The following is a 51106-nucleotide window of genomic DNA, read 5'->3' on the forward strand; positions in this document are numbered from 1 at the left end:
GCCAGCAAAGGGGGACGACACCGAAGATAAGAATTGCAGAGATAAAAATATTAAGGTTGATGTGCGAATATATAAGAATGGAAAAGATAAGAAATGAAATATTAGAAAGAAAGTTAGGGTTGTATCTATTGAAGAAAAATTTTAGAAGACACGTTTAAGATAGTATAAATATATACTTAGATAATTAATAAATATTCCCATTAGATGATGTAAAACTATGGTATATGATGAGTAAGAGGAAAATAAAAAAACTTTATTAATAAAAATAAAATTTATTTAAATATAAATAATTATATGATAAATGATAGAATATAACTAGAAGAATTCATATAAAGCAAGTGAAATAAGTTCGGTTGTTGTATTATTTATTATAATGACATCTCATTAAATTAAAATAGTATCTCATTCTATTTTTTATTTAAAACTAATATAATATAGAATAAAATTACTTCAATTTAATCAACATTATTATTTTAAAATATTTTTAAAATTTTCTAGCTTATTCAAAGTCACTGACTATAACTTTTATCAAATTATTTTATATTATAATAATTTTAATCAAAATTGGTATAATAAAATTGAAATAAAAGTTTGTGATGAAAATGGCATAGAGTATTCCTTTTACAATTATAAAAAGAATGAACCCTGTAACTTTCTTTACCGATCCTTATTTATCTCGCTTTAATATCTTCAACAGTTCATCCGTCATCAAAATAAATCATAAAATACTCATAATAATCTATCTAAATAGTTCACTTTCTCAAATCCTATCCAAATTCTGTCCATTGGAGGAGTCCCTTGTAATTCATCAGCTAAGTCTCAATAATGAAATTGTTAAGATCTGCACTTAGATCTAACGACTGTACAGCAACCTTGATAGTTGTTAGACCTCTCTAAACTTTAATTAATTAACTTTAATTTTTTACTTTATTTTTTATTAGGCTTGTCATATTCATCCCATGAACTTTAATTAATTAAATCCACCTTAAATAAAAAACACATGCCGACCCATTGATGTGATGCACCAAAACTAAGAACAACAAGTAATGTACCTCTTTTTATGTGCACATTAATCTATAAAACATATCTAATATTAAATCCTTGATTTGATGAATTAGTTATGCAGTAGCTGTCAATTAGGTGGTTTCTTGGTCTATTTAAGTAGACTTTCGTTTGAATTTATATAACAATATTATTTAGGGAAGATTAATTTAATTTTTTTTAAAAAAATCTAAATTATACCTTTCTATTTTGTTTTTTATAGTCAATCCTGTAGCCCATACATATGATATTAAATAATGATAAATCAACAAAGTTGATTTAAAAACAAATTATCGAGTATTTTATATACCATTTTAAAGCAAAATTTAGTTTATAAATTGATCTAAAAATAAAAAATAACTCTTTAATTATTCTATGGTTCTTGTTACACCTAATAAGTTTTTTTTTTCAATTTAACTTGTTTGATAATTTATTTGGTAGAATATCAAAAGAGCATATTGTCAATATTATTTAAATGAGATTCCATATAAAAAAATATTAAAATATTATTTTATTTATAATTTAATTTATAAATATTCTTTTATACTCCATCTTAAAATGATTTTAACTAAAATTGCTTATGTCTCTTAGAACATTATTTATCTAAAGTAGAATAATTTAGACCAAAATTACTCTAAACTAATACAGTTTGAATTATTTAAAATAGAATACAGATAATTATTTCAAGAATAAAAATTAATATTTTAATAATTATAAAAGTTATTTTGGTGATATAAATAATTAAAAGTGCCCTTTTAATTTTCTCATCATTTATTTTGAATGATTTAGACTATTAAACAAACACAACCACATATATAAATTTTTTTAGTTAAAATAATTGTCAACACGTAATTCATTTAGAAACCTATTTGTTGAGCGTGTTGTCGCATCAACTAAGTTTATTCTTAATTTGTATTAGATATTGTTTTATCAAATAATTTAAATAGATTAAATTTAAATTTAATTTATCAATTCATTTAAAAACGGATCTAAATGACTCAGTCAATGTAAGTTTTGGATCCATGTAGGTCAGTCTATTACGAGTTTAGGTTGGGCCACGGGTAAATCAAAATGGAAAATTTAATGGACACGTATGCTTGTCCGTCTGATTCACAATTTAAACTTAAAAATTTTAATATTTTCAATATTTTTTATTTATTTGATAGGATCGTAATCCGATCTCTCTGTTGAATAAGTGAATGGAGAAGAAATGAAATAAGAAAGAGGTTCCATTATGAATGAGACTTTAGTCTCACATTGTAAGTTTCAAGGCACTTTTGTTGGTTTATATTAATTCACATACTTTGAAATTATGAACAAATGCATGGAGAGAGACTCTTTCTCACACGTGGGTATGCAAGGAGGGTGCAAATCCAGGGCCCGGATTTGTACTGAACAAGTTGGCTCGAGCACGACTTGCGCACACGAATGTCGGACCGGTCAGGACAAAATTCGTCCAAATGGAATAACCAACATTTTATCACGTAAACTTTTTTACTACTTGTGTAGCGGATATATTAAAGGAAAATTAATACAGGACGTTTCGTAATTTGGATGTATTAAAGGAAAATTAATGCGGGATGTTCCGTAACTTAGTTAGATCCCTTTTTTTGATTAATTTTCAATAAGTAATGATTTTTTTCTCCCATTCATCTTTTTGTCTCACATATATTATTTATATTATTATGCGGGAAGTGAAATGGAAAAGGTTATTTTAAATAAAATAAAATATCACTTAACAAGGAATAAGTTGGGTAAGTTGTAAGAGTCATTAAAGCCACGTACGCATTAATGAGGAAGTAGATGTGCCAACAAAACCTTTTTTTTTAAAACAATTTTTTTTTATCTAATTCTCTTTTTAATTTCCTTCAAATGTCAATATCAAATCATTTAATCTCATAAAAATTCAATTAGTTATACTATTCAGGAAAACTTCACAACATGGAATCCAACTCAATTTTTCCAAATTTAGTGCTGAATTATATATTATCTTTTAAGAAGAATAGAAGAATGAAATGATTTCAGTGTGTGTTTTTTTGCTTGGAATTCCATGCATCAAATGATTTGGACTCTTTTCTAACATAATTTACACGTATTGGAAAGTTGGTGAGACGTTGATTTCAACAAGGATATTTTAGTTGATAAAGGAGAAAAAAAAGGGGATAAATTATTGAATTCAAGTGTTTGTCCAACACTCTAATCAACCACTTCCTTTTATATGATTGAATTGCAAACGAATGCCTTTCCAACCCAAAATATACATGCTTTATTGAAGTTCATTTTTTTTAAAAAAAATATATATTGTTCAACTATTTTTAAAACTTACAGTGATAATTTATCAAAGATCTCACACCTTAATTTACTCAATATTAATCCAAATAGACTTGAACTCGCACAACATAATTATTTTGGTCTTCCAAAATCAACCTCAAAATAGCAGCATTGCACCATGTTCAATTCCTTAATGAGCAATAGTAATTTCCCAAATTTGTTCTCATAAAGAAAAAGGAATAGAATCAAGATTTTGAATTTATCCCTTCAAAAATTTGGTGAACCAAATGGCAGATTTCTTTGGGTACCTCTTCAATCCATTTTTGTAGTCCACAAAGTTTATGCCAAACCTGAGTGTATACCCTGACCTCCATTCGAAGTTATCCAAAAGAGACCATGCAAAGTATCCTCTCACATCCACACCCTCCCTGTAGTTGTGCAAAATATCATAATATATGAATTGCTCATGAAATTTTATACAAATTTTTCAGAGGGGAAAAAAAATGAAAAACCTGATTGCTTGATTAAGATAAAAGAGATGTTGTTCAAAGTAGCTTGTTCTTGTATCATCCTTCAATGCGTCTTCCAATGATAGGGTTTCATTGTTAAATTCATCAACTCCTGATCAATTTACTAACAATCAATAAAAGAAGTATTTAAAACAGAGGTACTATCAGGTTCTACTTGGGAAATCTGCACTCTCACAGTTTTATGATCTGCGAAGTACCTCTAATTCAAACTCATTCATTTCGCCTCTTAATTTGTCTTAAGAAAACAATATCCATATATGTGCCACATCCTTTTTTTGTTGATAGTGTTAATGATCAAGAAGTGAAACAAGAGTTTGAAAATCCTGAAGGTTAGTTTCATGATTGTAGAACTCCAAAGGCATTTTGAAAAAGGAGGATAAACTCCGGTTTAAACAAATCCCTGATTTACCTGAAGTATTATTGTTTTTTTTTTCTAGAATAATAATGCACTAAGGTTGAGGAAATCAACTCACCATTCTCAGTAATATACACCACTGGATTGTTGTATTTGGTCTTTACATGGAGTAAGAGCTGTTTCAATCCTGGTGGATAGATGAACAACCAATCTGAAGCAGCCTAAAAATGAAAAAAAAAAACAGTTCAATTAAATGAAGAAAAAACCCTGTTGAGCTGGTCAAGAATTCCTATTGAGCCAGTTGAAAATCTGATTCAACCTAGTGCTCTCCCTTATTGAGCCAGACAGGCTTAAATCACCGATTCTTGGCTGAATATGTTTGACTACCGGTCCAGATTTAGAAGGACAAAAGAAAAGGAAACTCCACATTGTTTAAAATAAAAATGTTCTCACCTTCGGTCCAATGAGAACTCCAGCTCTTTTCCCTGTTTCAAAACTTTACCAGGTAAAAAAACAAAAACAAAAAAAAATCACTCAAATTATCAAAATGTACATTCTTATATGCGAAAATCATGTTGCTCCCCAATTTTTTTTTTTTTTTAAGTATCAGCCTCGAGTTTTAAAATCAACAAGATTCGATGCTCCCCAGAGTTTAAAAAATCTTGTCCTTTAGCCACCAACCGCCAACATTGTGAGCGAAATGACAACATGCATCTCCTTTCATTGGAAATAGAAAATTAAGTCTATCATCGCTCCATTATCTCGGGGGATCATTTCAACAATTTTAAAAATATGGGGAGGGCATTTCAAAAGCAAGTAAATCATAGGGGATAAATGAATATTTCCCTAATTATATATACCTGTTTGAATAGCATGTTGATCACTGTAAAAATTAGGGTTCGCATCAGTGGAAGGGTGATTGCTGTAGGCATAGAGGCTGGTGTAGTAGTTGATTCCAACAAAATCGAATGATCCTTTAAGCATCTGGGACTCTCTCTCAGTGAACTTTGGCAACCTGTCTTTTACATTAGTCCTCATGCTTGCAGGGTAATCCCCTTGAGTTAAGGGATCCAAAAGCCTGTATATATAAAGATAGACAAACCATAGGCAGAGTAATGGCTAATTAATTATGGATTTAATTTGATTTTCTTTTCCTTTTGCTTGATAGTCATCAGCTTTATATATGATGGTGTCGATGTCGTGCCTACCATCCAAGCATGAAGTCAAGAGACTTGGAAGCAGCTTCATGGTCAGATTCTGTTCCATTGTAGGGTAGAAACCAGTGGGAGTTTATGGCTATCCCTATCTCGCCTTTCTGCATAGCCTGAACTAAAGATATTTGAAAAGTTAGGTTAACTAACAAATAAGACTTTGAGAAAAGGAAGCTGACGCAAGTTATAATCATACATATGGAGCCCGTTAGGATAGTGCTATTGTTCAGATCCTAAATGTTAGCTAGGGATGTGAAACTTGTATATCACTTTTTGTTTGAATAATGCCTACTATATGGGAGTGAATCCCTAGAGTTGCTTGCATATCACTTTTTGTTAGGATTACAAATGAAATCCTAATCCGACCAGAATCACAAAAAAACCCAAGTAGGCACAATGGGAGCAGCACCTGGAATTTTTCTCTGAATAAAGCCACGGCAGCTGTATGAGCCAGAAGCTGATAATGAGCAATTGTGTAGGGATCCCTACCCAAATCTGCAACATGGCACTCCCCTGATGCCCAAGGAAAACACTGGCCTAATTTGTCTCCATCAGGGTACACCATCAAAGCGAAAGTCCATGGCTCGTTGAAGGTCATCCAGTACTTCACCCTGTCCCCGAACTCCCTAAAGCAAACCTCCGCAAAATCCCTGAAGTCCTCACTGAAACATTAGGTAAAATGGAAATAGAAAAACAAGTTAATTTTTCATGTTCGGATTCTTGAAACTTCAAGTGCAGAAACTATGTACTCACACAATTAATTGGCTTAAGAAACCCCCATATTTGTCTTCCAATGCTTGAGGAGAGTCCCAATGGAAGAGTGTCACAAATGGCTGCAAACCTGCAAATATTAGGATTTGTTTTTTTTTTTAATTGAGAAAACAAAAGACGGGAAAAATAGATCATGGAAAGATGGAATTTTATCCGACCATTGGCTATTAGCTCATTGATGAGGTTATTGTAATAATCCACTCCTTCCCTGTTTATTCCTCCACTTAAGCTTCCAGCTGAAGTGAACTTACAAAGCATTACTCGTATATATATATATATATATAGATATATGAGAAAATTTAAAAAATAATAATAATAAGTTTGTTTAATAATTACTTGGTAAAATCCTGGACCAAGAGATGGAAAATCTGTATGCATCCATGCCCATTCTCTTAATGATGTTAACATCTTCCTGTGATTTGATCTAATTATTAATCAGAAATTTGAATAAAAAAATTTGGGGCAAATCTTTTTTTTAGATGGAAAGAACTAATCTACCTTGTAGAGATGGTAAGAGTCAACTGCTACATCCCCATTGCTTCCATCAGCTATTAACTCTGCGTAAGAACAAAGTTTCTTCATGTCAATTTAAAAGATAAAATGTAAAGAAAATGGGCACACAGACACAAGTAAAATAAACTAAAAGAAGAAAAAAACAAACCTGGGTGCCTATGACTGAGGGTATCCCAAATGCTTGGCCCTCTGCCACCTTCAGTTGCTGCACCTTCATACTGTTATCATTAAATCAACCAAGACAAACATTGGCAGTAAGAATTTTACAAACAACTTTCTTATTGACTTATTTAAGAGAAGCTCGAGATATGCTGGAAAAGATGCCTGATATGCTGAACTAGCAGTCCCGAATATGAAACCTTTAGGAAAGGAATTCCGATCTAGCTGCAAAGCACTTGATTTCTCATCATTTTGGGGGGACGGCGGTGATGTCATTGATTCCATGATGAAGAGATGAGGAAGAAGAAATCCACCAAGAGAAATGAGGAGAAAAAGAGGAAGAAGAAGCCTTGTTGCAACCCCATGAGCCATTGTGGTTGCAAAAGGGGGTTGTCCTTGCATGTTCAATGCTCCAGTATTGACTGAGAAGGAATTAGTAGGAGAGGAAGTGGCATTCATGTTGTTTGGTTGCTTAATTATGGCAACGTGTGTTTGAAAAAAAAAAATAATACAAGTATTGACTTCAGCGAAGGATCTGAATGGAGAGTTATAGGAATCTTTTTCAAAGGAGATTTGGATTTATTTAGTGGAGGCTTCACGTTTTATCTGCTGGTCACTGATTACAATTAATGCCCACCAGAGCAATCTATTAAGACTGAACTAAAGGCCAACCAAAGCAAAGAAAATCTTTTGAAATGCTACAAAATAGAATAAAATAAATTGCATTCCTGCCCGTATTTTTGGCATATATGTATATATAATTATTAATTATTATATATATATATATATATATGAGAAGGTGTAGCTCCATTTTATGATTTGTTTTTTTTATCATCTATTCTGTCCAAAGAGATTTAATCCTTTCATATGTTTTTTTATTTATAATTGCAAATTACAACAACATAATAGATGGATGGGTAATTCAACATTTTGAGAAAATGAGGAGAGAGACTCTCAATCATATAAAAAATCAAAAGGAAAAAAAACAAATGTGATGCTCTAACATCTAAACAATGAAGCAAAAAGGTGATTTCGCTCACCCCAGTCCCCAAGCGTCCCTTATTGTCGGCCCCATAGCGAGATGAAGGTAAATTAGCAGCCTCCTAGGTGGGAGGACATTTCATCCTCATAGGAATGAACCCTGCAGAATTGATCCTTGCTCAATGAAGCAACTCTGCCACCCGACCTGAGTACCAATTCAACTACGCTCACATATCACATAAGAGAATAGATACGGAAATCAAAGAAACCACCAGATTTCATCTATTGGCTAATCTCAGCTAGCTATTTATTTCAAGTTTATACTAACCATATTCAAATTTAATACAAATTTGAAGTATACATATTTTATTAAATATTATCTAACAAGCTATACATCCATGGAGTGAAATGTCGTTCCATGTCGGTGTCGCCGAACACCCTTGCGATCCCCCACAGCGATTCGCGACGATGTTTTTAACACAGATTTAATTAATCTATACAATTTTAGTGTGATATTTCAAACATGCTTTTATAAATCCTAATTAAATTATTCCAATCAAATATATAAAAAATATATATTTACATTTTTAAAAATTAATTTTATTAATTAATATTCTGAAAATTTATTTTTAAATGTTTTAAATTTCATTTAAAAATACTATAAAATTATAATAATTCAGATTTATATTCTAATATTTTTTTATTATTTTAAATTTCTTTTAAAAATTTTTAAAAATTCTAATTTTTTTAATAAATTAGATTTATATTATGATAATTTTTTTATTATTTTTTATTTTTTTACTATTTTACTGTTTAATTAATATTTTTTTATTGTTTAATATATATTATTTAAATTAATAATTAATTAAATGACTAAATAATTATTTTTCAATAAAAAACTATATAAAATTATTTTTTTCTAACCTTAGTATCTTGTCCAATAATTGAGAATTTATATAAAATTAATATACAATTTATTTTTAAATTATACACAATAAACATATTTATCTAATAATTACTATATATAAATAAAAAAATACCGAAACCGTATCGGCATGGTACGATACTGAAACCGTATCGTTCCTGGACCGAAACTTCGGCATGGATCGAGATTTTAAACCATGTATACATCTAAATAAAAAGAATATTAATATACAAAACTCCTAACTATAATGTATAACATAATGTATTTACATATATATGCATATTTTTATTTTCATATTATTTCTATATTATCTAGATTTTAGATATATAGTCCTTATATATATAGTATTAATATAAGACAAAATTGATACAAAAAAATAAAATTTCACTTATTTCATTTAATTAATTATAATATAATGAATATCAATTTAATCAAATTGTACATAGTAGCAAAGAAATGGAACTATTTCTGAAAACTAAAAATTTTAAAACAGTTCTATAATATTATATAAATTTAATGATCATTAAATGGTAACTTATAATTTAAATATTCAGTCACAATGTCCTCTGTTTAAAGTAGCAATACAAAAATTTAAGGATAAAAAATAATAAAGAGTTTTAGATACTAGGCAAATTTTGACAATCTTAAAATTCTATAGGGTCGCTCAAAAAGGTTAAACCTGGGAAAGTATAATGAAATTTCCCCTAATAAATATTCATAAAGTAGAGATTTACAAGAATCCTTGTGTCAATCCATAGGCATAAGATTCTGAAACATTGTATAATATAATTAAAAAGTCAAATTTCAATTTATATAAAAAAAATCACTCACACTGAATAGAATAATATAAAATTGTCAGCATTATAATAATTATTAAAACCTTGTTTTTTTTTTTTTGAAAATATTCAAAACAAAAGCATATTGCAAATACCTCCAAGTCATATTTCTCTCTTTCTATAAATTTTCCATCTTCAGTCATCCCAACCCCCTATTGCTGTAATCAGACTCTTCTTCCTCTACCATCCTGAAACTGAAACAGGATTTTTTTTTTAAAAAAAAGATGAGCAATTTCAAACCTGGGAATAAATTTAAAGAGTTTTGGTCTGAATGATGTAAGATTTGCAAAACCGGAATGAAAGAATCTCAAACTGCTTGATTTTAGAATGATATAATAATCAATCGTATAAAAAACTAGTCAAATGCTTCTCTCACCTTGGCTGTTTGTAACAATGAAACATGCAAGTTTATTCAATTGATAAGACACCACTTCTAGGAAACTAATCATAGTAAACACAATATTCATTTAAATCGTAGGAAACTGCTAAGAGAAACAATCAAAGCACCAGAGCAAGATATGTGCAGAAATACGAGATTGAACACCATCCAGTTCTTTCCCTTCAAGACTAGGACGATAGTGGAATTATGATTGGTTGTCCCACACCAAATCTGATTACTCATATGCAAGTTAAAACTTAATAATCAACTACGAACTCTGATATAGATTATCTATATGATGAGATCAAAACACTAATGTTCTCTGAAGCACATACCATATGAAGGGAGCATGAAACAAATTGTTAAAGAATTGAAAATTAGATGAATGATATATAGATGTGTGGTTAGGAAATAGCTTCACATCAAATAGTTTGTTTGAGCCCCAAGCACAGAGAATTAAACACCGCCATAAGAAGACCAAATCCTTTAGTAGAGTGTTGTGCACACTGATTGTTAAGTTGTCATGGTACCAAAATGAGAACACAAGACTCAAACACAAAAACTTAATTACTCTATGATGAAAATTCAGCAAAGAAATACTATAATACAATGTAATTTCCACCGCTAATAAAATGAATAGTGCATTATACCAAAGTATTTGGATCTATTATTCATCAAGATAAAAGGAACAATGAAGAAATTGTTGATAGCATAAAGTTGGATTAAGAGTTTTTGGTAGTTAAAAAAACTTATACAAAAATGTAGTGTAAGAGGAATGAGAATGTTGAGAAGAGTAATAGACGTAGCATGCCCAATCAATTAGGAGAAGCTGCAGCTACGATTAAGATATGGCCATACCAAAAGTTGGTCCTTAGATTTCATAGTTGGATAAATGTACTATGTTATAAGGAGGTGTACAACAATTAAAGACAAATTCACCTAGTACAATGAGAAAAGATCTATATGTTCTTGGTATCACTGAAGAAATGACCTTACACAAGACCGATGATATGAAATAGATATAAGGTGGGATGAGACCAATCAATTGAGATTCAACAGTGCTTCTTGTCCGGAAGTCTTACTGTTTAAGGGTTGAGATTCAACACTGCTTCTTGTCTTAAAGTTTAACTGTTAAAGGGTTGAGAAACAACAAATTTACAGCCAAGACTAAAAAACACTACCTTTCAATCTAGCATGATTGTGGATGTTTTGAAACTCACCTAGAATACCTTGTTCCAATCCTCCTGATAATGTCAATACACCTCATGATTAGTGTGGCCCTCAGTTGTACCTGTATGTTTGCTTTGCAAGAATAGCATATGTTTTGATAGAATAACTATTCTTATATTTAAGTTTAAATAATAGACCTGGAATCCAAATTCATAGATTAATTATTTCTTCTTAATTCACCTTAGTTTGTCTGACTTACAATTTTGGTAAACCAAACATAGGAATGAAACTGAATCATCCATTCCATGCTTTGAACAAAGTATGAAGATATATTTCTGTTCCATTTCTTTTTGAACAAATTATGAACATATGTTTCTGTTTCTTTTTTACTTTACTCTATTATCCAAGAGCACCCAATCCATTATTAGTCAATTTCATTTTGCGAATCAAACCTAATGTCACCCATTGAGGTGTTTTATCACGAATAGGATCTCAGGGTATTCCGCTCGCTTTTCTCTAATGGTCACGGTTCATTACAGTTTAGTAATTTGGGAAATGGGCACATTCAATAAAACCAGGTACTGTTAGGTAATTTTGGAAATACGTACATTCTCTAGGGATGTTTAGTTTCTATTAGGATCATAATAAAGAATTAGCATAAAATCAATAAAGTTGTGTAGAGATAAAAAAAATATATAATTTTTCTTGAATCTGGAATTACAATAAACCATAAGTTCAAAATTTAGTCATGGTTAGGAAGCAAAAATAATCACACATTGAAATATTATGGCATAACAAGTATCTCATTTTCCAGATTAACGAGAAACAATAGAAAGAAAAAACTAGTAGCAACAATGCTAATAAAAAAAATGTTCACTGCAAAAAAATTGATAAAGGAGCCTATCAGAGACATAGCAAAAGCCATTTTATCCTAGGCAATTGCTCCACCACACCACTTCCTTTTTTTGTTTGGAGTTATAGGTAGTGTTTTTGAGACCAGAAATTCATAATCAATCCGGTCTAATTTGATTTATAAATAAATCAATTGGTATAAAAACAGTGAAAATGAAAATTGTTAATATAAAAGTCTTAATATAGTAATCTAGCGGCCAAGTATTTCAATTTTTATATGGCATTTTATTGTTTGCATTACATAGCCTAACATGGCATAAGCGCATGGGCCAAAAAAATAATTTTAAACAATAACACAATTTAAAATAATAGAAATAGAAGAAAAAAAAAGAAAATCTAAAAAAAATAAAAACAGAAAAATATTCAAAAATTCAGGAAATAGAAACATTATAATAATAGGGAAAAACAGAGAAAGGAAGAAAAAAAATCTTAATTTAAAATTTCGTATTAATAGAAAATTCATTAGGAAATTTTTGAAATTTGTTTGGATCAACTTGGTAATTTTAGACAATTTAATCAAAATATCCTAAAACTATCTGTCTTTTAAAATCAAGGGTACTTGGGCCACTTCATACACCTTCAATATTGAACCATATTGCAAGTCATGTCTGGCCTAAACCATTGTCGCCCAACCCAAACCAATTCCCAAGTTAGGTCCACATAACACAACCCGAACTATACCAAACCAAAATATATACAGACAGACACATTTGTCGCCTCTATATATATAGTACATAAGCTTTGGTAATATATAAGTATAGTTTGTGTGCTATAAAATGTTTACGTTGAATTTATATGCATTTTACTATATATTAGCTGATATAAGCTAGAATAGGTTTTAATTATATACAAGTTTTGTATGTCTCAAGTTATTTAAAATTAATTTTTTAATAAACTTATTATATTTATATAAAGTGTTTTGATATACAAAATATAATTTATATTTATGGATTTATTCTATGAGTTGATTATTTGATTGATCAAAATATTATTTTTAATATGACTATTAACTCATATACTATATTTGTCACGTATAAAAATATAAATAATTATTTAGAACTATTTTTTTTGGGTTAGACCATCAACCCAGTAGCTTTACAAGTTCGATTTCCGGCTCAATTTTCAGAACATTAATTAAGCTATGGGTTCAAATATATAGGGAGTTCTTTCACAACAAGAAACAAAAATAAAATAGAAAAACTAATTAATTACTTTCCTAATAAGTCAAGCTGGCATAATTAAACATTTGCGTATATCAAACTTATTCAAAATTTCAAATTTTAATTCAACTTTCAAATTGTTTCTAGCTTAGATTATAATAACTATTGATCACTTGCACAAATTTTTAAGAAACATTCATGTCAAACTTATAGATGGATAACTACTTCCAATACCATATCTAAGTACACATTAGTACGATAAAGCATTTGGAAAGGTCCATGAGAGAAACAAAAAGGCATCTTATATTCCTAATACATTTATGTTCAAGCATCATCCAAATGACTTTACTATCAAGCATCATCCAAATGACTTTACTATCACCATATATTAGTAGATATGGACTAAATTTTATAGAGTTTGACATATATATCTAGTTTACGCTTTGAACACAACTAGGTATTTCATACAAAAAAGACACTTATGAATCTGAAGTGTCAACAAGGGTAGTTGTGTTAACAATAGTAGATAAAGTATAACTAACAGATATTTGGGTAACCAAATTAGTACACTTCTTATCATCATACTTCTTATCATCATAACTCACTGAATTTAGACAGCTAAGTCATGCTTTCTAAAATAGTTCATGTGTTCCAATTTTTCTCTTAATTCTAACTTTAATAACAAACATCAGCTTACTAATGATTAATGTCAAAGCAACTATAGAATGAATGCTTTAATTCTAGCCATGTGGCTAAAAATATTAGAGAAGCATATTGCTTAAAATTGTAAATTAGCTAATAAAAACTATACCTATTGGTTGGGTTTGGACCAAATTAATATACATAAGAATGGATTACATGAAAAAGAATTAGAGTATACATGAAAGCGAACAATTTCGTTTGTGTTAAACTGAATAAATCCCAAAATCAACAAATAAAAACTTATGTAGTATATTTCTAGTCAATTGATAACGCCACGGAAAAGGTTTTTAAGCTAAAATAATTCTAGACAATTATTTAAATGAATTAATATATATAGAGAGAGAGAGAGAGAGCGCAATGTTACGCCGCACACCTGAGAGCACCTAATGTAATTTTTTTGTTTGAAAATTTACTATAAACCCTAAAGCCAAAACTCTAAATGGCTAAACCCTAAGCTTAAAAAAACAAAATGTTACCCACTGCAAGGTGAGCAGCATTTGTGTGTGTGTGTGAATATTATCATCAAAAATCATGTCTTTTCTCAACTATCTGGGGTAGTTTGTGTGTGTGTATGTGTGTGTGTGTGTGTGAATATTATCATCAAAAATCATATTTTTTCTCAACTATCTGGGGTCAACTACATGAATCTTATCCTCAATTAAGCTCTATACAAGCATATACTAGTAATATTCAAATCAATTAACTTGTCTTTTAACAAATATTTTATTTGGTCTCCAACTACAACTTATACTGTCCACTCTAATAAATTCCATTATTCTAAATTATAGAATATATAAAAATCACCTCTAAAGATATCCATACTATCTCAATCTATTTTCTCTCGTTTTACCATCTAAACATATAATAGTTCCATACTTTCATCTTAACAATTTCACCTCTATTATATTGACATTCTATACGTGTTGCTACCAAACAATCCAAAACACTTCAATAAATATTGATTGTATTGTGGTCTTATGAAATTTTCCAATTAACCTGACATTCAACAACACCACAATCCCTATTTTATGTTAACGGAATGCATTGACCCACTACATGCCACAAACAAATGTTTTTTCAAAAGTTTGCAAAGCAAATTATGAAATTCATAAGTACTTGGGAGTACAAAAATCATCATGGGAAATAAAGCCAATCACAATTATTTAACAAAAGTACTAATAATAACAACAAAGAAAAACACAATTGAAAATAAATATTTTCTATAATACATTAAAGAAAATCACATACAAAACCTATTTTTTATAATTCTTTTAGCCTTTTACCTCTTTTATCCTCTTTTACCTCTTTTATCCCATCCAGTTTTTCAATATTTATACACCATCAAAAGAAAGATGTAATGTTAACAAAATTGAAAATTTATAAAACTGTTTTGATCACTTAGTCTTCGGTAATTCTCTCACGTAAAGGAAATGTTATTTCCAAAGAAATATTTGGAACCTTTTCTAATACTCAATTGAATAATGGTTTCACTTGCATAGTTTTCCCGTTACTTTGTGATGTATGTCAAGGAGTAAATACGGTAGGAAACCGTCCAAGCTCTTGAATACTTGCAACATATACACAACAAATGCACTCCATATTTATCAATTTGAATTTTTCATGAGAAAAAGTCAAATTGTAAAAGTTTAAATACCATAAATAGAATGGAAGGGAGTTCCTCGATAAGAACAAAACCCAAAGAGCTCGCAAATAGCATAGAAACACGTTGCAAAACATATATTGCCCTCCTTTTTTAATTCAGTAACAGTCGACGCTACTTTGTTTCCTTCTATTTTTGTCCACTATACCAGCTTGAAAAGAAAGCTATTCATTGAATTAATTTCCATTAATCCTTAATAGTTTCCTTAATTCATTATCGCCTTATCACTCTTTCCTCTGAGAAAGAGGGTCCAAATGACTTATAAACCCCAAAAGTATTGCCTAGAGGTCCTCAAAGTCCAACTACCTTTCTCAATCACCGGTGACTCATTCCGCTATCTACACCAGGAGCCACATTCAGTTCTGCAATAGAGAGTAAGATGGCAACCATCAGAAACTTCTACTCCAGTTCTGGCGAAAATGTTACTCAACTTCCCATGGAGAACCAACGATTAACTATTCCCATGGATACGGTAAGCCAATATTCCAAAAACTTTGTTAATCCACAAACAAAGCTAGTTGGATCTTTTATGTTCTCTTCCACTTCAAACATACCTGCTAAAGTTCATACTAGTTCTGCATCTGAATTGGTAGTTCCCAAGCATTCATCTAGTGTGGAATTTCCTCTTTGCCCATTTCCGAGTCTTTCCCACAATGCCTCTCTCGGGAAACAATGTTTAGGAGAGGTTTTGCCAAACTTTAGCATCCAAAACTCAACTTTGATGACCCAAGGATGTAACATCAACAACTATCCCCAGAATACTCGCCTTGATTCAAATATAGGTTATGTAAGTCATGGTAATAATTTAAGTAATCCCAATTGCAGCAAGTCAATACTCAAAACGCCAAATCCATTGAGGTCAAAATATCATTATAGATGTGAACTTTGTAGTCTGCAATTCCAAAATCCACAAGCCTTTGGGGGGCATATGAGCCACCATAGTAAGGTAAGCAAAGCAAAAGATAGGGAGGAGAGACTTAAACGGTTAGGACAAACAAACTCCAAGAAGCCCCTAATGGTGTTGCAGAGTGGTTCATCAGAAAGAGGGCTTTATCTTAAGACGGATGCTCCAGCGGAATTGAAAACTATTACTGTGGCCAAGGAAAAAACTGAATTTGAGGTACGTAAGAAGTACAAAATCAAGAAAGAAGATATTCAGAAAGAGCAAGCCTATGGATGTTTTGAAGATCCCTTGATGAAGAAGGATTCAACCGAAGCTACTGCAGTTCTGACGCTTCCAGATGAACAAACCAAGACTCTTCGTCATGTGATCTTGCATCCTTCTCCAATATTTCAATGAAATAGAGGTCGTCATAAAATTTCAATAAATTTGGAGTCCCAATCTTTGTTGTTTATCGATTGTTCCAGTTCTTCATTGAGTGTACTTGTGTGAGCTATTAGCTAAATTTAGTACTGCATTCATAAATGGTCCAGTAAGTCTAAAGTCAGGAAAAATGTTACAAGGTATGTGTTGGCTTGTATGTTTTAGGTCTTTGTGCGGTGTAAGATAAAATATAGTATTGACAAGTCTTACTATAAATAAAAACTGTGTTCAGTTTATCTACTAGTTCTCATAGATTCATCATCTCTCATATATTAATCCTCCTTATAAAAAAAAATAGGAAAACATAATTTGAAAATCAATGTTAGAAGTTAGAAGCTATATGGAGTTATCTTCATGATTCTTCTATAAAAATCTTGTTAGCATGAGGTTGGCATAGTGAATGAGATTCCCTCCAAAACATGTGGTATGATTTATAGAATGTCAGAAAATAACCAACAATCCAACTTGTTTTCATATATAAGAAAATAATAAGTTAACTACAGATCATAACAGTTTATATCTTTAGATTTTTCAAAAAAGAAAAAAAGGCAAAAGAATAACAAAGATACTGGCAAACCATCAATTATGGTTCTTCCTTTTTTTGATGATAGAACAAAGAACTGAAAATAAAATTTTCCTGTTCTATTTCAGATTTGAGTCCTACCATATTTGTTACCATATAAGTTAGTAACAACCCATGCATAGCAAGACTACCATGCCAACACACAGGCCCTCTTCTTTCAGGAACTATTTCTGGAAATAAAATATGTAATTGTTTTCTTCTGAAATTAAATAAGGAATTTTTTATTGATGGATCATTCAATAGATACTTTAAAAAAGATCTTAGAAGTGTTAAACATGTTGGAAAGAAAAAAGTGAGTAATAAGACAAGGTACGTGAAGATTATTGTTGACAATATTATGGTAACCAGCTTGAAGAAGTATTTTCAGCATTTCCAACATGAACGAGAGTGAAAGATAAGAAATCAGAAGTTGATATCTACAGGAAAGGCAAATTTTTTGGTTATTACTTTCTCAAGTAAACTATTGTTCAGAATTATTTCTCTACGATTGTAAAACTACTAGTACAACTTACAAATTCCTAATTATGCATGGAACAATTATAATTAGTGAATTAACCATAACAAATCCAATAAGCATGTGAAAGACAAACCTCAGCTCTATCAAAGAGAGCCCTAGAACTCTAGAAGTTTGAAATTGCCATTTTCTTAAATTTCAGTCTTGTAAACTGCTTCAGTGTGTTCAATGTCAACTATGAACATCTAGATTAGAAACTCAAGGTGGTATGGTAAAAAACGGAACATACCAGATACTACCTCAAGTCTATAATAAATAAGGAAGAGAGAGAATAGAAAAATTTCTCAAAGGGTGCACCTGAATTTTTGTTTTTTTTAAAAAAAATACCCTCCTACTTTGTTGTCTCAGACGCTGCACCTCCTCCCTTAATCTTTTTGTCTTTGTAGAATTAAGTCACTTTATATATATATATATATATATATATACAGGAAGTAGAACTTAATCATTTTGGACAAATAAAAAGTGAGAAAGAGATTTAGAAAATAAAATTATTTCAGTGCTAAAACAGATTTAAATGGATCGTTAAGGTCATTTTCCAAAACAATTTAATGGACATTTTTTTCACTCTTATGATTTTTTTTAGCCCGAATGTTGTGTTGGGTCATCAGGGTATCTTTGCAAAAAATACCTTCAAGAGTATGCGCTTATCAAAATCATGAAATATGATGATACTCCTACTCCTTGGACTCTCAGCTGTCATTTGGTAGAAGATGGATTGACAAGTGCAAAGTCATCAAGGTGCTTCTGCAAAAATATCTTGATGACCCTAAACTAATCGTATGATAGAAATGAAAGTTGCTAATTAACATAAATATAGTCTTATGTTTAAAATTTTTAAGAACATCGAAGTATTTTTGCCAAAAGTAACTACCTTCACGATTCCACACTGCTCATATGACAAAACTGAAAACAGATATAATAAAGTGGAAGAGTTACAGGAGCAACGATGTGTCTCTCTTCTTGCTACAAATTTAGAGCCATCAAGATAATTCTTCCAGGGATATTTTAGGTTTGGAAAAAGAGAAGATCGAAATGATTTGATCTTCGGTGCACCATTTTGCAATTTCACAAACGTAAACAAATACACGAAAATATCGCAACTTCCTGATGCGCTAACCATAAAATTAGAAAAGAAAAAAACATTCACCTAATTCTTGGTCACGATATCCTTTGATCCTTGATCGTTATATGGAAGAGTACGATGAACAAAGACTGGCTCGATCGATCGACGATCATTCCTGCTCTGGAGCCTCATCGACCGGCTACCGCCTCCCTCCGATCCCACCGCCCTAGCAGCGGTTTTGGATGCCTGGCATGGAACGGAGGATTCGAAGAATGGGAGCGAAAAAATGGACAATTTTGACAAAACTCCAAAATTTATTCAAATACTATCCAAGCTCACTCCTAAATAAAATATAGTAGTAAAAAATTTAAATAAATGCCCCTAAAAAATTTAAAATAAATACTCCTTTTTAAAAAACTTACTTAAATTTAAGTTTTTTTTTTTACAGAAGCTTCCAATATGCCCATCCAAATGATCAGGTCCGCTTGTCATAGACTCGAACCTTAAATGCTCAATTATCGGTCTAACCATTACCCCGGGTAAAATTCCTCAAGATTTTCCCTCAATAAACCTTTTGATCAGAGCTATTTTGATTATTTTTAAAAGAGGAATATATCTTTTTTTAATCCAATATCTCGAGCTTGGGTCCAATTAATCGCGGAGATGATCAATCCGACCCTATAGATCAGTTAGTAGCATGACATTTAGTGTTATTAGTGGTTCGAACTTTCGTGGGTGTTCGAAAATACTCAGTGTGATATTTGAATAATTATTTTATGAAAATTATCCTTATCGTTTACCATCCTACTATACCACGAGGGGCTAAAAGATGAATAATTTTTTTTTAATTGGCACTAGGTATCTAGCTAATTAATACCGGTGGTGATCGACCGACTCGATAAAAGTTTCTCACCACTATAAGATAAATTGTAAAGTATTTAGAGCAGACGACCCATCAATCCATTAATTTATTAAAGTTAAGAATCGAGCTTTAAATATCTGGAAAAGAATGCGTCATATCACTGCATCATTGCCCCATAGTTTAAAAGAGGAATAATGTTATTATTATTATTATTATTATTGATGAGTTGGTATTACGTATCCAGCTTATGCTAATTCTAGGTATGATTAGTTCAGTTTCACAGAAATTATCTATCGATTATTAGTGTAAATCGGGAAGCACTCGCAGTGAATATGAATCCAATGTTTTAAAATTAATTATCTATTAAAAAAAATAATTTAAAAGAGAAATAATCTTTTGGAACATAAGGTATTATCACTCACTTTAAACAATCGAATATTGCTAGTTCTATAATAAGATCTAAGTAGGTAAATTATGAAAAATATTTTATCTAAGTACAATGGCCTTTTGTAAGAAAAGATCATGTACCTAATAAGAGATTTTATAACAGCTAAAAATTAACTTTAAAACTTAGTGGAGTAAACATCTACGTAACTACGCCAATGACGCCAGGACAAAAAGCAGGAATAATCTTTCAACAATATAGATGATAAGGATGTCCTTTAAATTTTCTATGAGCGATATAACATAACTAACCAATTCTACGTATTTAATTCGATTCAACTTTACCTGAACATAACTTGATTCAATCAATTTAACCATATACCCAGACCAACCTACTCTAATGAACCACCCGACTTAACTACATTAACGAATTTATTCAACCCATTTAAACAAACCTATCTGAACCGATCAACCCTGTTATACCATTTTGTCCATCTAACCTAATAAATTAAAAACACTGATTCATAAATTAAAATATATATTAATTTTATAACTAAATAATTATGTTCTTTATTCTTATTGACTCTAAAAGTAAATATAAAAGTTTACTTAATATATTTTTATATTCTTTTTAATTAATCTTTTTTTTTTTCACATACCAAGTGTTAAATAATTTCTTTACCAATGACCGGTATATATAAAAAGCCATCATTGTTTTTCATGTTTTTTTTTTCATTGTTATGGAAGTTAAATGGGTCTATTTGTTTTTTGAGATTCGAATTTTGGTAAAGTCGAGGTAAATGTCTTCCTTATGTGCTAGTCACTATTCCAAAGACTAGTAGTCGTCCTCCTCTGTATTGGTCTTGGGACGGATTGACAGGACCGCTGAGGACAAACGTATTTACCTTTTGCCACTATGATACACCCACAAGAATAAAGAGATGAAATCAAAATGAGTAGACTAATCTAACACATTAGCATCAGGGATCTTTATCAATGTCTACTCCGGTCGTCTTCTTACTCCAAGCAAAGTATCAAATACTAATAACTAAGCGTATTGACACGCTATTTCAAAGGCATGGCTAAAGACCTAGAGAATTGATGTAATTGAATGTGCCAGCATTCTGCATAGACGGGCTCCTCAGGTCACCTGATGATTCACTCAAGGCATCCCTTGAAGGCAGGTTGCTGGGGCTGGCTATGGCACTTGAGACAAGGTTTAGGCCGGGAACAACCTTGGTAGCATTATTAGCTTGTTTTTATTCATCTGTCTCAATAGGTATGAATCTCCCCACAACTACCTGCATAAAAGAGTTGAGCCAGTGATGACCATAACTTTCATTGGAAACGTTTCTTATAAAAGATGAACTGTATTTGTTTGTTTCTTATACTTGCACATTAGTATGAACTGAGTGTTGAAAGTTTAATAACCAAGAAATTGATATGATAAATTGGTTTACAATGCTTTAACAGACCTGAACTCGTGATGCTGCTAGTAAATGCCCCGCTAATCCACCACCAAAAACACGCCCATTTTTATCAGCCAATGAGATCGTCAATCCATTCACTTGTCTCTGCTGCTCAGTGTTATCCGGGAGAGGAAGCTGAAATGTGCCTGACAGTGACAAGATCTCGAACAGATTCTGAACACACAAACACACAAGAACATGTAAGCAACAAAGATGACATTTTTCTTGTTATATATTTGTTATTGGCATAAGACTCAGATACCATTTAGAAGGATTAATGATTGGTGCAGGCAATTCAATAAGATTAATCAATAGAGAAAATGATGAAACCACTTAAAACAAAATTCTCAACAGTTTGTCCGTAAACCTTGTAAGCTACAATACCACCACCAGTTGTCGAAGGTTGGAAAAGCTTCACTTCAGATACAAGACCACTTGCTGAAAGAATACAGAGTGAGTGTGATCCTTGCTGAAAAAATGACACGATTTCTGAAACTACATCCTGCAACCAGATATTTAGTTATTGATAGCAGATAAATGCATTGTTTGTGAAACTTAAATCAAAGAGCTGCTTACAAATCATCTTCTTAGTTTTAGCATTAATTGCTACAACAATTATAACTGAGCTTCCTCAGTATAGAAAATGACCTCAATATGAAAAGAACAAAATGTGGTTACTTACCTTTCCCGCTGGTACTATAATAAAATGAGCATGAAGTTTCATTCTTGATGATTCTGTCAATCGTAGGTCAAATTTCAGAAAGGTGAGGAGACAAAAGAAAAGCACTCTCAACAATATTCTTTTCCTATAAAAAGATCAAATTACTGAAATATACAGCAAGAGAGTATTTACAGCATATGCAATAATCCCGAATATGAAGAGAAAACTACAGATTAGAATACAGTTTATTTCCAGACATTAAAACTAATACAAAATTCTAGCACAAACATTCTCTCAGAAAAACATATGGTATGCCAAAGGTGTCTTAGTAAAACCAGAAAGCATGTTTATATCCCTCAGAAGAACTAAACTAGAACTACAAACGTTCCTAACTTTTTAAATTGACACTCATGGCTTGATTTTTTTTTCCCTGTCGTTAATAGAGTAAACTTCCCCTATAGAGTAAACATCAAGCATCCAAGTCAAGCAAGAAAAGAGCAAATGCAACCAACAAAACTTCCCCTATAGAGTAAACATCAAGCATCCAAGTCAAGCAAGAAAAGAGCAAATGCAACCAACAAAACTTCCCCTACAAAATTAACAACTGTGCTTCAAGAAAAGAGCAAAAAGAAATCAACACGATTAACAAGAGCTTAACTCCACCAAAGCATACATGTGGATCCACTGCCTCATGAAAACTGCTAATAACTGACGAAAACAAAAGATCTACCTTGAGCATTCGTTTGCTGCTTCTTGCCAGAGCCAAGTGGACGGGCCCGTTTCTTTGGAGCATCGGCTGAGCCAGAAGGTGCTGCATTGCTAACTCCAGAAAAAGACATTGAAGAAGTTGGTTGTGAAAGGGACAAGAGATTGCCATCGGGTCCATTCTTCTTGGGTCGGCCTCGCTTTCGCTTACTTGGTTCTCCCGGGATAATGTTCTGGCTGTTGGATGCTTGAGCTGTGAAGCCACCATCAAGTACCCCGGGGAGTCTTCCACCACCATCTCCTTGATGATAAGGCGATGGCTGAGGATGAGCAGCAGATGAACCGGCGAACGTCGTAGAGACTGGTTGGCCATCGTCTGTGTGGGCTGCTAATGGCATGCTATGCATCGCTGGGTGCCCTAACATCGGATCCCTCTCCATTGAGTTCAAAACACATTAGCTAACAAAATAAGAACTCTTCTGCTATAATCGCAACGTTCGATGATTCAAGTAGCGTTTGACTGAGGATGAAGATCGAACTGGAGAGCCTCTTCTGAATCAAAACAGGGGAAATTTTGATAATATAACCTCCAAGAACTGCAGCAGAGAAACGTTTCTCGATCTGAGGATGTATGTTTCACTGTGAAAGCCCTCCTCCACCAAGAACTCAAAAACGGCAGCAGAGCAAAGAATCAAACTGTATAAAATAAAATAAAATAAAATTCTACCAAACTGCAACAATGAATACCACGATAATGGGAAAAATAGACACACATATATATATTTTTTTTTAAAAAAAACCTAATGCAAATTCCACATCGAAAGGGGAAAGAAAAAGTAAAAGAGAAGGAATCGAGACAGGTACGAGAACCAGAGAGATTTCTGCGCTCCAATTGCCAGATCAACATGAAGAAGCCCCTTTTCCATCACAAATATTGCTGGAAATCATCATTTTTACCGATGATTTCGGTATGAACGACGAAAAGCCAGAGAGACTTTCACGGGGGATATGCGGAGGATTAGATCGCGCGGAGCTAAAGCCCTGTTCGAATGGTTTCCGTCTAATAATAATAATAATAATAATAATAATAATGCGACGAAATTAAGCACATTAATTTATCAATTAAACCTAATTGTGATCCATTTTAGGATTATTTGATTAAAATATAAAAAGTTGTTATATTTTTTATTTTTCAAATATTAATTAAAGTTATATCTTACTTCTAGTTAAAATATGTGAGTTTAGTCATTTACTTGGTCCAATAGTCCTGTCCACGAAATTCTCATCAATGTGAAATTTGTGGAAAAGATTAAATCATAATGGATCTATTATGGCATTATGTAATCTTAATTACCTTGTATGGTAAAAGATTATTTTGGACGCTTTTGGTACGGTGCAATAGTAAGGCAATTGGTGAGAATAACACAATTTGAAACTCAGTTGGAACAAGAGCAAGTTTTTATAGTGTATTTTTTTACTGTGGAGATTAGTTGTTCGGGCATATCAAAGTCTGGATACTTGCTTTAATAAAAATAATAATAAGAGGCTATTTTCATAAGGCAACAATTTTATTATTGCGTCGAAATTCTCCTTCTAATAGGTCCTTTATTAAGTGGTATTTTTTTAATTTTAATGAGATTATTGGTATTCTTAACATGGATTTTAACGTGAGATTATTTGAACGGTGTCAAAATGATAATAAAAGATAAAATTTATCATCCCAACTTTCTCACAAATTGACCCTATAACTATATATATATATATAAGAAGATATATTGAAAAATTATAATTATGATTTTTTTTTTTTTTTTTTGACATTGTCAAAATTCGAATCATTACTTCTTGATAACAACCCTGCCACGTATTAACCAACTCATATCCCAGGGCAAAGTGTCAAAATAAGTTGATTGGACAAGGCACAATCAGAGCTCAGGCAACTCATTCATCAGGGATTTTTAGAAAATGAAATATAAATAAAACACAAAGACATAAAAAAATATATACTTTATATATTTTTTACAAAAACTATTTTTATTAATTTTATATTTTCTAATCTGATTTGACACCTATATTTAATCTGATTTACTAGCTCTAAACGTAGCGACAGCGCATGTAACCGACAGAACGAATGAGATTCAGTTCTTGCATTCATCTATAAAAAAGAAATTCTACTTCAGATTCACATTTATAAAAAACTTGCGAATATGATCAACAACTTTGATCTCAATAGGCTAAAATCACAACGTTAAAATTGTTTCTTAGGTTTACAAGAGGATATATAGAAAAACAAAAGAAAAGGGATTGATAACTTATTGGAAAGCAGAACACGCACACTAACAAATGACATCTTAGAGGGATTGCTTTGGCTCTTGAATATCAAAAGGAACGAAAAACAAAAAAAAATCACTGGTCCAAGCCAAAGCCATGGCGAAACTACAAATTTAATTTGGCTAGAATGGTTTCCTTTTCATTATCAGCGACAAAAAAATTTGGTTCGCTGGGGTAAACAAAGATTGTTGTTGCTGTAACCGATGGGTTCAATGCAGCTGAGTACCTCAGGGAAGTGATTGTTGCCTGTGGCAGCTGCTGTGAGCCTGAACACAAGGGCACAAGTTTATAACTCATCACATACTCCATTTTCGGGAGGATGAAGCCAGCATTATCATGAGGCCCACAGAATACAAAACTTTGAGTATCGCCCAGGGAATATTTGATCTCCTGGAGTAGGTTAGTCTGGTTGCTCACCTTTATGTAGAATAAGAATGGAATTCCTAGGATGGCATGAGGAGGGAACTCTAGACTTACTACCAGTGGCGATTGTTCGACAATAACGGCGGGTAACTTCTGCTCTGTCATTACACCAGAATCTTCAGAATCACTAAGTGTCAAGTCTCTATTCCAGTTCAGGCAAACTGAACCGAGCTCAAGGTTTGGAGAGTCGATCTTTGGTCTGACAGAAAAAACTCCTTTGAATTCTCCGCCAGGAACAAGAAGGGAGTCATCAGCAGAAACTCCACCAACATGCTGAATGGAGTAGGGGGTTTCATTCTTGTTGCTGTTGGACTGAATCATCATGGATTTTACACGTAAGGGAACCTCGCTGGAGTTTCGAGCAGTCACTATGAGGATGCTTGTCTCATTGAGTGGAAGATAGACATTTTGATCGGCACCAGGCAATGATTTGACTTTAGAGAGCAAAAGCGGTTCTCGGCGAAATGGCATCATGAAAGTGTGAGTTATGCTGATCGGGATCTTCCCTTCAATCTGTAGGCTTCGATGGACATTAACTCTCGCAGCTTCTGCAGAGTTTGGAGAGTAACCAAGTGAAGCATAAAGCATCACTGACTTGGGTTTGTGCCATTTGATTTCTAGCTTACAGGACCATTTGTCTCCTACTCTTAAATCTGGTACAGACACCACTCCAAAAGATTGCTGAATTTTCTTAATTTTATCAGAATGGATTCGAGATTCATCATCACCACCCATCCTTGAGATGCTGATAAGTTCCACGTGATGATTACCAGATGAAAATGGATCTGTCTCTCTTGGACTCATCAAAAGCCCACCTCCTCTTGCATCCACAAGGTTGATCTTCAGCTCACCAGAATAGACTTCATGTCCCCTGGGTATAACCGTGAGAGGAACCACGAAACTTTCTCCAACTAAAGCAGGACTAGAGGCATTTAAAATAAGATCCACTTCAGGATCTGGCTCCTCCACCTGGATAACCTTTTGACCAGAAAAGGAAAGTACAGGATCTTTTGTCGGGAAAGTCTGAACCATGCCCTCAAACTTCCAGAAGGGCAAATCTTCCATTGATGCAGGGCTTTCAGCCTGGCAGCAAATCTTGAATGATTTACCTATTCTAGCTGTGACCGACAAGCACTCGAGCTTACCACTCTGATCTGCATTCACAGGTGAAAGTCAAGGGAAAAATAATAAGCTGTCACTCAGAGGAACATATGTACAAGTGATAGGTGCAGTAAGGTGGTTGTTAATGGATGGGACAATCAAACTAGATCTTGAAAATAATAAAGGTACAATAAGTAATAGCTGGAACTTGTTGACAGGATACAAACTTACATGCCTACCTGATTTTACGTCATATGTCAACCGCAGCCACTTGTTGGTGGGCAATACAATTGATGGAGCAGTTTCTATTCGAACATCTTGGTTGTCACCATTTGATCTTGCTGCAGAAATCTCTTCAACGGCATTGATGATTATGAAGTTGCATTTTGGTTGGTTGAACTCAATTTCCAACTCATCAACTTCAATGGAACAAGGAAGTTGTGATACAAGTGACAAAGTGATCATTACAGGTGAACCTGGCTTAACAGATTGATCATGGAAAGCAACAGACACAAGCAATACCATTCTCAAAGGACTTATGATATCAACATCAATACGGACAGGCTGCTCTTTTGTAACAGCAATACTGCAGCCTCTATCTGTTCGTGACACTATCTCTTCCCCCCTCACCAAGCTGAGAACTTCACTTTGCAATGCTTCTCTTCTTGATTGGCTAGGTAGACCTGCAGGGCCATACTCCCTTTTGCTATCAGGGATTTCCTGATCACCATTAGCAAATATTGGCAAAGAAGCCATTTCTAGAGAATATTCAATGAAATCTTTTGCTGAATCTAGTCTGATAGAGCATTCTTGCAAATATCCCAAGCTTTCCCAAAGCAGAGTAACCCAACCCTCTTGACGATAAAGGCTAGAAACAGTGTCAAAAAGCTTTTTTGCATCAGTGAAGTCCTCGGTAAAAAAATATTCTTTAGCCATTCTATTACTGCATAGAGAAGCTAATCTTGGAGCTTTTAAGTTGGTGAATGATTCACAAGCTTTTCTGAACAGGGCAATGATCTCATATGAATCTTGAAATCTTTGAGCCTCTGATAGGGCATATTGTACATATTCAGCATCTGAAAGACTGCACACAGTTATAGCCACAGACAGTCAGTACCATTAGAAACTAGTATTGACTTTAGAGCAGCACAATGTACTTACGGAAGAACTTCAATCATATCTCCTTGCTCAACTAAACGGGCAGATTGACCTATAAATACTGAAGGCATTACAGATTCTGGCACCTTTCCAGAAGTACGGGAAAATTCAGAGTCCCCTGTGGACAACAAGTTATCTAGACAATATCTTTTCTCCCTCAGATAATTTGCTGCCAACTTGTGGATTGAAGTAATAATATTAGACAAAATAAATAAGCAATTATTGCAAGGCATTTTATTCAAAAAGGTATAAGTACCTGATAGTAATAAGCTGGCTGAATTTCCCATTCAGTCAAAGAACTTTCTGGTGTGCCGAAGTGAGAAGAGAGGGTATTTGGTATAGCAGCAGAGCTTGTCTCCAACAACTCAGCAAATACAAGGAACTGCCGGCTCAACCAATCCCAATGGAGAAAAGAGACTTCGTCTAAACCCACAAGATGTTTATAACTGTTGAAATGTCTATTGAACCAAGCAATTGCTTCTTCAACTTTTCCACCATGAAGTAACAAAGTTGATATCTTGAAAAACAATTGTTCAGCCACAGCTCTTATCTCAACCAGGCGTTGTACTGGTGGCAACCTGGTAGAGGTTGCAATCATCTGAATATTCGAGAGTGAAAAATAAACAATAAGACCAACAAAAGGGGACACCTTTTCTTAGACATGTTAGTACTCACATTAGTTCACAGTTATTTCATTTCTACCATAAAACACAAGTATGGATAAACATTATCCAAACTGCTGGTCAACAAGTTAACTACATTTGATGCTTTATGGTAGAAGGTATATTTGAATTAGACAATTTTGAGAAGAAAACATATAGAATAAATGCTTAATGATTAAAAAACAATATACAATATTTCTTTGTTGCCTATATGACAACTGTGTTGCTTCTCATAAATGTTATCTAAAACAGCATAGTGACATGTTATAGAGATGCAATAATTTGCATCATGCATAATTGTATAACACACTTTACTACTAAGCCAAAGTGTAGGAGATGAGGCACGGACATCGCAATCTTGTTCAGAGATTGGAACTTTTAATATGGTACATTCCTATGTTACCTGGCGAAAATCAGACTATCATTATTGAAACATTACCAGACCTTTGTTCACAACTGTTTCCTAGGAATGGCAATAAGTTTTTTGAAGTTAATGTCTACCATCAACACAACACCATGAATTATACATAAAGAGAAATTACCTCTCGTAATGCACGGTAGGCTTCTTCATAAAACCTTAGTGCTTCTGCCCAATCTCTTCTGAACTCAGCAAAAACTGCAACCTAATCTTGACAAAAAAAAACTTGTATTAGTTCATTTTCCTCTAACGTCTCAATTAGCTATGAGCTTGAAACAAATATTGGTATATCAATAAACACAAGTGACATGATTGTTTTTATAAGAAGCCAGTTCTTCTTTGTACTTCGCTAGCTAGTCCTGTATCTGTCTATAATTTCCAAAAGCAAAACTAGACAAATCATTGCCTTCATAAGATCTTTCATTATGCTAATGATCTCACTATTTGGTGCCAGAGTAAAGCGAGTATTTGTATCATTGTATGTAAAATCATCAGCACAATAATTGAAGTTCCATAAATATTGATTAAATGATGTCGATGGATCTTTCAGTTGTAAAGCCTCGTTGTTGGATGAGAATTAAGTGCTTCTGGGTTATCATTGTTTTTTATTTTTCTGAATTTTCACATTTGACAAACAGCAGTACTAAATACTATTTATTTGTCAAAGATAATCAGAAGATTTAATCATCCACATGACCAAACATAGAAAGTTAAGCCCTTGCCTTAAAGCAGTAGCGGATATTCAATTCAACAGAGCTAAAGGACCTTTTCTCTATGCGTATTCTTATCTTCCGTCCTTCCTCTCGATAATATGTATTACATAGCTCAGCCAAGGTACTTGAAAGTCTGCATAGAATTGATAGAAAATTATCATCAAGGAGCTAATTTCACCACATCATAACCACAAGACAGATAATACTACACAATAAGAAAGTGAGGTTTTTAGATCAAGCATAAACAATGAAACAAAATTGAAGAAAGCTGGCAAATGTGTCAATTTCATGTCCCACCTGGTAAGTGACTGCTTTAATTCTGGTGTGTCATCTTGTACAAGCATCATCAAGTATTTTGCATCAATTTCTGCACGCTTTCTTAAAGTAATTTTAAGGTCTTCGTTCACATCTTCTGCATTAAATATGTTTACACAATGAACTGATTTCTCATATAAACTACCATGAATTTTAGTCAATAATAGATTGGTTGCAATTTGATGTGGGAATAAATAACATTTTAAAGCAATTTGCAATGCTTATCAATCAAGACAGAATATTGAGATTATATATCTTGTCACCTCAAGAAAGTTTCTCCTAGTCTCTTGGAATGATTCACATATAAATCAAAATCGCACATACCATTTGCATATGTCTGCACAAGAATAACAATCAATTTGATGCCTCTTCCATGAAGCACAGCTCTGCAAATCATCAGAAAATATGGGCAATACATTATTTAATGAGTTACTTAAAGCAAATCTTAAAGGTAATACAATATTTAGCTTTTTTCTAAAAACTAATAGCAGATTCATATGGAAAAGAACATTTTGTTAGAAGGGAAACATTTGAAGACCTCGCTTGAGTGCCCAACCCCGCACCCATCTAGTTTGCTACTAACATAATGTTCATCACGCAAACACACCCATTAGTAGGGACATGACAATAAATGACAAGTAGGGTTAACTCATTTTGGAGAGCAACAACATGCTTTCCCAGCGATCGGATGATGGCTACAGGATATAAAGCTAGTGCACCACCTTATCTGAAAGTCACTTTGCATAAATGCCACATTTGCACATGTTACATTTGAACGCTTATTGAGTGCTACAAGGCTACTGGCTCTCTACACACCTGCATCAGTATCAACTCACCACATGTGAGCAAATAAGAATCAGAAAATCGTAAGATTGACCTGGATCCTTAGGACTGATCCACCTTAACGCTAAATTCTAGCCAAGAATACCTCAAAAAAAGCGAGAAAAGCAGAATTGACACGTGGCCACAAGCACTATGACAAAATCTACTTTTTCGCATATGAGCTACAATACCATTCAGAATAAAGAAAAGAAAAAGTAGATGGAGGCCTCAGCCCCCTGATGAAATCTACTTTTCCAGCAATAGGATGATGATTACAGGATATAAAGCTAGTGCACTACCTTATCTGAAAACCACTATGCATAAATTTCACATTTGCACATCATACATTTGAATGCTTATTGCAGCTAAGGATTTGTACGGTGCTACAAGGCTCTCTATGCACCTGCATCAGTATCAACTCACTATGTGTGAGCAAATAAAGGATCAGAAAATCATAAGATTGACCTGGCTCCCTATGGCCATTCCACCTTAATGATAATTTCTAGCCAAGAATACCTCATTTAAAGCATGGAGAAGAACAGAACATGGCCCCAAGCACTATAACAAAATCTACTTCTTCCTCACATGTGAACTACAGTACAGTTGATAAACCTTAAGAAATCCAAGGTTCCTTAATGCTAGATTCAAACAATAATAAATTAAAAATAAATAAAAGAAAAAGAAAAAGTAGATGGAGGAATCAAGCCACTGAAATCTACTCTATTGCACGCCAACTCAAGTTAAATGAAAAACTTTAGGAAGTCTGACTTGGCTTTTCCACGGCCCCACAAATATGCCATATCACATATGAATGGTCAGCATGACTCTAAGTGATCCCCCGACTTTGTTCTTCCCCCACGGTCATCTTGATTAACAAAGAAGCTCTGAAAAGTAATACCTTGTCCATGGGGAGAGAAAAAAGGTTTTAACTTAGCGACTAGCGAGCTTATGAACTATGGCCAAGGCCATAACTTGATAGTCTCATGTTCCCATTTATGCTTTTGGTGATTGGTGAATATGACTAAAGTATTCAAACGTAAGAAATATTGATTGGAAAGAAAGTTGGTTAAATGGGTGATAACTTAAAGCGTGCAAACTTAAAGTTGGTTAGTTGTTGATGATATAGAGCTTGAAAATCCATGAAATCCTAAAATTGGTACAACTTAAAGCTTAATATTAATAGATATACTTTAACCCATAACATTTATACTGCAGATTTATGCATTGAGTGGCAATTTAGCACTGCCTCGCAAATGATTTCCTGACCTACGTGGCCAGAAAGTTTTCAGGTAAACTCGGTCAACCAGACAAACCTGGCAAGGCAATAGCACATCGCCACTGGTAGAACAAGGGAGAAATATAAAAACACCAAATGCCGATAGAAAAAAGAAAGAGGGTGCAGAAGTTAAAGTAGTTGGTTGCTTAAAACACAAAGATAATGGCAATGCTTCTAGTTAAAGCGAAAAAGGAAATTCAAACAAAATCAAAGAGGAAGGAATTCGTACTTTAGGTTCTCAAGATCGGTGCAGACCTGCAGCCATTGAGCAGGATCTCCAGTAACGCAATCAACACGAAATAAGGCGGCAACGGCGGCGGGTACCCTGGTCCGGTGCTTCGACAGCCAATCACGTTTGAGGATCCCCGCCGCCGAGTGGGACGACGAGAGAGGATCCTTCTGCTTCCTCGAGAGCACTGAGATTTTGGAGAAGTCCGGCAGCGCGAGAGTGTTGATAGGAGGCTGCTCGGCGTGGAGGAAGGAGGAGATCGTCTGGTGTAGTTCCGGGCATCCGACCACAGAGACGACGGAGATCGGGGGAGTTCGAAGCTCCTCCGGGTAGTCTTCCATGCTGCAGCAAAGGTCGATCGCCCGCCGGAGCGACGGATTCTAATTAGGGTTTCGATATTACGATCGAGATCGAGATCGAGATCGACTCTCGAGAGTCAAGAGAGAGAGAGAGAGCGCTATTCCATGACCCATTAGAATTCTCATTGCGTCAGTTGAATTAACATCGGACCGTTCAATTTTGATCGAAGGGACCACCACTTTATTAAGTTGACAAATAAATTTTAAATCATTTTTTTTAAAACAAAGAAGATTATATATATATATATATATATGCTATATTATGTTTTAATAGTAATTTCTTTTATATATATATATATATATATATATATATATATATATATATATATATATATATATATATATATATATATGCTATATTATGTTCTAATAGTAATTTTTTGCTTATTATAAATGAATAGTCTGAATGCTTCTATATAGTAAATAACTGTTAATATTTTAAAATCTAGTGAAGTTAAATGTCCTTTTTCTTGAAATTTTCCAGAGGCATACCTGCATAAAGTTTCTGTAGTTTTTGGGTCATATTTGGAGGTTTTTCTAAATAAAATGTCTCTCCATCCTGTTTCACATACATATATTTCAATAACTAAATAGTCAAAATCAAGTGGGAGTGTTAACATAGGAATTATTTTTACTAACCGTTTAATTTGTTGTACTAGTGTGATGTCTTGTTGATTGAAATGTTTTTGTCTGGTTAAAGAGGTTTTATCGTATAAGGGGCCGCTAATTTTTTCTATATCTTTTTGTTGGTTGCTACTCGGAAAACCTATAGGTTCCACTGTACAAAAATTTTGTACAAAGGTCTGAACCTTTTCCTAGCTACCATGTGTTCTTTTAAATTAAATTTTGGATCGCCTGCGGAACTTAACACGTTTGATCCAAAACTTAATCTATTTGTTCTTTTAGGTTTTGACTTGGATCTCCTGCGGAACTTAACACGTTCGACCCAAGTCTCCTTAAGTTATTAATTCCATTAAATATTAATTTCCATAATTGGTTCCCAGTACTGACGTGGCGAGGCACATGGCCTTCTTGGATATGGGAGCAACCACCACCGACTAGACAAAATCTTTTATAGAAAGATAATATTTAATTTCCTAAAATAACTTTAGGTTAACCAAAGAGAGCAATCAAATCACAAGGAAAAGAAAAAAACAAAAGAACACAACTTCGAAAAACATATTCGAAATTCTAGAACGTAAGCCTCTTGTATTTGGTATTATTTCCATAAATAACTAGTATGATGCGGAAAGGAAAAATTACTAGTTATACCTTGTAGAAAAACCTCTTGATCTTCTACCGTATTCCTCTTCTAACCTCGGACGTTGTGTGAGCAACGATCTACCGAGATGAGAAACCACCAACCACCTTCTTCTCCTCCAAGCAAGGTTCGGCCACAAAGGAAAACTTCACCAAGGAGAAAAACCAAAATACTAACCAAGCTCCAAGAGATGCTAGCTTTCTCTCCTTCTTCTTCTTCTTCTCCGAGTAGTATCCGGCCACCACAAGAGCTCCAAGGGAGAGGGAGAGGTTCGGCCACCACAAGAGGAAGAGAAGGAGATGATGGCCGGCCACACCAAGGAACAAAAGAGGGAGAGAAATAATAAAGGTTGTTTTTCCTTGAAGGCACCCTCACCCCTTCTTTTATATTCCTTGGCCTAGGCAAATTAGGAAATTTAATTATAATAAAATTTCCTCAATTTCCTTGACATGATTTAATTGAGAAAAATAAAATAAAATTTCCCCAATTACAATCTCATAGCCGGCCACATCATAGGAGAACAAATTGGACAAGTTTTAATCAACAATTAAAACTTCCTAATTTGTTTCCGGAAATTTTAAAAAATAAAATTTCTCTTTAAAATCTCTTCATGGTTGATAAAAGGAAATTTCTATAATTTTAATTTTATCAATATGTGAATAATTTTTAAAGAGAAAATAAAACTTCTCTCCAATCTACAAATAAGGAAAGAGATCTAATCTCTTTCTTTAATCTTTTGTAGATCTTTTACAAGAGAAATATTTTAATTTTAATTCTCTTTAAATTATATCTTCCACATAATAATAAAAATTAAAATTAAATTTCTTTTTTAATTTAATTTGGCCGGCCCCCACTAGCTTGGGTTCAAGCTAGGGCCGGCCACCCAATTGCCGGCCCTAGCTTGGTTCCCAAGCTAGCTTGGCCGGCCCCCTATTGGTGGGTATAGAAGGTGGGTATAGTACTCTATAAATAAGAGGCTACGATAGGGACCGAGAGGAGGAATTGGTTTTGGTCTCCCGATAAAATTAAGCATCCCGTGCCCCAACACACAACTTAATTTTATCAATGATAATTCATTCCACTAGAGAACTATCATTGAACTACCGCACCAATCCCAAATTACATTTTTGGGCTCCTTCTTATTATGAGCATGTTAGTCTCCCTGTGTTTAAGATATCGAATGTCCACTAATTAAGTGAGTTACTGACAACTCATTTAATTAATATCTAGGTCCAAGAGTAGTACCACTCAACCTTATCGTCATGTCGGACTAAGTCCACCTGCAGGGTTTAACATGACAATCCTTATAAGCTCCTCTTGGGGACATTATCAACCTAGTATCTCTAGGACACAGTTTCCTTCTATAATCAACAACACACACTATAAGTGATACAATTTCCCAACTTATCGGGTTTATTGATTCATCGAACTAAATCTCACCCATTGATAAATTAAAGAAATAAATATCAAACATATGTGCTTGTTATTATATTAGGATTAAGAGCACACACTTCCATAATAACTGAGGTCTTTGTTCCTTTATAAAGTCAGTATAAAAGAAACGACCTCTAATGGTCCTACTCAATACACTCTGAGTGTACTAGTGTAATTATATAGTCAAGATAAACTAATACCTAATTACACTACGACCTTCTAATGGTTTGTTCCTTTCCATTTTAGTCGTGAGCTACTGTTTATAATTTATAAGGTACTGATAACATCATCTTCTGTATGTGACACCACATACTATGTTATCTACAATATAAATTAAATGAACAACTACAACAAATGTAGACAATTTGACCAAATGTGATTCTTTATTCATAATGAATGTTTACAAAGCTTAGGCTTTCAGTATACACTCCAACACTTTTAAATAAGGTCTTGCATAATTTAGGAGTCCTAAAAAAGCTCTTAGGGTTTTAGTATCGTCCATTTTATCTGGAAAAGCAAGGATTTTAGCAGAGATATGAGGTTGAAGGGCTATTTGTCCCTGACCTATTTCTGCGCCTAGGAAATCAATATGAGTAATTGCTATTTTCATTTTTTTCGATAAATAATCAAACCATGTCTCTCAAATAGGTTAAAAATAATATGAAAATGAGCATAATGTTCTTGTTTAGTTTTAGAGAAAACTAGAATATCATCTATATATACACAGGTGAAGAGAGAAACATCTCGAAAGATGTCATCCATTTTCCTTTGGAATATTTGAGGGGCTACCTTAAGGTCAAAAGGCATAACAAGTCAATCAAAATGTCCTTCAGGGCAGGAAAAGGTTGTCCATTCAATGGACTTAGGGTGCATTTTGACTTGCCAAAATTTTGATTTCATGTCAAATTTAGAATACCATTTTGAGTTTTGGATTTTATTTAAGAGTTGGTCTTTGTCAGGGATTTTATAACCATCTTCTTGACAGTTATCATTAAGTCTCTTGTAGTTAAATATCATTCTAGATTGGCCACGTTTTTGTTCTAATCCTTTATTGACTATGAAGGCTGGACTTCGGTGCCGAGATGTGGACCTTTGAATAGCTCCTAAAGTTAAGAGTTGATTAATGTGCATTTTACATTCTTCAGCTTCCCAATTTGTATATTTTAAGTCCTGAGCCTTATTTGTAAGGTCTGGATTAATTATTGATAGTTTGCAATAAACTTTGTCTCGGTCCCAATATTTTGTAGGATTATCTCCAATAATTTCTAGTTTTTCTAGTCTAGAAATAAGAGAGTCTAAATTGGATTTATGGGTATTTATTATTTGAAGTAATTGTTGTGGGAGTATGAGATCATGTGGGATCTCAGTGTCCTCAGTTATAGGGCTTGACCAGCCAAGTGAGGCTAGTTTTCCTGATCTTGTTGGTCAGAAGAGTCTATGACACAAGCTTGGTTATTAGGTTGTAGTTGCTTACTGGGTTGTTTACATGAATTTTTAGGAGAACATTGACAAGATGGTGTGTTGTCAGAAGGTAGGAGTTCTATGTGAGGTTTGGTGGTTAAAGAGTGGACAACAGAAGGATAGTCTGATACTATTGGGGATATTATGGGTGATGAAAAGAAAAGAGCATAATCCTTGGTTAGGAGGAAAGCTCTATCTGGTGCTATAAGAAAATTTAAGCATAGGATTAAGTGAATATTAGGGTGTAATAACGGTTTAATCCATAGTTTTGAAAGTGGAAGTGGTGTGCTATATTTACCACAATTGTCATAAAATCTCAAATGGGTGTTGGTGACGAATTGCGTGCAAACTAATTGTTGGCCATCAAATTGTGTACTCAGTAATGGTTGTGATGCGATTTTTATAAAAGTTTTTGGTAAAACTGAAAGAAGTGTATTTTCATCTATGGTGGAGTTGGTGGCTCCACTATCTAGAAAAGCATGTAGGGTAAACTCATGGCCATGGATATTTACTAGACATTTGACTCTAATATTTAAAGTTTTTCCTGTATTACAGATACTAGAGGCTTTTATAAAGACCAAATCTCTATCTATCATATCTATTGGTGTAAGTTGTAAGTCTTTGCCTTTATCAAGAGTAGTCTGAGAGGGATGTGGAGGAAGGTTTTCCTTTATTTGTTTATCTAGGGTTTCTAGTTCTGTTTCTAATTTATTAATACGAGTTTCTAATACAGAGACTCTTGTTTCTAATAAAAAATTTCGAGTACCTCCTTTAGAGAGTTGGCTTATAGGTATTGTAATAGAAAACAATTGTTGAAGGCAAAGATTACAAGCTTGTTTCTTACATAACTTACAGGTACCTCTTTCATCTAAAGATGGATAATAGCTACAAAAGAAACAAGGAATGTTATCAGTTCTTGTTTTGAGTATCCACTCATGTGGACAGTTAAGTTCTTCTGTAGATTTTGTATTATGTTGTTTAAACATTAGATTGATATCTGGAAATGGAACTTCATCCCATAATTCTTCTAGATTGTCTAACGCGTCATAAGGTATGTAATTTTGGCTTTCAGGATGTAGGTTATACTGCTGGTATGAAGGTTGCAAGAAGGAATTTACAAGACTATAGTCAGAGGGAGGAATAACCTCTTCTATGTCGTCTACAGATACAATAGAGTAGATGGAGGATGTATCTGAAACATCTGATTGTACTTCTACTAAATCAAGATTTGTACATGTAACTAGCTTTGCTTCTCTAGTATATAAATTTTTTTTATTTGGGCAGGCAGAAGATAAGTGGCCTGGTTCATTACAGGCAAAACATGTGATAGTATTAGCATATGTCTTCTTTGGTTTAAATTTTCGCACATGTTTCTTTTTATTAAGATAGGGTTTCTTTTCTCTACTTTTTCTAACATAGTAGGTCTTTTGGGGTTTTATTGTCTTGGGCCTTGATATCGATTTTCTTGGTATTCTTGATGAATGATTTAGTCTTAGCCTAGGTTGGTTGAGGCTATATTGTTGAGGGATATATATTTGGCTACAAAATCCATATTGTTATTTTTTAAGTTATTTTTGTATGTGGATATAGGTACATTTTTCTTTGAGTATGGAAATAATATGTTGGATTCTCACTCCAATGTTGTCGTATTGTGGTGCTACATTCATATTCGTCCAGGCCTTATGTATTTCCTTTCCTAAGTCTCCTGGAAGTTTGCTAAAGAGTCTTTCCCCTAACTCTGGGTTACAATAGTTTCCTGAATCGAAATGTTTGGGTTAATGCATATGGAAATGCTTTCCTTTAAGGTTTTATTTGCCCTCACTATCCAAAGTTTGCTACTGAGTTTTATCAGTAAATTACCCCTAAGATACAATAACCCTCTCAACACAATATCTAGCAAAATATTGAGTTCCACAACCATATGAAAATCTTTAGAAATCTGAATATTTATAGAGATTGGTGTTTTTTCATGAATCAATGTATCTTTTCAAAAGATGCAACCATTAAACCAAGAGAAGCATTGGTGCAAGATCAATTCAAATGAAAAGACACATTGATTCAAATCAAATTCTTCACATCTATTACAATCTCTTACAATCCCCCACTAGATTATAATATTTCTTTGATTATGATATATTCATTCATACAAGAAGGTATCTTTTGATCTTAACCTTCAATTAATGAGATGCTTCAAAGCATTTGTGAGACGATAGTGAACTTTGGCATTGAACTTCGTCTCTAAGCAAATATTGAAAGTACACCATATATGAACTATCCCAGATTTCAAAATATGTTTAAATTATTTAGCACTATTATGGCCTTGTGCTCGATCTTGGATTCATGAACATTTACAAGACTAAACCAAGGTCTTGTTAGAAACGACACCATTTCTCATGTTCAATAGGTGAAGTTTTACATTATGACTCTAGTTATTTTGAGAATTAAACTTCATTAAGAGTATGTACTCAACCTCAACCATATAGTTATTTACATCGAACATCCTAGAAGGGACTAGTAAAGTATTTCGATGTCAGATCAATCACATAACAGTGATTTATTCTTACCCATTTAACTATGGAATAGCAGTACAACTACTACATAGTTGGGGCACCATTGATTGTTTCAAAATGTTTTAGTCTCATTCTACTAGATGTTTCCTTAACTAAATCTCTCAAAAGACCCTTTGTCAAAGGATCTGCTAGGTTCTTATTGGTCCTAACATAGACCACATTGACAACACCATCTGTTATCAATTGTTTCATATATTCATGTCTCAAACTAATATGTCTAGACTTTTCATTATGTACTTTATTGTAAACTCTAGGAAAGTAGCTTCACTGTCGCGATATAAAGAAATAGATGACATCGATTGTAGCCAAAACTCAATATCATATAATAAATTTCTCAGTTATTCTGCATCTTTGCTTGCAACAACAAATGCTATAAATTCACTTTCTATAGTTGAGTGAATTATGTATATTTGTTTCTTAGAAGCCCAAGAATATCACCTCCAACAATTATAAAAAGTCAACTAGTTGTAGATTTATTTTCATTAATATTGGTTATCCAACAAGCATCCGACTATCCTTTTAGTACCATAGGAAAATTACTATAAGACAAACTCTGATTTATGATTCTTTTAAGATAACCAAGTATTCTCTCAATTGCATCCAATGTTCAACACTTGGGTTACTTGTGAATCTTGATATTTTACACACTGCAAATGCTATATTCGGCCTTGTATAGTGTGTAGCATGCATAAAGCTACTAATCACACTAGCATATTGTAAAATACGATAAATTAAATAATAAGTGTTATTAGAGTAATAACATTATTAGATTTTTTAAGAGATTTTTAGAAATTGTTTGGGATTTAAACAGAGGTCGTTTGACACGTTCAAGGGGATGAATTGATTGAGCTAGGAGAAAGCCTATTTAGAATAACCATGGAGTGAGAGTTGATTGAGGAATTGACTAGGGATATGTTGAGATCAGATCCTCTGTCCCGAGATTCCCGTGTCCCCGTGTCCCCTCCCCAATCGGATGGGCTAGATCACATCTCAATGATGCAGTGCACATCATGAGATTGTAATGCCCATCCGATCGGGGAGGGGGACACAGGGACACGGGAATCTCGGGACAAAGGATCTGATCTCGGATATGTTATTGAATCCTAAGTATAAAAAAAGGCTACAATGGCACTTAATGTCGATTTCACGCAACCTCTCCGGATCCTCTCTTTCCCATGCCCTAGCCATCTCCTCCGCTGCCCCTCTTCTCTCGCATCTCTGCCCTTGCACCACCAATCATCAACGCCAAAGTCCATGGCAGGCCGATCGATGCCAGTGTAGCTTCCGTCACCAGCAGTAGCAACGATAATCAGTTCCTTCCTCTGAATTTCTCACAGCCATTGCAGCATCGCCACCCTTGCCGCACCATCGATTGTCTCCGATCCAAGCAAGAAGTCATGGGTTGTCTCCTGTTCCTTTCTGAGCACGTCACACTGCTCTCTTCACCCAATCCATCGCCTTGGCCACCATCTGACGTCGTCGCCCGATCATGTCGGCGCCACCCGACTATCGCCGCCTCTCAGCGCTAACCCGAGCCTCCTTCGAGTGAACCATAGCATCGGATTCCCTATCCCCCGATTTCTCTCTCAGGTGCTAACCACCGATCCTAACGACATTGACATCAGTTATTACCCTACTACATTGACCTTCGTTGGAGTAGGCCACGGTTACGATTAGTACAATGGCGACCACGATCAACCACCATTGTTGCTGCTGCCATGGATTTCATCTACTGCCGAGCTGCCCTCTGCTATTCCAGGAAGGGGTTGTAGTTGGCTGCTGGGGCTGATATGCTACCACCCTCTTGCACACCTGCGATCGCGATCAACAATCATTGTTGCTATGGTTTGGGCACTATCGTCGGCCGCTTTAACTCCCGATTCAGTGGGCTTGTTGACTGCTATGAACCACCACCGGAGGAGCTATAGGGTAACAGAATCTTACCTCTGATTATACTTACATCAATAGATTGGTTAAACTCTATATTGGGTTTGATTAATGCAAAGGGTATTTATTATGAAGGATTGTGGGATGATTAGGTTAGGTTTTGGTTTTTGTTACCCGATTCACAGTAGAGATTTGGTTATAATCATATGTTTTGTTGCAGGATTCTAATTTGAGACAGAAGCTTAGATTGAAGGGCAATTCAGCATAATCAATTGTCAAGCGGGTACTTCTTTCTTGGCCTCTATAGTTCTTTGAACTTAGCGCATGAATTATTTTATGGATTAGGTTGTTTTATCTTGACTTCACTCGTATTTTATCTGCGTTTAATACTTATATGCTTGATCTTTGAGATGATCTGTTTATTATCTATACAATCTTATCTTTGGTTATTCTTACTTTGTAGTATACACACGTGTATGGTGTGTACTGTAGGAGTTATCATGCTTATTATGCATTATTAGTGTGCACACGTGTATATGTGTTGCTACGTATTGTAGATGTTATTGGTAGACACATGTTGGATCTTTTCATACATATAGGTGTATATAATTGATGGATCATGATTCTAGATATATCATGTGTTGTGTGTGTGCATACATGTCAAATGAGTATTATTGAAGGTATCTTGTCGATTATACCTTTGTTGTGAGTGTACACATGTTTGTCGTGTGTATAGGTGGCTGGTGAGTAGTATTAGAGGTATTTTGTCGATTATACCTATGTTGTGATATGTGTACACATGTTTAGTGTGTACTATTGAAGGTATCTAGTTGATTATACCTACATTGAGTGTTCACACATGTTGGGTGTGTATTATTAGAGGTATCTGTTGGTGCAGTTAGCACTAACGGTCTAACTCAGGTTTTGATGAATGACAAATCGGGTTAAGTTAGATTTGTCGTGATCTAACACTCTGACCGAGTGTGCAGACGAAGTCCAGACAGGTCGACGGGCTGACCGGATGTCTGACACGAAGTCCAAGCGGGTCGACGGGCTGACCGGACGCTTGGCGAGAAGTCCAGCTAGGTCGACGGACTGACCGGATAGCTGGCGAGAAGTCCAAGCGGGTCAACGGGCTGACCGGACGCTTGGCGAAAAGTCCAGCTAGGTCGACGGGCTGACCGGATAGCTGGCGAGAAGTCCAGACGGGTCGAAGGGCTGACCGGACGTCTGGCAGGTAAGTAAGGTAAGTCACTGGAGGGGAGTGACTGTGAGGACGCGTTCCCGGGAAGGGAACAGTAGGCGTCGATCCGGCTTAGATCCATTTCGGATATCTAAGTCGAGATCGTGACTAGATTCCGGTCTCGGAAAGACGGAATCTAAGTCATACTTTTCATGTCAAACTTATGAACTATGTTAACACTTTGTTTTGCAGGAAATTATTATACTTGCCTCGGACTAACCTTGTCTTGCAGGGGAAGGACTTGTTCTGGAGAAAGGTGGTCCGGGCGCCCGGGAGGTAAGTTTTATCCCGATTACGCGTTGCCACGTGGAGCTCGCTGGTTGGATCTGCCACGTCTCACCAGGGCGCCTGGAAGGAATCCGGGGCGCCCCAAGCTTCATATAAAAGAAGGGGGGTGGAGCTTCATGAAAAACTCAGAACTCTCTGCTCTACTGTGCTCCTGCGACGCCTTGAGGCTACTCCGACAAAGCGCTGTCTTCAGTTTACTGCTTTTCATTTTGTCGGTATTTTCGTTCTATTAATTCCTGTACTTAGTTTGTAATATCTTTCGAATTGATAGTGATTGCCCATCGAAAGCACCCTCGTGTGCGGGCCTTGGAGTAGGAGTTGCCAAAGGCTCCGAACCAAGTAGATCCTTGTGTTCGCTTTGGCTCACTGCTTTACTTTTCCGCTGCGTTTACTTTGTTCGAACGATTTTCGATATTCACCCCCCCCCTCTATCGAACGTCTACGATCCAACAGTATCATGTTGATTATACCCGTGTGGTGTGCACACACATGTCTTGTATGTACTATTAGAGGATCATGTTGATTATATTGTACTTATGTTGAGGGAGTTGTTGCATTGATGATCATTGTATCGGTATCATGGTTATTTGTATCATATTCATCATTGCACTATATGCATGCTGACGATCATTGCTCCTTAGTGGTATGAGCTAGTTTGACGACCATTACTCTCTTTCAGTATGAGTTAGCTTGATAGTCATTGCTCCCATGTTGTATGAGCTAGTTTAACGACCATTGCTCCCTTGCGGTATGAGCTAATTTGATGATCATTGCTCCCTTGCAGTACGAAATAGTTTGACGGTCATTGCTCCCATGTGGTATGAGCTAGTTTGACGATCATTGCTCCCTTGTAGTCGGAGTCAGTTGGCAGTGATTGTTATGTATCTAGATTTGCATGTCTCTTATCGACTAGGGCTCCCTCCCATTGTATACTGAGGTCAAAGCCAGTCGAAGGTGAGTGTTGTATCCTGGGCTGCCTAGAGTGATCTCGCGCATCCCGTAGCTAGATAGCTACTTTCTATCTGTCCATAGTGATCTGTGGTAGAGTAATATCGGGCAAATAGGGACCCTGACATTTCAGACTGCCCATAGTGATTTGTGGTAGAGTGAACTCGTGCAGTCCCTAGCTAAATAGCTAGATGTCTTGGTCACCTGTATTTCTTATGGTGGAGCATCGCTCCCATATATGATGATTTACATATGGTCTTATCCTCAAGTTATTATACCTTGTGCTACCCACAGTGATCTGTGGTAGAGTGATCTCGCGCGGCCCATAGCTAGATAGCTACTTCCTGTCTGCCCATAATGATTTGTAGTAGAGTGATCTCGCATAGACAGGGACCCTGACATTTCAGACTGTCCACAATGATCTGTGGTAGAGTAATCTCGCGCAATCTCTAGCTAGATAGTTAGATGTCTTGGCCACTTACGGATTGTTTGTGGTGGAGTGTTGCTCCCACATATTACAGATTATTTATGGTGGAGTGTTACTCCCACATATATTGTGGATTGTTTGTGGTGGAGCGTTGCTCTCGCATACGATGGATTGCTTGTGATGGAGTATTACTCCCACATATGACGTATTCTTGTGATGAAACGATGTTCTCACATCTGATGATCTATTATTGTTTATCATACATGGTTATACTGTCATATATATTATCCAGGTGTTATGAGCAGGTTTATTATTGATCCCTAGTGAGTTACTGATCATTATACTTTTTGTGTTAGACCGGTATGGGCATGTTTATTTATTATGTCATATATATATGATCATGTTCTTATTTTTCTACTGAGACTGTATATCTTTGATCACCTTACACTTTTATCCATGCACTACCATATTCTTATTACTCGCTGAGTGATCCGCACTCACCACCCCTTGTACTAATTTTTCTTTCGTCAGATAACAGGTAGATGATGGAGGAGTTGCTTGGAGGATCATGACTGTCAGTCCTATTGGTTGCTACTCGGAAAGCCTAACGGTTCCACTATACAAAAATTTTGTACAAAGATCTGAACCTTTTCCTAGCTACCATGTGTTCTTTTAAATTAAAGTTGGATCGCCTGCGGAACTTTACACGTTTGATCCTAAGTTTAACTTATTTGTTCTTTTAGGTTTAGACTTGGATCTCCTGCGGAACTTAACACGTTTGATCCAAATCACCTAGGTTACGAAGACAATTAAATATCTATTTCCAAAATTGGCTTCCAGTACTGACGTGGCGAGGCACATGACCTTCTTGGATATGGGAACAACCACCACCGACTAGACAAAGCCTTTTAAGGAAAGCTAATATTTGATTTCCTTAAATAACTCTAGGTTAACCAAAAGGAACAATCGAAGCACAAGTTCGAAAAGAAAACAAAAGAACACAACATCAAAAACTAATTCGAAACCTAGAATCACATGCCTCTTGTATTTGGTATTTTTACAAAGAAATAAAACTAGTATGATGCGGAAAATAATTACTAGTTATACCTTTCTTTGTGAACTTTTAATGACCTCTTGATCTTCTACCGTATTCCTCTTCTAACCTCGGACATTGTGTGGGCAATGATCTTCCGAGATGAGAACCACCAAGTACATTCTTCTTCCTTGCAAGTTTCGGCCATCAAAACTTCTCCTAGGATGAAGAGGTTCGGCCACCACCGCCATGCTCCAAGGGATGCTAGAAACAAAGCTTTCTTTCTCTCCTTCTTCTTCTTCTTCTCTAAACTTGATCCGGCCACCATATGAATCTCCACAAGAAGGATGAGGTTCGGCCATCAAAGAGAAGAGAGGAGGAGAGGATGGCCGGCCACACCAAGGAAGAAAAAGAGGGAGAAAAATAGAATAGAGTTCTTGTCATGAAGGCACCTCTACCCCCTCTTTTATAATTCTTGGTCTTGGCAAATAAGGAAATTTTAATAAAAACTTCCTTAATTCCTTTGCCATGAAAAATAAATTTAATTGATATAAAATCAATTTCTCTTTTATTAATCAACATGGTCGGCCACAATAATCTAAGCAAAGGAAATTTAATTCAATCAAGAATTAAAACCTTCCTAATTTGTTTCCAGAAATTTTAAAATAAAATTTCTCTAATAATTTTTATCCCTTCATGATTGGTTTATAAAAAGGAAATTTAATAATTAAAATCTTTCTTTTAAACATGTGGATAAAAAGAAAGTTATCTCTAAAAATTAAAATCTCTTTTAATCTACAAATAAGGAAAGATATCAAATCTTTTCTTAATCTTTTGTAGAAACTTATAAAAGAGAATATTTAATTTTTAAACTCTCTTTTAAATCATGAACATGGTTAAAAAGAAAAGTTTTCTTAAAATTTAAAATCCACCTTTTAATCAACAAATAAGGAAAGATTTCAAATTTTAAACTCTCTTTTAAACATGTAGATGATTTTCAAATAAGGAAAGTTTTTACCAAAAATTAAAACCATCCTTCTAATCTACAAATAAGGAAAGAGATTAATCTCTTCTCTTAATCTTTTGTAGAAAGGTATAAAAGGAAATTTTTAATTTTTAAACTCTCTTTTAAAAACCTTGATATCCACATAAGAAATAATTTTAATAAAAATCCTTTTAATACTCTAGTGGCCGACCACCTAAGCTTGAGATCCAAGCTTTGGCCGGCCACCAACTTGGCTCATCCACTTGGTCTTGGCCGGCCCTAGCTTGGGTTCCAAGCTAGCTTGGCCGGCCCCATTGGATGGGTAAGAAGGTGGGTATGTGGTGAGTATAAATCTCTATACACAAGAGACTACGATAGGAACTGAGAGGAGGAATTGGTTTTGGTCTCCCGATGAAATTAAGCATCCTGTGTTCGCCCCGAACACACAACTTAATTTCATCAATAATAATTCATTCCACTAAAGAACTATTATTGAACTACCGCACCAATCCCAAATTACATTTTGGGCTCTTTCTTATTATGAGTGTGTTAGTCTCCCTGTGTTTAAGATGTCAAATGTCCACTAATTAAGTGAGTTACTGACAACTCATTTAATTAATATCTTAGTCCAGGAGTAGTACCACTCAACCTTATCGTTATATCGGATTAAGTCCACCTGCAGGGTTTAACATGACAATCCTTATGAGCTCCTCTTGGGGACATTCTCAACCTAGATTACTATGACACAGTTTCCTTCTATAATCAACAACACACACTATAAGTGATATCATTTCCCAACTTATCGGGTTTATTGATTTATCGAACTAAATCTCACCCATTGATAAATTAAAGAAATAAATATCAAATATATGTGCTTATTATTATATTAGGACTAAGAGTACACACTTCCATAATAACTGAGATATATGTTCCTTTATAAAGTCAGTATAAAAGAAACAACCTCAAATGATCCTACTCAATACACTATAAGTGTACTAGTGTAATTATATAGTCAAGATAAACTAATTCCTAATTACACTACGACCTTCCAATGGTTTGTTCCTTTCCATTTTGGTCGTGAGCTACTGTTTATAATTTATAAGGTACTGATAACATCATCTTCTATATGTGACACCACATACTATGTTATCTATAATATAAATTAATTGAACAACTACAACTAAATGTAGACAATTTGACCAAATGTGATTCTTTATTCATAATGAATGTTTACAAATTTGACCAAATGTGATTCTATATGTAGACAATTTGACCAAATGTGATTCTATATGTAGACAATTTGACCAAATTTGACCAAATGTGAGTAGTACCACTCAACCTTATCATCATGTCGGACTAAGTCCACCTGCAGGGTTTAACATGATAATCCTTATGAGCTCCTCTTGGGGACATTCTCAACCTAGATCACTAGGATACAGTTTCCTTCTATAATCAACAACACACACTATAAGTGATATCATTTCCCAACTTATCGGGCTTATTGATTTATCGAACTAAATCTCACCCATTAATAAATTAAAGAAATAAATATTAAATATATGTGCTTGTTATTATATTAGGATTAAGAACACACACTTCCATAATAACTGAGGTCTTTATTCCTTTATAAAGTCAGTATAAAAGAAACGACCTCTAATGGTCCTACTCAATACACTCTAAGTGTATTAGTGTAATTATATAGTTAAGATAAACTAATACCTAATTACACTACGACCTTCCAATGGTTTGTTCCTTTCCATCTTGGTCGTGAGCTACTGTTTATAATTTATAAGGTACTAGTAACATGATCCTCTGTGTGTGACACCACACACCATGCTATCTACAATATAAATTAATTGAACAACTACATTTATCATAAATGTAGATATTTGACCAATGTGATTATTATTTCTAGATAAATGTTTATACCAAAAGCTAGACTTTTAGTATACATCCTAACAAGTCCCACGTCACATCTGAGTTCAGTTTTCCATGCTATTTCGTATTGTGCTATTGATACTTGTATTTAGTTTTGGTATTGTGTTATGTGGATTTGTTTATGGTTTTGAACATCGTGGCCCCATTTATTCGTTTTAGGTTTGTATTGTGGTGTAAATCATGTTGGCATGTAGTTAGTCTATTATGTTGTATTATTTTTATGTTTTGTTTATATCTTCCGTTGTGTTTTATTTCAGCCGTGTGTGATGTTTATTAACTGCATGATTGTGTTTACTTTCATATGTGTGTGCTACTTATAACTGTGTGATTGTGTTTATATCCAACCGTGTGCATTGTTGATAGTTTATGAGTAACATTGTGGCATTGTATACATGTTTCATTTGTCACTGCCATAGGAGAGGTATTGTCCGATGAAAATCGGGCAACCTTAGCCTCGAGGCGTGGCACATATTCTAGTTATGTTACTACCTTGCCGGAATTTTCTAGTAATTTAATACTATATCATATGGTGTATTAGCTCCTTTAAATTTCAAGTAATTGAATTTAAGAAGCATCTTCTCAATATAATGAGATTAACAAAATGAGTAACCCCCACTATTTTTCATGACTTTTATACCTAAGATAGTATCTACCTCACCAAGATTTTTCATCTTAAATTATGAAATTAGATACTTCTTAGTATCATTTATACCTTGCATATTTGTTCCAATGATAAACAAGTCATCAACATATAAGCACAAAATAACTCCAAAATCATTTATGAATTTTGAATATATGCATTTATCAACATTATTATGTTTAAAATCATGATATAAAATAACATAATCAAACCTCTCATGTCATTTTTTAGGAGCTTATTTTAATTCATAAAGTGATTTGACCAACTTACAAACCTTCTTTTCATTTCCAGGTAATACAAATCCTTCAAGTTGTTCCATATAATTTTTTTTCATTTAAATCACCATTTAGAAAGGTGGTGTTTATATTCATTTGATGTACATGCAACTTATAAATTGAAGTAATAGCAAATAACACTTTTATGGATGTTAATCTAACTACTGAAGAATATATATCAAAATAATTTATACCACGTATTTGTTTAAAGCCTTTCACTATCAATCTAGTCTTGAAAGTTTGTAAAGACTCATCGCTATTGTACTTTTTTCTAAACAACTATTTATTGCTTATCGATTTAGATCCTAAAGGGAGGTCAACCAAAATCCAAGTTTGGTTAGATATTATTGAATCCATTTCATCATTGGCGATCTCTCTCCAAATGGAGGCATCCCTTAATAACATCACTTTGGTAAATATTTTTGGATCTTCCTCTATATTAAATAATAAAGGTAATTTATTAAGTGCACTATTTCTATCTCCTTCGACTAAAAAGGTTAAAACTTGAGATGAGACCAATTCTGATGCTAATTTTTTTCCTTTCCTTCCACGATGACTTATCTTTGGTTTAAAAGATATCATAGACTCTTTTCTTTTATTTTGAGTCGAGGTACCAGGAGTAGGTTCATGTGATTTAGTATTATTACTAGATTCCAAACTATTTGTACAATCAAAGAAGAATTTATTTTCGATAAATTCAACATCTCTTGATTTCACAATGACATTAGAATTTAGATTGAACAATCTATATGCTTTTGAATTTTCAACATAACCAACAAATACACTTTTAATTCCCCTTGCAACTAACCTTGATGATTTATGATCATGTACTCTATATAAGACTAAACAACCCCATACCCTTAAATACATCAAGTTTAGTTTTCTTCCTTTCCATACTTCATAAGGACAAGCATGTGTTTTTATAGAAGTAATTATATTATGAACATGACAGGCAATAAGTAACGCTTCTCCCCACAAGTTATTTGGTAACTTAACATTAAGACATTAAATTAATCATATATGTATAAATTTTATTGTTTCTTTCATTCAAACCATTTTGTTGAATAAGTAGTGATAACTTTTGATGAATAATACCATAATATTCATAGAAGGCATCAAACTCATTCAAAAGATATTCATCACCTCTATCACTTTGAACCATTTTGATCATTTTAAACTTTTCAAATGCTTCATCTTTTGTTCTAATCAAATATTCATAGGAATATCTAAAACAATCATCAATAAAAGTGATAAAGTATCTTCTTTATCCTCTAGTTAAAACACCATTATACTCACAAATATTAGTATGAATGATATCTAATATTTGTGTTTCATTCAGCTTTTGGAAATGACTTAGTCATTTTTACTTGTATGTAAATTTCACACTTAGCATATTTTGTATCTTTACAATTAATCAAACCATGTTTTTTTGTATCTTTACAATTAATCAAACCATGTTTAGACATATATTTTAAAGATCTAAAATTTAAGTGTACTAAACAAGCATGCCAAATATCAAAGGAGTCAACAAGATAAATAAAATACATAAGTTGATTATCATTAACACTTAACTTATATATGTCTTCGCATAAATAATCTTTTCCTATGAAGGACTCATTCTTTGATACAATACATATATTACCCTCAAGTACAACTTCAAGTCCATTCTTACACATAAGACTAGCAGATACAAGATCTTTTCTAATGTCAGGAATATGGTAGACATTGTTCAAAGTTATTTTCTTCCCGGAAGAAAATTCAATCTGCACCA

At 34.0% G+C, this 51106-nt stretch overlaps 3 protein-coding genes across 6 annotated transcripts; all 3 read right to left on the minus strand.

Annotated features, from left to right (window-relative positions):
• Positions 1 to 3393: 3393 nt before the first annotated feature.
• Positions 3394 to 19350, minus strand: LOC121983929 (beta-glucosidase 12-like). Of its 2 annotated transcripts, XM_042536642.1 has the most exons (15): positions 19145 to 19350; positions 9689 to 9787; positions 7892 to 8037; positions 6841 to 6910; positions 6678 to 6736; positions 6516 to 6591; positions 6338 to 6415; positions 6162 to 6249; positions 5818 to 6070; positions 5406 to 5521; positions 5058 to 5275; positions 4651 to 4682; positions 4316 to 4418; positions 3825 to 3933; positions 3394 to 3740 (listed from the first exon to the last, which is right to left on the minus strand). In XM_042536642.1, exons 6-15 carry the CDS (start codon positions 6565 to 6567, stop codon positions 3572 to 3574), a joined length of 1218 nt encoding a protein of 405 aa, XP_042392576.1. In that variant the 5' UTR covers positions 6568 to 6591; positions 6678 to 6736; positions 6841 to 6910; positions 7892 to 8037; positions 9689 to 9787; positions 19145 to 19350; the 3' UTR covers positions 3394 to 3571. The 2 variants fall into 2 exon arrangements, with proteins under 2 accessions (XP_042392576.1, XP_042392568.1); XM_042536634.1 differs by lacking the exon at positions 7892 to 8037.
• Positions 19351 to 21240: 1890 nt separating this feature from the next.
• Positions 21241 to 24193, minus strand: LOC121983942 (AT-hook motif nuclear-localized protein 10-like). Of its 2 annotated transcripts, none has more exons than XM_042536652.1 (6): positions 24012 to 24193; positions 23167 to 23837; positions 22458 to 22510; positions 22143 to 22277; positions 21782 to 21949; positions 21241 to 21607 (listed from the first exon to the last, which is right to left on the minus strand). In XM_042536652.1, the coding sequence occupies exons 2-6, from the start codon at positions 23579 to 23581 to the stop codon at positions 21566 to 21568; spliced, it is 813 nt and encodes a 270-aa protein (XP_042392586.1). In that variant the 5' UTR covers positions 23582 to 23837; positions 24012 to 24193; the 3' UTR covers positions 21241 to 21565. The 2 variants fall into 2 exon arrangements, with proteins under 2 accessions (XP_042392586.1, XP_042392595.1); XM_042536661.1 differs by having other exon boundaries at positions 24006 to 24193.
• A 1225-nt stretch (positions 24194 to 25418) lies between these two features.
• LOC121983954 (trafficking protein particle complex subunit 11-like) lies at positions 25419 to 33048 on the minus strand. Of its 2 annotated transcripts, XM_042536678.1 has the most exons (10): positions 32744 to 33029; positions 32587 to 32673; positions 30584 to 30645; positions 30242 to 30356; positions 29954 to 30077; positions 29356 to 29436; positions 28408 to 28749; positions 28155 to 28327; positions 27233 to 28077; positions 25419 to 27046 (listed from the first exon to the last, which is right to left on the minus strand). In XM_042536678.1, exons 1-10 carry the CDS (start codon positions 32866 to 32868, stop codon positions 25575 to 25577), a joined length of 3426 nt encoding a protein of 1141 aa, XP_042392612.1. In that variant the 5' UTR covers positions 32869 to 33029; the 3' UTR covers positions 25419 to 25574. The 2 variants fall into 2 exon arrangements, with proteins under 2 accessions (XP_042392612.1, XP_042392604.1); XM_042536670.1 differs by having other exon boundaries at positions 32587 to 33048.
• Positions 33049 to 51106: the final 18058 nt, after the last annotated feature.

The sequence above is a fragment of the Zingiber officinale genome, chromosome 1B (assembly GCF_018446385.1).
Source record: "Zingiber officinale cultivar Zhangliang chromosome 1B, Zo_v1.1, whole genome shotgun sequence".
NCBI lineage: Eukaryota > Viridiplantae > Streptophyta > Magnoliopsida > Zingiberales > Zingiberaceae > Zingiber > Zingiber officinale.

Excerpts from the sequence above, each read along its gene's own strand:
- LOC121983929 (XM_042536634.1), bottom strand. The coding sequence starts at position 9,736 with ATGACTGAAGATGGAAAATTTATAGAAAGAGAGAAATATGACTTGGAG. Across the intron at positions 6,416-6,515 it reads TTGGTCCAGGATTTTACCAA|CTGGAAGCTTAAGTGGAGGA; the intron begins GTAATTATTAAA and ends AGTTCACTTCAG. Across the intron at positions 6,071-6,161 it reads TTCTTAAGCCAATTAATTGT|TGAGGACTTCAGGGATTTTG; the intron begins GTGAGTACATAG and ends CTAATGTTTCAG.
- LOC121983942 (XM_042536652.1), bottom strand. The coding sequence starts at position 23,581 with ATGGAGAGGGATCCGATGTTAGGGCACCCAGCGATGCATAGCATGCCA. Across the intron at positions 22,278-22,457 it reads TTATAGTACCAGCGGGAAAG|GATGTAGTTTCAGAAATCGT; the intron begins GTAAGTAACCAC and ends ATCTGGTTGCAG. Across the intron at positions 21,608-21,781 it reads TAGCAGCATCACGAGTTCAG|GTAGTTGTGGGGAGATTCAT; the intron begins GTCTGTTAAAGC and ends TCTTTTATGCAG.
- LOC121983954 (XM_042536670.1), bottom strand. The coding sequence starts at position 32,927 with ATGGAAGACTACCCGGAGGAGCTTCGAACTCCCCCGATCTCCGTCGTC. Across the intron at positions 30,357-30,583 it reads TGTGCAGACATATGCAAATG|AAGATGTGAACGAAGACCTT; the intron begins GTATGTGCGATT and ends TATTTAATGCAG. Across the intron at positions 28,750-29,355 it reads CCTACCGTGCATTACGAGAG|ATGATTGCAACCTCTACCAG; the intron begins GTAATTTCTCTT and ends TCGAATATTCAG.